This window comes from Ciconia boyciana, chromosome 5, assembly GCF_034638445.1.
Source record: "Ciconia boyciana chromosome 5, ASM3463844v1, whole genome shotgun sequence".
NCBI classification, from domain to species: Eukaryota; Metazoa; Chordata; class Aves; order Ciconiiformes; family Ciconiidae; genus Ciconia; species Ciconia boyciana.
The window spans coordinates 49,926,150-49,985,121 of NC_132938.1; the positions used below are offsets into that span (position 1 = coordinate 49,926,150).

At 44.7% G+C, this 58,972-nt stretch overlaps 1 protein-coding gene across 3 annotated transcripts; it reads right to left on the minus strand.

The window, feature by feature from the left end:
• Window positions 1-19,152: 19,152 nt before the first annotated feature.
• Window positions 19,153-56,724, minus strand: FHDC1 (FH2 domain containing 1). Of its 3 annotated transcripts, none has more exons than XM_072862970.1 (12): window positions 56,626-56,724; window positions 51,459-52,091; window positions 44,415-44,476; window positions 43,746-43,848; window positions 35,059-35,144; window positions 34,873-34,973; window positions 32,112-32,182; window positions 31,902-32,009; window positions 30,915-30,985; window positions 28,435-28,552; window positions 26,253-26,417; window positions 19,153-23,225 (listed from the first exon to the last, which is right to left on the minus strand). In XM_072862970.1, exons 2-12 carry the CDS (start codon window positions 51,939-51,941, stop codon window positions 21,180-21,182), a joined length of 3,414 nt encoding a protein of 1,137 aa, XP_072719071.1. In that variant the 5' UTR covers window positions 51,942-52,091; window positions 56,626-56,724; the 3' UTR covers window positions 19,153-21,179. The 3 variants fall into 3 exon arrangements, with proteins under 3 accessions (XP_072719071.1, XP_072719072.1, XP_072719073.1); XM_072862971.1 differs by having other exon boundaries at window positions 51,459-51,883; window positions 56,626-56,660; XM_072862972.1 differs by lacking the exons at window positions 43,746-43,848; window positions 44,415-44,476; window positions 51,459-52,091; window positions 56,626-56,724 and adding an exon at window positions 42,325-42,354.
• Window positions 56,725-58,972: the final 2,248 nt, after the last annotated feature.

Below are 58,972 nucleotides of genomic sequence, written 5' to 3' on the forward strand. Positions count from 1 at the left end.
GCACAGCCTGAATTTCAGGAGTGCCGCACACCCACAACCCCGAGGTCGTTCAGTAGGAACCGAAGGCATTGGGTGCTGCGTCCCCTAAAAAACCAAACTTGCTGCTGTGGGTTGTGCACCAAAACAGACTGCAGCCATCTCAGCAGATGTCCTGGAGGTGTTCGGTGCTGACCCTGCCTTTGGTGGAGGGGTGGTGGCACTGAGCCTGGCTCCCCGGGCTTCTGCGGGCACCGGCTCTGAAGTGCCGCCCATGGCTAGCTCTGGCACTTACTGATTGGCGCCTCTGTCACTAAGCCCACAAACCATAGGTGACTGCCACAACATTCGTACGTGAGGTCACAGGGACAGTAAAAGTAATATGTTCATTGAGCAATTGTAAGCGTTCCCTCGAACAATTATAGGCGCTTGCAATAGAAATATTGCAGATAGGAAGAGAAATGACCACAGACAGGATCAAATACACAAAGCTAACTGTGGCTGCAGACTTCTCCCACAAGATAAACAAGTGGCTCAGCCCTCCAGAGGAACAGCAGGAAAGGGGAATCCCGGAGAGCTATTCCCATGCCAGGGGTTTTTTGCAGGGCTTTAGCAGGAGCCACGTCTGGGACCCCAGGGGATGGCCTCCCCCCCGCCTGGCCACAGCAGCCCTGCTGGCAGGGCGATGCCGCCGGACCCCCGCTTCCCCACAGCCCCTCACCCCAGGTCCTGCAGCCCACGGGGGACAGCAGGCTTGTGCCCGCTCTGTGTCAGCAGTTGCTTTGAAACAGAGCAGGACAAAAACATAGGCACAGGTTTTGAAAGGAGGAGGGGAATATTTACAAGGGCTGGGTGCGTAAGGTGACTTTCTCTTGCTCCTGAGATGCAGAGGTGACTCCAGCTTTCTACTCCCTCTGACACAGCCCCAAGGAGGAAAGACAAAATGTGGGACAGAGAAGCCATGATTCAAAGCACTATGTCCACCTCCCCGTACCCCTCGGCTGTGGGAGAACAACCCACCAGCCACTTCTCCTGGTGCCACGAAACCCGGGGCGCTGCAGCGTGCCAGCTCGGAGATTGTCTTTGCCATCTCTGGCGCTTTTGTAGCTCCGTGTATAGCCATCTTTCTTTAAATACTCTGTTTTTCTTAAGCAACATTGCCGTTCCCTTCAAAACATAGCTCTGTTTATTGAAAACAAGCTGGGGGAAGCGCAGGGTTGGTACCACAGCACACCAAATGGCAGCCGCGTTGCTGCTGGGTGGCACTTGACAGCGCCGAGCTGCGGGTGACGGCTCCTTCTTCCAGGAGGTGAAACAGGCAGGTGCCAGCAAGGATATGCCCATAACAAACCACCACTTACTGCTGAGGCAGAGATTTTTCCTCTGGTTGCCAACATGGATTACAGCCTGAATCTTCCTTTTGTTTAGCAAAAAGCATTTACAGACATTTCCACCGTTCCTTCTCTAAGGTTATTCTGCAAAAGATGAGCAAAACAATGAAATTGTTGGCTTAGCAGGAGTGAGACAGCTCTTCTTTTAAACAGAGGGTTTTGATCGTGCCCTGTTATTTCATCTCTTTAGAATATTCACTAGACAAAGTAATTTTCCTGTCTCTGAGCAGTGCTAAGCTGTCAGACTCCTTTTCTCTGAGCAAAAGGTAGTTCAGCATCTTCTCCCCACACAAGCGCTTTTTTGGGAAAATAAAAAAGCAAAGGAAAAAGAACACCACCCCCCCCCCCCCCCCCCCGTCACTTAGAGGCATATGGTTTTCTAGAGGTAGCAAGAAGAAGAAAACTGTGGCTGTTCATATAAAATGCCAGCACCCAGGAATCGGTCCTAGCAGGATTGCCACCCCAGAAGAGTCAGCCTCACCCGGCAGCATAACATCAGGAGGCTCATTTAGCAGCTAAAATAACGCACCCTGCAAATATCCTTCCATTTGGTTTTAAACAGCAGTGGGGCCGAAATTCGGCCTCAAACAGGACGGCGGGGGGGATGAAGGATGGGGGCAGGGGAAAAAGAGATTACCCAGATCCCTCCCTTGCAACCAGCGCAGACACTGCCCGTGTTGTTTCTTTAACTGGGGAAACAATGTGCTCTTTCAGGGGCTGCAGGTGGCTCGGGGCATTGCAGAAAAGGGACATTATGGCTTGCCATGATAGCGTGGTTGAAAGGTTTGGAGCCCTATGCACAAAAAAGCCTTTGCTGAGGGTATTGCTGCTGCATCAAGTATCAATGAAAGCTGCATATCTGCTGGTATGAATCTGATCGCCGCAGAAAATGAATGGGAAGCATTAAGAGTAGCAAAATAGTATTTCAAGCTGCAATGAACAGCATCCAATTCATCAGTAAATAGCAGGCCCGGGTCAGTGAAAGAATAGCTCTGTTTGAAAGAAATACGGAAGAGCCTTGAGCAGTCTGCAGGAGCAGATGTGCAAAAGAAGTAACCGAAACTGCAGGCGCTTCTGAGGTCTAACGCAGAGCCAGCTTCGAGCAAGGCAGTCTGGCTGGGCACAGGGTCTGCAGCTCCCCGCGTGAACCAGTTTATGGGGCCTTTAACAGCACGCCACTCCCCTGTCTTTGGAAATAAGCTTCACTGAAGAAGAAAAGCAACCTGTATGTGCAATAGCACTATAGCTCAGCATAGTTACCTCCAAATGCCATGGTCAACCCTTCCGAAACCACACTGGCATGAAAAACACGAAGGCATTATCAGCATTTTTACAGGTAGGGAAAGTAGGGTGCGTAGTAAAGCCAGAAGCAGAACTTGGATGTCCCAGTTTCCCATCCCTAATCCTGACCCCACTCCTCCACCGGGCCCCGTTCCTCTGATTTCTGGGATGCTGCAGCGATGAGAGCTGCAAAATACAAAAGCAAGCCCTGCTCACGCCGCAGGCACAGCAGCACAGCCCGGCCTTGGCTTGTTACCGGAGGGTGCCGGGTGGGTGCAGGACCAAACACCTCCCTGCCCGCAGCCTCAGCCCAGCTGGTCCCCTCGCTCGCTGGCCAGGGCTCGGCGGGCTCTGTGTGGGTTTTTTCCTAGGTGTGTGGGATCCACCCGATGCTGGTCAGACCCTGCTGATGGCACCCTGCCCGCACGTACCGCAAACTACAGGGAGGACAGAGAGGCCATGCGCTTGGCCCGCAGTTAGCTGGTACGTGGGTTCTTGGCCCGATGGCTGCTAGTCCCTGAGCTGCTGGGGGTGCCACGGGGCTGGGCCAGTCCCAGTATGTGTCCCCCCAGTTCTGTGCTGCTTTGGGCTGCACACTGGGCTTTTACCCAGAGATTTCTCTGCCTGACCTCTCCGTGGCAGATGTTGTCTTCAAGGGGTGGTGACACAGGAATAGCAAGACAGCTGATAAGGTCTGATGGCTTTTTACTTAGGGGAAATCCTCTTGACTATTGCCCAGGGCAAATAAGACTCAGAGGCCTGAATTCCCAGAGGAGGCATCGATGCACCAGATCAAAGTCTGCTCCCCGGCCGTCACCGCAGAGGCATCACCTCCAGCCATAACAGGAGGTTATAAAAACAAGGCCTCTCCCTGACACATCCCAGGCTGCAGAAAGAAACCGGCTCCAAAGAAGGGAAGGCGAGAAAGACCTGGCTGCAAGTGCACTGTGGACTGTGGGTCCGAGCAGTAGGCTCCCAGAAACGCTGTGGGACAGTGGCTCGGGCCCCGGGGATGCGCCGGAGCCATGCAGGAGCTGGGGCAGGGGAGCGTGCGTTGCTTGGCTCTGCCTATTTCTTGCATTAGCTCCCGTAAGCAGGGAAGCATCCGTTTGCTTCCACTGGTACAGTCTCACACAAGGGAACTTAAATCCAGAGCGCCGTGAGGCTCTTGAGTTATTAAAAGTTCTGGGGCATAGTCCTGCGTTTTTAAACCAACGGGGGCATGGGGTCCTGCCACTGGCAATGTGAGTTCTCTCGGGTGGAGGCTTTCCAAAAAGCCTCGCCGCTGCTGGCACCTCGTGAGGAGCCTGGCTACAGGCGAGCACAGGCTGTATCACCCCGCTCATCATAACAGCCACAGGACTCGCTTGCAGGGCACCGCGTGCTCTCACGACAGCGGCTGCCCGTTGGGACCGGGCTGCCGGCGCTGCTGGCACAGACCATGCCAGGCCGGTGCCAGGAGCAGCCAGCAGCCCCGCCAAAAGCTTGCCTGGCGCAGAAGAGGCCAAAGAGTTGAGCTGTGTTAATTGACATTGCTTTGATAATTTATATCACCTTTTATAGCTGTTGATGTTACAACTCCTTCAAGGTACTTCAACATGAAAGATGTCGAGGTCCCTGCCTGGGAGAGCTTACAGTCTAGTACAGACAGGTAAACATAACAAGTAGAAACATTAAACCTTAGGTAGGGAGTGGGGACAGGTTGAGGGAGTATGCACAGGAATTATCTTTGGCACATCAAAGAGCTGGAAGAAGTCCATCAGAGGAACCTTTAGGCTATTTATGTATTTCAGGTAGCAAAATAAAATAATGAATAATAAGTTCCTGCAACCTCGTTGCAGAACCAGTGCTGAAGCAATGCTTACAGAGGCGCTTCTCTGCTAATGTATGTCCTTCAGATGGGGAATGCCAAGTCCTCCCCAGATTTACATTGCTCACTTTTAACTGGTAACAAAAAAAGAAATAACAAGCAACACAAGACACAGCCAGCATCCTTCCAGGTTTTGGTCCCTGTCCATGGCTACCTGATCACAGCGCCTATCTGCCCAGCACCATCCTCAGCATCTCTTTCTTTTCTTCTTCTTTCTTTTCACCAGACTGCTTCTTCTGAACTCCCCAGCTACCTCTCCCCCTCAAACCCCCCCTATTTTGAAGTCAAAGTTCCCAATCATTAACCCTGCTCTCCCTCGCCATACTCAATCCATGCTGTCCTCTCCGAAACATTGCTGAGCGAGGAAAGTTGCACACCAAAGAGAGGAGCAACTAGACCCAGCTTCAACAGAGCTCGCTGTCGCATCGGCTCCTGCGGCCGAAGAGCCAGCGCGCACCGAGGTGCAGCACAGGGGCCGTCGCACCTGCGCCTCCCTGCACAGCTTCTCTGGACCCATCCTGTACAGGCTTTCAAACCCTTTTGGTGCAGAACCCAGGATTTGACTAGGGAAACAGAAAGGCAGATAACCCGCTCGTGCTACGCTGTCAGGCGGTGGGAGGCTCAGGCTCACATGCACCGGAGAGAGCTCGGGCGCAGAGCAGGACGTGTTTCTAGGTTTATTCTTCCCATTTGTGAGGGCTCCCTCAAGCATACTAACACAGGACACGAACTCTTTCCAGTACGACACAAAAATGTATCACCCAAAAAAAAGACAAAAGTACGTGGCGGCACTGTTAGCCGTTTCACTGCCAAACAGACCAAGACAAAAACATCAGTCGAGCAAACCACAAAGGAGTCCTGTGCATCCAGAGGCTGGAGATCCTTTACGCCAGGCTGGTGTAGTTGTCCCAGCAGTGATGGTGTGGAGTGAAGCAGAACTGTTACAGAAGAAAAGCAGCTCCTGCCCACCCCTGCTGCTCCCCTCTCCTGCGCTGCCTCTCCCGCCCCGCCAGCCCCAGCACTGGTGCAAAGAGCTGGGTGAAGCGAATGATCCAGCTGAAAAACAACCTGGCTTTCCACGTTATTTCTTAGCCAGATAAATTCTGCAATCCAGTTCATCCTATAGCAGCACCTGTGGGCTGTATCAAGTTAAAAGCTAGTCAGGCTCCATCCTTAACCATCCCCCGGGCAACTGAGTTCTGACTCTTCTACTCGGTGGCAAATAACTGCAAGAGATTGCCGTTGCTCTTGTGGTTGCCGGCAGATCAAGGAGCTTGGTGGCATTAAGGTATTTTTGACTGGAGAAGGCTCTCCCCAGATAACTCGCACTGCTTCCCTGCAGCCCGGCCTCAGGACACGCGGAGAAACCTAGGCAAAACCACGCAACCCAACGGCGACGGCAGCCGCGACGGCTCGGGTGGTGAAGGGGCTGGCAGGTCGTTTCCCCTTCGCGTGGCTGGGGGCACACAGGGCTAGCGAGAGGCTGCCTCTGCCTTAGCTGCCTGATAAACTCTGAGACAACTGTCAAATTTCTTTTTCCCTCCTTTTTCCACTTGTGTTCACCCCGGCCAGTACCGCCAGAGACCTGCCCTGCCGAATCAGCCGGGGGGGGGACCTCCCTGTTCTTGCAGCTCTCCGCACGCCTTTCCCCACTGCGGTACCACCCACCGGTTACGCAAGGCGGGATACACCTCCCTCCCCATCCCTTCCCCTCACCTACAGCAAACACCCCCTTGTTTCCCTTCTGTTTTGACGACCCTATCAAACTGCTGTGGAAAAGCAGAGGCCGGTCTCCAACACCTCCTCCTTGGGCTGGTGGGTAAACACAGACGCAGCGGCAGGGAGGAGGCACAGTCTCCTTCAACCCCTGCGAGCAGCCTCCTATATCTACAGAGGGCATATAGATTTCAAGACACAAAATACGCCACAGTATATTGCACAAGGAATTACAAAAGGCTTTTTAAGTCACCAAATGTCCCCGTTGCCACTGATTCAGCAGTGGACACTGTAAATCCATGGTATGCTGTAGACTGCAGCTCTCTGAGGATGGGGTCATCTGCTTGCCCTACTGGGCACGGAGCCCAGCACTTTGCACACAGCCATCCCCATCCCTTCTGGGCTCCTCTGCTATAAAATAAAAATGAAAAAAAAAAGCACCATCTACGTGAGTGGAATTACCTTAAGGGTAATCACTTAAAGGCAATCACTTAAAGGCAAAGTAAACAATCAGAGAGAAAAAAAAAGTTTGTAAGTGGGTTGGCTTACTCCATGCCAAGAGAAAAGGATGTTTGTTGCACAAATAAAGTGAGTGGGAGCAAGACTTTCCTGCCTGACTGGTGGAGAGGTCCATAAATCAAGACTGGAACTCCTTGCCACATATATGAATCAATTAAAGCACTCAATGAATCATTTATTTTCAACATAGGCAATCAGCAACAATGGTTTGATGTTCAATTGATTTCTCATTTGTCTTGCTCCCCTGAGTAATGACGAACAGCTCACCGCGTACATGGTGCGTGCCTCAACCCGACTGCTCCTGGAGCAGCTTCTTCTGCAAGGACTCACACTGGGCACCTGCTCCTACCTGCTGACATTTCACACCTCTTGGCCACTACCCACCGATGCCTTTGGCTCTGCTTGTCTTACTCATCTCACGCCCCATGCTCTTCCCCCCAGGTTCCTCCTTCTTTCTTTAAAAACAAACAAACAAACAAAATAGAAAAGCTTTGTTTTCAATGTGTGGCAGTAGAGCCAGATTCCTCATTAGAAAGCATCAGCGTCCTACTTCTCAAAAGCTCAGAATATGAAAAATTGCCAGAGAAGTAGCACAGCTCTGTGTACAGCAGATGATGAAAAACACTCTAAAGAAAGGAGGGAGTCTTTAGAATATTTTCGATTAGATGGCATATCCATACAGCACATTTCCTTCATCCCAAGTGCCTTGTAAAGTGCTTTGTGTAGACCTCTAATTCGTATTTTGGATGCCTCATGGTACATTTCACTAGTTAAACTCAGGCGCATACCAAAAGGAAGCCCTCGGTTCAGATGCTAGGCTACGCTGAAGTCACAGCGATTAAGACATCGAGGAGTTCTGTAGTCACACAGTTAATTTTAGGGTGTGCGATTCACACGGCCCCAGATATCTGTCCTGAAACAAGAAGGCTTGGCTGTGGCTGTTGGTTGTTCCTAGCGGATACAAGGCACCCCTGGGATCGGGCCAAGATGAACATTAACATAATCCTATTATGACGAATAAACTGATAAAAGACCAGGGAGAAAAAAACCCCAACACTGGGGCACACTGAGCTTTTCCATTCATGAAAACAAGGTGTCTGTGCCCAGCGCGCGGGGCTGAGCACTGGTTTTGGGGGCACAGGGGCCGAGTTTCCCGGGGGGTCCGAGGCCCCCACCGTGCTCACCCGCGCGCTCCCCTCTGCGGAAAGCAGAGGCAGGAGCTACGCCACCTCCTACGCCCAGCGGGACCGCGGCCTTGGCTTGGTCACTGCCGGCACACCAACAGCCGGTGGCACAACAGGCGGCACACAGCCTACAGGTGAAATTCAGGTGTCGGTGAAGGACAAAGAGCAGGCTCCTTTGGCTGTATCACGGTGAATATCAGGGATACACGAGCTGTCCTTCCCCTCCTGCTGCCTACGGTCCCCTCGGGAGTATCCCCTCCCCAGAGCATCCCCTCCCCGGCATGAGGACCCCGGGGCTCCTTTTCCCCTCCGGCGAGGAGGGCAACCAACCAACAGATCTCCTTGCTTGTTTGTCCTTCCCCGTCACTATGTAGCTCTTCAAAAATCATTTTTGGCCATATTTGTGCATAAAGCAGGCCCAAGAGAGCTGGGGGATAATAAACAACTTGTTTCCTCAGCGCTCAGAACGTTTCCAAACACTTCTGCTTTTCAGCCACTTCACTGGAGAACATCTCAAAAATCGTCTTCCATTTATAGCCATGATTCATGGATTTTAGCTCCTTTGCCCACCTCCTCGTCTCTAAAGCTTTTGGAGAGCAAGGGCCACCTCAGGGAACCAGCTGCAGGTGCCACACTTCCAGCTCCCGTAGGAGTGAGACGTGGAGAGCAGCGACCGCCCCGCACCCCTTCCCATGCACACACCCTCTGACTTCTTAAAACCTGCTCAATAGGAAAATATCAGTATTGCCAAGATTACCCAACACACCGCACCGAAAGCTGTTGAGACACCTCTCTCAAAGAGCAAGCCTTGTGTCATTTGCTGCATTTGGGCAGCACCGCGCACGCTGCGGTTATGACTCAAAAGAGCGAGCGCAGCAGCTAAGGAAAGTCCTTTCAAAAGGCTCCAGATTCACCTCCAAGGAGCGGGCACGTTCAGAGTTCACTGAGCCCGAATTCGGCATTAGCTGCCTGATGTCATCGCGATTGCAGCTCACTTCCTTAGAACCCTGCAAGCCAGAACAGAGCTGGTATTCACGGAGGCTGTGCAAATAGGGCCCTTGGTGCTCCAGCTCTGGCTTGGGCCATGCTCAGATTGCACTAGCAAAGTAGCTGTACTTGCACTAGCAAAGTAGCTGTTCTGGAAAAGGCAAAGAGACCTTTATCTGATAGTTTCCATTTTACCTGCAAAATTAGAGAGTTTCCCAGGTCACGCAGTGCATCCCGCAGGTGCAGAGGGATCCTTTCCCCCAGTTTAGCAGCCCGTCCCTTTTACCAGGGAAGCAATCAGGCTGCCCCGAGATGGACAAATGTTAAAAACAGACCAGGAAGCTGAACAGAAAGAGGAAAACATACCAGGCCAATTTTCACAAGTACTTCAAATGTGGGGCTTGATACCTTTGGACCAACGTGCCGCTGAGAACCACCACGTTCATCCTCAGCTGAGATTTTCATGAGGCTTTTCCATGGCACATGCCAACATGGGCCTGGGGAAGGGAAAATTAATGGACGTGAGCAGGGGTGGGCTTGGTGGTACAGTCTGCAGGTCTACGGTGAGGAAGTCCCATCTGGGATCAGTTTCTTCAGTCCTATCCGCGCTTAGCCCAATGATTTCATTATCTAACCCGCGCTGTTAGATGCGGCTAGCCACCAACATACACCTAACAGAGTCAAGGAATGGAAAGCAGCTGAAAAAATATTACTTTGGGGATGGTCAGCACTATCCAATTAGCAGCGACGCGTGGGGATGCCTTGCCCGGGAAGAGGGATGATGGCCACCACACTCACAGCTCCAGGAGCAAGCACGTGCGGGAGCTGGTCCCCGCTGACTGCTCCTTGCCGCAGCCCGCTGGCTTCCCACAGCCCTGGCGCACGCTTCAGAACCAGCAGATGCGGCACCTTGAAACCCCAGGGATCTCTGTGATTAAGTTTCCTCCTCTTTCTCCTAAGGTCTGAGCTCCAGCTGCCAGCAACGGAGGCAAGGAGCAGCTTCAAGCTGCTTCACTGTCACGGACACAAATTCCATCTTTATCAAATCCACCCCACCAGCCTTTCTTGACAGAACATGAGTTGATTTTTAATTTCTGTAAAATTCTCAGCCTTGTACAATTTCAAGACAACAAAAAAAATCTACCGATTTTCTGTACTGGTCTTGATTTTACAAGACCACACATTTTAAATAAATAACTAGCACTTTTTATAGCATTTCAAGGTTTGCCTTAGGAGAAGGAGCACAGGGTTATTATTTTTTACATTTGAAATCAGAAAAGACCACTTGATGCCTGCTCAGAAATCGCCAACCTCTTTGAAATAGTGACAAATCCAATGGAAATGGAAAACTGCCATGAATTAATTTTTTAGAAGAGGCAAAAGCACTTGATTTCAGCTGGAGTTAAACTTGAGTAAATCCCTCAGCTGGGTTTGGTGAGTTTGAACCAGTGTCGCAGTAACTCAGCTCCATGGGCAGGACACGGTATGCAAAGATTACATCATCAGACTTCACATCGTGATCACCCAGGATAGGCAATACCACTTGGAGAATCATAAAAGTAAACGAAAACAGGAGATGCAAAGAGAAATACTTAAAACTAAGTCCTTTGTGGACCCCGTGCCATATCGTTCCTCTTTGCCTTACAGGTTTTGTTATGAAAGCCACCTCAAATTATTTGTATATATCTTGCAGTCTCTTCCTTCTTTCCCTGCAAGAAGGATCTTTGCCCTGTTTGGTCCCGTAACACTGAATCACATGCCTGGTTAGGTCACCTGCAAGCTCCTTGCTGGGATGCCATTTTCCCTGGCTCCAAGAGCAGAGCTCCACGTGACTTTATCCTTATTCCCCTCAGCAGGCAATGAGATCATCCTTCTGGTGGCCCAGGAATTGCTGCAAGTCTTCTCAGGCTGCAGTGATTCACGGGGAAGCTGCCGGAGGTGGCTTTGGTGGAGCATGGCACCCATGACTCACCGCCGCGCTGGATAAACACCCGTGCCGCAGCGAGCTGGCGGGGTGCTGGCCGAGCTGCGGCTGCTGGAGCAGGGCTGGTCCCAAACAGCAACTTCAGAGTCCTTCCTCCCTCCGCCCCGCTCCAGCTCCAAAGAGTGCAACTCCTTCGGTTGCCATAGCACAGGGCTCCGCAATAACATCAATAAAGAAAAATGACCCGGAATGAGGCCATCTGTTTTATAGTCCCCTCGGGGCACTGCAGCAAAGGTGTTGCGCTCGACTGAGAGACGTTTCACTTTGTGGCACAGCAAACAGGAGCGATCAGGGAGCAGCACGGCTCGTGTAGGCTCAAAGAAGGAAAAAGATTGGGACAAAAAGGAAAAGAAATAAAGAAGAGTCCCCTCTTTCTAAAAGGCAGCCTTAAAATAGAGAAAATGGTCAACACAGTCAAAAAATGGTCAATTGAGAAGCAGGTGGCATAGCCACCATCTAATCTGCAGAGTAGCTCCAGGCTCCTCGTCAGCCTTAGCCTAAGGGAAGGAGGGAAGGAAACTCAGGAGAAGAGGGGACAGAGTCAAAGCTCCCTTTTCAAAGGATGTCAGTAAATGAATCATTAGATGTTATCACTGTCTCCTTAATTACAGAACGCTCAACCCAGTCCCAAGGGGGGAGGGTGAGAGGTTTGCTAAAAAATGCCTATTTCTAGCTTAAGGGACAGCAGGACAAGGCCAGAGAGCTGCAGGCCAGCTGCAGAAGACAACAAATGGGCAAGTCGATAGGGTTTATCAGTCTCCACGTTGTCCCCGTTAGGGAGAAAGGAACAGCGAGTACAACAGGTCTGACCAAAGACAGCAGCATGTGGGCTCTGTAATTGGCCAGAGGGTGGATACCTAGTTAAAAATAAACATGTAAACGCAACCATCGGGTAGTTCTGAAACAAGTCCCTTTTGTTAGCCACGTTTTTAATGTGACAGAGACTAAACTTGGGTTACCAAGACTGGTTTTGGGAAACCACTGCAGCAAACACAGGTCCGACCTTCCACAGCTTCCACCCCATGTCAAAATAAACTCTGCTGAACAGATTTCTAAGTAGTTCCTGGGGGTTTCTCCCGAGGCCAGCGGGCAGGCGGCAGCCTGCCGGCCAGAGCCGCTCTCCCAGGGCAGCCTCCGGCCGCGCGTAGCCATGGGGGGACTGGCCAGAGGCCGAGAGCCAGCGCCTGCGAGCAGGAAAACTGCTGCCACCGCCAAAAGCCACTGTGCCCCCCCGAGAACGAGGTCCCCCCGCCTCAGCCCGGCAGCGGGAGCACACTGGGACGCCCTTTCCCATGCATTTCAGCACGCCGCGCTGCCCCTGGAGCGTGGGCTGGCCCCACAGCCGCCGCGGGTCTTCACCGGGGGAAATCACAGCTCCTTTCCCGCAAAGGCTTAATCCGAGAAGCAGAAATCCGATAATAAGAGCTTGCCAGTTTGGCACACAGCATTGTAACAGATCCAGTTACCAGCAATTAGACACTCCACCCCGATTAATTTGTGCTAGAAATACTATGACAGTTTTAAACAGAAAGCTTGATTATCTGTTCAAACTATTTACCAAAGGTTGGGGTGACTTCTCTGTCATATAAAATGTTGTCTATTAAGGCTGGAGAGGTTATTCAAAGATATTTACTGTAGTTTCAATGAGACTTATTCAGAGAAGTATTTTCATTAAACAAGAGGTTAGACTCGATCGTACAATGGACCTCTGTGATTAGTCACGGACCCACTTGGCCAATTCACGCTGAATTATCAAGCTACACGTTCTCACCAATTTCTGCTTCATAGTCTTGTATAATAGTGTTGGTTGTTTCGACAACTACAAAGCGTCTCCTGCTGTATTTCTACACGCCCTTCTCCCATGGGTTGCCTATGCCACATTTCACGTTATTTCAGATACCGTCTTTGTGCGGGTTGGGGGCACCACGGCTGCTGGGACCCCGGGGGCACAGGGCTGTGCCCGGTGGCATCGCTCCTCCGCTTGCTGAGCAGCCCATGATTTTCGGGGTATTTCTCACAGCAGTTTAAAGAGTTCCCCCTCCTAACACCCCACTCCCAGCCACTCATCCCTGCCTCTGTGCTGTAGCCTCAGCTAGAAACTAATCTGTAAATTGTCTTGCAGGGGTCTCCTTTTGGCTGGTTATTTTGTTTAGTGGGTCCAAGTGGTCAGTGAGAATTGGTTACGCTCCTACTGCAAGGTACTCAGGGGGAGGGCAGGCGGCAAGATTTGGCTTGACCGTTCACATTTTCCCTATAGCCATCTCCTTGCTGCCTTACTCAATATGAGGTCCTTCAGAGCATGAGCTCTGATCTGGGACCATCTCCACTGGGGTATGAACCGTTCTCACGTATTGCAGCAGCCACTAAAAGCACCAGCAGGAGCTGCCACATGATCCAGCCCACGCTCCATCCAGTTGAGTTAGAAGCCTCTGGCAACAGATTGCATCAAGTCCTTCAGAGCAACACAGGCGATATTTTCTGCAATGAAAAAATATTCACTAGATTTCTAGGCTTACCAGTTAGCTGCTGCTTTACACACTCTATATGGGCATTTGTATTACTTGGGATGACCATAGCGGCTGTATCGTAAGTGTGGGGGTGCTGATTTCATTAGAAAAGCCACCTTGCAAAAAAAGATATGCATCAGAAGCGTCACATTTCTCAGGAGACTTGCTGCTTAGTTCTGTACGCATAAACAGGCATCCCATCCTGGAGGACACAAGGTAGTCATCAGGAATGCTTACTGTAACTTACTATCCTGTATGGCCCTTAAGTCCTTTAAGAACAGGGTAAGCAAACATCTGCCAGGAAGGGTTGAGCTCGAGCTAACGTTGTCTTGGGATCGGAGAGCCGGACTTGCTGAGCTTACCAAGGCCTTTCCTTCCTTTCCCGTGGATCGATTACGGTGCTGCCAGCAGCTGCCCACATTCGCCTGTGCTCAGGTTAACAGCCCCACACCTGGCTACTGAACATCTCTCACATCTCCTCTTCTCTCTTCATCCAAAGTGCAACTGTCCACCCTTTCCCACAAGCCTCTGCAACTTTCAGTGGTTTTTTCCTCTGATTTCTCTTAAGCCACAAACTTATTTATTTCTTGCACCCCGCAGGTTCCCTTCTGCTTTCTGGGTTTTCCTCAGGTTTCTTTCCCAACTCCTGCCTTTACTTGCTTTACTGACTTCACATCACCATCAGCCACCTAAGGCAGACTCGCATTAAAAATTGCAATATATTCCTTGGGCTAAGTGGCAAACATTTTTCAAGCCATAGCCTACAGAAGACTAGTGTTTTCCTATCTTCAGCACCCTTATTTCAGTAGCAAAATCATATACCTCCCTCTTATAACCACGTTGTGCCAAGAACAACACCCTGCGGCCCTCAGCAAAGTGACCCACGTGTGAAGTTACCCCTTCTTGGAGCAGGAGGCTGGGCTAGGTGACCTCCAGAGGTGTCTTCTCAGCTCAACTATTCAGTGGCTGAGGCTATAACCTCCTGGGAGGAAAGACCGTCTTAAACAGGATTCAGTTCTTTTTAGAAAGAGCACGTGTGAGTACCAAGTACTCGCAGCCACAAACCGTGCATACCCTATATAAATACACTATGCACGCGTTCCAAGTGCTCTCCATTTTACGCAGTGATTAGTCACTTCCAGCAGAAGGAAAATTGAGTAGATATTCTCCAAGAGCCATCTTGGACTTCTGAGTGCTATCTCTTGTTGTAGAAAGGTCTCGGTCCTTACCCTGTGAGAGAAAACCAAAATCTACTGGAGCCTTAACCCGTACCATGAAAAGCTATGTGCTAATTTTAGAAACAATAATACAATTATTTTGCTCTGATGCACAGGGAAACAGCACCGAACTGACTGCACAAACCTATTTACTTGTGGTACCGAGATTATGGGAGGAGTTAGGAATCACTTCATCAAACAGCTTTTTAAGCTGTCGTCGACAGTCTTTCATTAGGGCTTTTTAGACTCGAACCACAAAGCTAAATTACTCACACCTTTATTTGAACAGACTTTCCTCACCCACCTCTGCAAAATCACCCCATCGCTCAGCTCCTCAGCTCCCCCTCCTGCCCCCCTGTAGGCTGCTCGGCGTAGGAGGTGAGCGACGTTCATATAGAAAAGACGCAAAGATGCACTTCTGCTCGGTAATAGCCTCCTCCTTGCTCGCCGTGACAAGGCAAAGCTGCGCAATACAGACGTGTAAACCTTAAAAACTGAGTCCATTTTGTTGCTCTATTCCCACATCTTACTGGAAGCTGGCAGAGAAAAGTCTCAGCTTGCAGATTTTGCAGACAGACGTTTGGGGCATTGGCAGAAAGAAGAAAGCAAGCGATGGAGCAAAACGGCCACTGGAGTGGAGAAACGGAGAGAAAGCAGGATGAAGTGAACGGAATAGCACAGAAAGCCTGCCATGTGAAAAGAAGATAAAGAAGAAGGATGAGTTACTAGCGGAGGTTGGAAAATTTAATAGAGGAGGATGGAAAATTATAATAGAGGAAATAGGAGTGGGAGGAAGCGGTCGTGGGACATAAAGGGGCAAATACAGCTGTAAAAGGGTGGGGAAAAATCAAAACCACATTTACACCCATTTTTCATCCTAAAAAAGGAGATTAAAGATTTGCATAGGGAATACGTCTGAATCAGTTTAAAATGCTGCGTGAGAAACACCAGAAAGCAAAACACGAAGCCAGCAACGTGTCATATTTTCAGCCCCAGAACTCAAGCGACTCCAGCAGTTCTCAGTCAAATGCTTTCTGCGGTGATTCAGCGGAGTCAGGCACAGGGGAGTCCCGCTTTCTCCTGGAGACTGTGGTTTAAACCTGCACTTGCCAGAAACAGCAGACACTCAGGGAAGCATGAGGATGCTAACGACAGGGAGAAAAGGACCCATATGGTTTTTGAAAACTTGTCTCCAGTTGTGCCTATCTGTTTGTCGTCATCGCATTTCCCCTTATGCACATTTCCCTAATTTCCATAGGCAGCACATCGGTTACTGGGCTTCAGTAATTCAAAACCCCTACTGTGCATGTATCCACCTTAGAAATATATACAGTTTCTTCCCAGAACTTGTGCTAGCCCACCAGAAAGCTGTCAAATCTTACGCTTTTGAAGAAACTATCCAAAGTGCACACAAGCAGTCAATTCATTTGTTTCCCTAACCCTACAGAAAAGGACCGTGAGGAGTAAGCACCAGGGAGATGGTGCCGCTGTGGGTGGTGGGTTTGCACCCGTCAGCCCTGCCTTACTGCTCTCTTTTGGAGGTCGCTTTTTACTTCTAGTGACGATGAAATGAAGACTAATGGGAAATAAAATTCATTGTAAATTTAGAAGTGGAATCAAATATTTTCTAGCCAGCTCCTTTTGGGTGTCCCAATGAACGTCATCCGTGTTCAGTTGCTAAGATTTATATTTCAAGGTAAGGAGGAAACAGTCACTTGGATGTGCTCTGGAGCTAAACAGACTTGCTTTTATGCCTATTTTGCTCCTGGATCACTGCAGCCACTGAAAATATCTGGTGCCCCTGTGCAGCAGAGAGTTATTTGAAGCTACCAGCTCTATTTATCAAAGCCCTATTGTTTTGGTTGGTTGTTGTTGGTTTGGTTTTTTTTTTAAAGGTAGGTAGAGTTCATATCTTTCCTCCACTTGACCCAAGAGGAGGCACCAAAGTTTTTTACTTTTTTCTTTCCTCCTCTTCCCCATAAATAAGGATGGAATAAGATAAAAAAGAAGCTATTGTTCCGACCTGATCAAAAGCAGAAGAGACACATCTCTGTTCAAAGGGAGTCTGTCCAGGGCCTCTGCTTCCGATGGGGTGAACGGTCTCAGAAACACGTGTAACTCTCCCCTCCGTGCAGACGAGGCCACACTCGCTGAGCATTTGCTCGGCCACTGCAAACCTCACCCTAACCACCACCGCTACAGTCAACGTGCTAACGTCCCCTCCGTGCTCCCCAGTGGTTCAGTGCTAAAAGGAAGGACATCAGCAGCTGGAGGTTAATGAGGATTTTTCTTTTCTTTTGTTTTTAACTGGAGCAAGTTGCTAGCTGAGGCAGTGCATATCCTGCAACCTCAGCCTTCAGCCTGAGAAGACACAGAAACCAACTATACAGCAAGGAACAACTGCTGCCTGGAAACAATTTTCTCTACGTGCAAGTAGTTGATGCTGGTGGTGGTGATCACACGTTGGGAAGAGAAACAGGCTTTCTTGCAACAAGAACTTTCACACGTCCTTCACCTCAGTGTCACTTTCTTTTACAGTTGCAAGGATATTTGCTCAGCCGCCAGCTTTAACTACATGCAAGATTTCCAGAATGCATCTTTCCGCCAGGAGAACAACACAGATTTTTTAATATTGGCTTATGAGTAATAAAAAAGTAACGTATTTCTGGCTATTTAGATAGTGACGTGGCTAAAACAAACTCCTTTGTTTTCAGCAGCTGTTAACAATACCTGCAGGGAGCTGTTCCCAAGGCAGTTATCTCTGGCACTGGCAGCAGTAGGATGTAAACAGCATGTATCAAGTTAATGGAAAACATTGAGCAGCCAAATCTGAAAGGAGCCGTGTTTAGCTGGGCCTCTCTCGCGGGGATTACGTTCTCACGTGTAGCAGCAGCAGCGATGGCTTTCGGAGGGCAGGTCTTCCTGCGGGCGGACAGCCGGGGCTCTGCTGCAGTGCTGCTGGAGCGGCATGGCCCAGCCGGCACGCACCGAGCTGGAGGCAGCGAGCCCGGCTGAGGGTATGCAATTACAGCCGCGGTATAAGAGCTTGGGGTCAGCGCCAAGCTAACGCGCCGTACGCCTCCAGCCTGGAGCTGGCTCGTGTCTGGTTAGGTCGGAGCCAGCGTGTGGCTGTCTGCATCCGTCCACGCAGACATACCCTAAGATTAGAAAGATACCGATGGGTTATTTTGAATGACATAGTCCGGACTTGTACACTGTGGGAGGTGTGATGGGAACTCTTTCTGTCTTTCTTGATAATTTAATGAGCTGTTGTAATGAGGGATGCACTGAGCCCCTCATTTGTATGCAGTTCCCACAAGAGATGTGAATATTAAATTCCTCTAAGTATGAATCAGCACGTCTTACTCCCACAGCTCCTTCCCCTATCTCTCGGTCTCCACCAGCTCCACAGCTCCAGATCCCCTCATGGACCCCTGGGCTCCCCCACTTCCCTGCCACCTCAACAGCCCCCAAAGGAGAGATCACAGTCAGAAGCATCGGCCATTCCACAGCACAAAGCTGGAGAAAAGGTCTCGGTTCTTTCTTGAAAACCGCCTGCAACCGGGCTAGCCCCGTGGCCTCTTAGCGTTTGGGAAAATTGCATGAGGTGGGAAATGAAACCTACAGGGCATCGCTGTCTCTGACAGCTGGTAGTTTAAATAATGAATTGGTAATTATAAACCCTTTTGAAATAAAAACGAAGTTCAAAAAAAAGCATAAACTTTTGAGACACACCTTTTGATGGTGAAGGGCTTTCCCACGTAGATTCCACCAGCAGCCATCACTCAGCACGGGCAGACAGCAGGTGCTTGCCACTCCGTACAGGGAGAGACACACTCACCAAACGAGAAAAGTCAGGGGCTAAACAAGTTTGCAAATAGCAGCAATTCCAGTCCAAAAATCATTTCCATAGCAGAGGGGAGGAAGTGCTCCCCGAGGACAAGGAGGCTGGCTGGCTTTCGCTTTTTTTCTGCTGAATAGATGTTCTTTTGTATGCAGAGTAAGGAAGGAAAAATAATGGGAGAATGGGATGAAATGTAAAAATTCAGAATTGCAATGTAAAAGTCACCACCTGCTCCTGCAAAACAGGCTATTCTTTCTTTCCAAAGTCCTGGGAGTTGTAAACCAGGATTTCTCAATAAAGTGTGCTAAGCTGAAAGGCATGACGACAGCGACAGATCCAGACTTGTTAGTGCCATGAACATTTAAATGTCTTGGCCACAACGTACAGAGTGTACACAAAGTGCTGCATCTACCATTTAATGCCTTCCATGTTATACCCAAACCTGTGCAGAAAGTCCCGCCTCAGAAACGTTCAGAAACTGAAGTGAAATTGCTTGTCGTGGTATAAAAGCAACCCTAGCATTTTAAACACCAGGATTTCTGCTGTCAAGTCCTTCCTTTTGGGACCTTCCCACAGTCCCCTACACCCAGACTCCAGTTGCTTGAGATCTCCAGGACCAAAGCCAAGAGTATAACAGGAAGGAGAAAGTACAAAACTCATACCCAGTAAATGGGAACTTTATTAAACTACCGAGTTACTCCGAAATGTATAAATGTTCCATTAAATACATTCAGTTTTCTTTTACACAGGTTTATAGAAATTTATTTACATATTCCAAACACATTTAAATTATTTTTCAAGCTTGCTACCAATAAAATTTTTTGTTGTTTTTTTTTTAAAAAAGGAAAAAAGTCAATCATCTGCTCTTGCAGATGTGCATACATACACACAGGTACAAATAAGAAGGGAGATGCTTTTGTATCTAACCCACAAGGGAGGCAGCATCCAAAAAGCTTATAGGGTTTCAAGCAAAAATTCGCCCTTGCCAAAAACTGGGCTATATAAATTCTCCTTGTGGGACAGACTCACACAAGAGGCCCTGTGCAATACTTTATGGTGTTTGGGTATGATGTCTGCATCGAGATTTGCTGGTACGTGGGAAGAGCTAAAGGCCCCTTGCCAAATTCAAAACACAAAGCTAGCTGTCCCTGATACGAGCCCATGAGAAGCATGCGAGCAATTAAATGGCTCATTCTCATTGAATTACGCTCTCCCAGCACTGAGGGATAGAGCAGACAAACACATTTACCACTAGTAAGTCAATGCCACTTGTCTGAAGAGATTTTCTTTTTCTTTTTTATTTTATTCTTAAATGAGGCTTCATTCATAAGTGAATAAAAAGGCAACTCTTTAAATAAGATGCTTAGGAGAACAGCTATCAGTTTCCCCACCTACATATATTTCTCTTGGGAAGATGCACAGCATGCTGAACAAGTTTTCCCTCATTCTCTGTACCTTAGTCTGACAGGAGTTAAAATTTGTATCTGCAGGAAAAAAAGAGGTGTGTTTATTTTGTAAAAAGCTTATCAAATACTAGTTTAATTCACCCTTTAGAGTCTTTAAACATTAAAAACCACATTTGAAGCAACCAAGGAAGTCTACAAAAACATTGTCATGCGTAAGCTCTGTGTTTCATGCTAAATATTCATGTTGACAAGGAGAGGGAGAAGAGGAGGAGGAGGAGGAGGCGGCGGCAGGGAAACTAATGGCTCATTCAGTGCCATTGCAACATTCAAGTAATTTGGTAGTAGATAAACCAGTGGAAACATGGAATGGTAAGAAAGTGCTCGGCACTACATCGCAGCCTTCAAGAGTTGAACTGCAAACATCCTTGATATGTATCACAAATATATGGCACTTCTGTATGACCAAAAGCTGGCAAGTTTGCTTGTGACCAAAACGAGTCAGGAGTAGTCATCATCCCAATGGTTACTGATGGCCCTTCCAACAGGCACAGCCTCCAGCCGTGCTACTCGATGCAGCACCAGCCGTATCTACTTGTGCATGCAAGACAATGCTGCCACATTCTTGGAGAATAAGCCTCCTGCCCAGCAGAAAGCCTTCTCCAGACACACATACACATTCATAAAACATGCTATAAATCTTCAGGGAGGTTAAAAGACAGCCACAAACAGCAAATGTCTCGTTTTACTATTTTTTGGCCAGCAGTTCCCAGTCTGTCCAATTGCCAGCAATGGACTTTGCAACAGGCAAAAAGAGTTCCTGAATCCAAGGAATTGAAAGCAACGGAAAGCACAATCACCTAAGTTCGTTTTCAGTACTGTTCCACAGGATTCACTTTGACATTGAATACGGAACCAACCAGCACAAAGGCTTGACTCTTAGGAATAATCTTGTGTACACAAAAACTGGCCTTTATCCATGTTTTCTGTCACAAAGCATTTCATCTTGTAGTTTAACTTCTTAAAACTTTTTGGCTTTTGGTGACCTTCTGTATAACAAATACACAAAGATTTGCTGTTACGCTTGCATTCCATCACAGTAGCTTCAAATACATTCAAATTCATAAAAAAGGATTTAGACCAGAACACAACTACTTGCCCTTTTCCAACGGTGTGCCGTACTTTAATGAGCGCATGATGTTGCTTATCGGCAATGTTACTGTTTTAAGGAATTTCACGACACAGACATCCAGTGCTTGAACAAGTGTTCACATTCCAAGATCCAAAAAAACCCTCTCCCTTATTTCAGTAACGGCTTCAATATTTTACCAATTGTGGTCCGGTTTGCATCTTTCAGTTTAAGAGAGGCCTTTTCCACTGTTCCTTGCTCCTTTGGTGCAGGCTCTACTTTAGTGCTGACACCTTCTCCCTGCAGGATACTTCTTCCAACCACTCTGGCACTACTTGCTCTCTTTAAGGTACTCACACTGTTCTCCTTTGGACTCGGATCATCAGAGGTCACTGCTGGCTTCGCTTTAGGCAGCCTCTGGGACACAGACCTTGTGATGGTTGGAGGTTTGGACGAGCTAGATAGATCCACTTTTGCACGCTTTGAAGAAGAAGCCACTGTATTCCTCGCAAAGTTTGGGACAGCAGATGGTGTTCTGGGAACACTGACTGTGGCAACCTTGGTATCATCTGTAGGGGTCTGGGGTTTTACACTGGAGCGACACATCTTCATTTCGTCTATCTTTGATTTGACATTACTCCTAACAGGTTTAGAGCTTGGCTTCTTGAGAGAGACTCTGTCCCTCTCAAAATAAGCACTGCTCGAGGTGACAGTGCCCCTTTGTAACCTTGGCTCTTCTACCGACATGCTATGCCTGTAAGGACTTCTTGGCAGTGTGTCTGTTGTGCCTCGGACAGAGCTGCGACGAGACAGCCGACTTTCCACTGTACTAGTTTCACGAAGTGCCGGCTTGGCTTCCGGCTTTTTCACGCTGCTTGGTGCTCTGTTTGACCGAGAAATAGGTACCACTTTCCTCATACTTTCATTCTCAGAGGCATTCAAAGTTCTTACAGGTCTGGAAGGAGCTGTGTGGCTAGGGCGAGTGCCACTGGATTTTGAGGAGCTTGGAGATCTATCTTTTAGAGAGTTTCTCTTTGGTCCTGCTGGGTCTTTGTTTTTTATGGGCTTTTCTTTAGGAAGGGCGTGCTTGCTATTGGCATCATCCTTATCATTTGCGGAAGTGTGAAGAGACAGATCCTTGGCAGAAGCAGAATTCAGATTTGAGAAGAATGTTCTAGCCTTGTATTGAGCATCATTCCCAGAAGAGCGTGCTTTGCCAGCCTCACTTCTTATTTCATTGCCTGCTGATTTAAAATCATTTCCCTCTTCAGAGTCCAACGTCAAAGAACAATCAGTCGTCGTATCTGACACGTAGAACACTGGTCCATCTTCCCTACTTCCTGAAGCACTTGTATCCATAGACATGGGGCTGCTGCTGCTGGGCTCTGAAGCTTCACTCTTGCAACCCACTGCCTTGGCTTTATGGCTGTGGGCCTCTCTGGAACTTCTGCAAGCTGGAGGCAGGTCGTCATCGGCAGTGCTAAGGGAATGAAAGCTTAGATCATCTAGGGTCTCCAAGTCTGTTCCACCAGCATCCTCTAAATATATTACAGGTGTATCCTCTGCAGGCTTTGCTCCTTGAATATCAAACTTACGTAATCCTTTAACAAGTTCACGCTCCTCAATTGCAAGGGCTAGAGCATTTATATCTGTGGACTCCTCGCAGGCCATATTGGAAGCGTGCATGTTGTAGTCGGTGCTTCTCTGTGAGTAACGGGCACCAGGACCGGTTGAGCCACTGAAGTGACTGGGCTGAGCTGGAGGCACCTGCAGTAGGCCACCACTTTTAACTTTGGTTTCAGACTGTTGGTGTAAGTGCAAGGTATTTAAGTTGAGATCTCTTGTTTCTTTGGATTCAGTCCAGGCTACGTTTGGTCTTGCTTGTCGGGTGTTTGCACGGGGAAGGCTGTTAAACTTGTTTGGATCCTCGTCTTTTGAGATTTCCAGGAAACTCTGCAACTCCCTGTCTGCAGTAATCCCCAAAGAAAGTCGAGAGCGTCTAGAATTGGGGTTTCTGTACGAAGGGCTTTGAGGTCTCTGCTGCAAGAAGGGAAGAAATTCTTCAAGTCCTTTTTTGGCCAACATCTCCACATCATTTTCACTGCTGCTCCGCCCAAAGCTCCCAAGCTCTCCAGCTGCCCAGGATCGACGCTTCTCCTCCAGCTCCTTTTGCCTTTGCAGACTATGAAGTTCCTGGATCTCTCGTTCCCTATTTTCCTGATGAGGAAAAGCATAAATACATGTCTCAGAGAACAGTGTCCTATGCATGAGAACAAGTCACACTCCTTTATCTTTCCCTTTATTTCTTCCCATCGAAGTTAGCTCCTACTCTGCTATCACCCTCCCCCAGCCCCCAATACATACACACACGAAATCACCATGGCAACCACAGCCTGCAACCATTAACCGTATAGAGAGCAGTTCCCTGCATAACTAATGCTGGCAACACATCAGTCTAGTCAGCATAAGAAAAAAATGCACAAGTCCCCGCAGAGACCAAGAACGTGACCTATCAAACCCAAGTAGATGCCAAGTCCAGCCAAAGAGTTCCTGCTATAAGATGGAGAGCTTCAAGTCCCCACTATGTTTAAAGCTGGCAGTTTTATCAGGTGAGTAGACCTCTACCTGATCACTACATTCATATTTTAAGACAAACTTGTCTAACGAGCACACAGCCAACATGTTCCTTCCATCCTCCCTTACTACAATTGCAACTGTTCCTCAGCAAGTGCAGTTTCTGCGGGGTGCTACTTACCTCTGACTCGAACATTACCGATTGGAAATTTTGTGAAAAGACATTACTTAATTGCATATGAAAGCAAATAGAAAAGTTTACACAACGCCTCACAATCATTAATTAGACATCAACCGACACCACTCAAGGACCATTAATCAATGCTCCATTCCAGTTTTGGATCTCATATTCACTGTTGGCTTCAGAAACCGCCAACTATTGCACAGAAGTTGCCCAGGGCAGGCTGGAGATTCTGGCAGCTAGGCTGATGGGTTTTGGTTCAGGAAGCCATAGGAAGAGGTAGTTTGTGTTTGAAAGACAACACAGTAACACCTTGCTACTAAAATCATTAGCAGTGGATTACTGCAAGTATATACATTTTAACTGTCACCTCTAGGCTTCAGATTTAATCTAGCTGAACCTTCGGGTGAACTTTCCAGGTTATTTTCTGAAATGGAGAACCTGGTTTTCTAAAGCCAGTACAGCTGAAGCAAAAGAAAGAAGGGGGAGGCTAGTCTTGACAAAGGATTCAAAAATTATGTAATTTTCCAGCACGTTGTTAAATCTGTTCGAGCAATGACACAGTTTAAAAAACACACACCTATATTTGTCTGAAGCACTGTCTAGTTTGATCTTCCCATTGTTGTGACAACAGAAGAGCTGCACAACTAGAAAAAGTTGCCTGAAAGCTTTCAGTAAGCAAAAGCCTAATGCTGAAGCTCTTTTTGATGAATGGGTTAATCTACACCTCTTAAAGTGGATTTAAGACTACACTGGGCTCTGAAAGATAAGATGCATTAGAGACTTAAGAAGCCTGAACAGCTAAGAAAGGAAAAAGAAAAAAATTTGCATTTCAGGAAAAATGTCTGTGGCAGGGAGCTTTCTATCACAGGTATGGAATTACAGAATGGATTCTTGCCAAATGCTAAAGCTCAACGTTAAATATGCCATTGTAAAGAGAAATGGTTAAAAATAGTTGTAGATATTATTATCATATTCCATATTAGACACAGAACATTTTAACCTCACCCAAAACATGTTTCAGGAGATTTTATTCAAATGAAAAATCTATTTTAAGCACACATAGACATGTTAAAAAATTGCAAAAAATGTTTAAACATTTGAAATATGTGCACATGGCCATTGTGGTATGAGCCATCTTTTTAGACTGCTGGCTGTGCTGTCCACACGTGACATTCATTTGTCAGAACTGCAACCTTTATTCTGAATTGTTCTGTTAATTTTTTAGGGACAGAGGTTAATCCCCACAAAATACCTAGTAAATAAATCTCCTCAATATTTGCAAATAAGAGACTAATTTGTCATTTTTAGAGTGTAACTACTTACTCCAGAGAGAGGAAGGAAGACCCCCATTGGACCTCAAAGTAATAGCCATCCAACAACCACTTGTAACGTGTGACTATGAATTTAAATCCCTAATCCCAAATAACTGAACATGTATGCATGAAGTCACCTCTCACTAAAATGTGTACAATAGTTACCACCATTTGGGTTTATATATTTGTATAATGTTCACACACATGCATAACTGCATGCTATCTTGGGTGGTAAAAGGTAGGTAAATCAATGGTACAACAGGCATGTTAGCTGAGCATCCTGTCAGCTTGCTCTATATCCAGATTGTTCTCTCTTTCCTGAACTAAAGCTCTTATACGAAGTGCTGTCAAATGCAGATTGCATAAGGCAGAAAAATAAAGAAATCATGTGTGGATCCATCTAATTCATGCTATTTATAAAGGTGTAAAAAATATTTGTAACAATAGGCAGACTTTGCTGAACCAAAACTGTAACCAATGCCAATACTGCTCCTTCATCTTAGTATACTTCTTGAATTATTTGGGACCAATTCAGGGTACTTAGCAAATCAATGGTCACACTGGGGATGAAGTATCTTTGTACTGTAGGCCTGTTCAATTTCTTGAGTTTTCACCAACAAAAAGCATTTGAAAGAACAAAGTAGAAGACACAGTCCTTAGTTTACTTGGCAAAGTGTGTCTAGTCACGTAAGGGAGTGCAGCAAAGAGCCTGAGCTATTAGTCAGGCTGGCATGTCCATGTAATGTGGTGCCACATCTCAAGGCCTTTCCAGAGATCTAACATTACCAGTCCAGGGCCTGAACAGCGAGCACTAGTCAGGAAGTCTGCGCAATCTGTTTCAGTGCTCAGCTTAGCAATCACCAACCTCCTCACCAAAAGAGAAGGAAGGAGCTCGCTCACAAGCAGGCCGATAGGCTACCCTGACATATCCCCTCTATGGTCCAGTCGGCCTGCCGCAGAAGATGCAGAGCAGCAGGACTGGACACAGGGCTGGGCAGAATGACCATTTCCCACCTGGCTTCCGGCAAGGAATGCCTACAAGAGTGCAGTTTGCTGTAGCCATTTGAGCAAATATATCAAATACCACCAAATAAAATGTCCCTTAAGCAGAAAAAAAACCCTAATTCATGTGATCTATTTCAAATGCATGAGAATCTCATTCAGTGCTCTTACCTTAACAGCCTTGTTGAATCTTATGCAGAAGTCCCTAAATATCTGGAAACATTCATCCAACTTCATAGTTTCTTTGTCTTCACAGAAAAAGTCAATGAGAGCATTTCCCTCCTTTTGTAATTCTCGTTTCTGGTGTTCAAGCTCCTTTAGATGTCTTATAGCAAACTGTAGCAAAAAACATATTACAGCATAAACCAGACAGAAAAACTGAAGTCACAACAGGTCATGTACATATTAGGAACTTACAAAATTCATGTTCCAGCCTAGGAGCTGTTACAGAGCCCAGGACAGTGACAGACCACTTTGGAGTCCCTTGAAACCTCCACATGCCTTATCTTCCCATTTTCCCTGCCACTTCCAACTAAGCATAAAGGGATTAATTCCTCCTCCCTTCTTTTCCCAAAAAAACGTGGATAAATTAATTGATATACATCACAGAAGCAACTCCTTCCTAAGTTGACCCTAGACCACAATAAAAAAGCTTTTCATGCCAGAAAGGTAATAAACCACTGGAAATATGTATATTTTAAGACATCCAGAAAACGTCCCCATGAAGTAGCACTTTGAATCATAAGTGTAGAGCTATACAGACAGGGTTGGAGCAGATCAGTGGATTTCTCAGGAGGAAGAGAATAACGGCTGTGGTTTGACTTTGAGTAGCATAACTGCTTAAAACACTTTCAGCAGTTGCCCCTCTGTCTCCCCTATCTGCATCATCAGCCGTTCACTCCCATCCTTGCACAATCCCAGATCTGAGACGACATGTGGCTCAAAGTAACCTCGGAAGAAAAGTTAATTTTCAGACAAATCTCTTCTCTGACACTGTCTAACTCACGATCACCTAAATACTTATGATACTGCAGCACCAGGGTGGGAATAGGCAGCTGGAGGCACTGGTGACCATTTAAGCCAACCCTGCTGCCACAAAGTTACTTGGCAAATTATGCCAGTAGGGTAGGAACAAATCTTACTTGTTAGTCTTTAAAAAAAAAAAAAAAAAAAAAGGCACCCAATAAAAGGATGGATTGAAGATAAGCTGGACAATTGATAAAAGCATACATAGAAAATTAGTTCCTCCCACATATTTCAGTAATTTATTCATGAGGATGAGATAATGAAAGCTGACTTTTAAATCAGCTTGGTTATCACCTGTAATTTAGAAACAAAAACCGGAAGTGTTTATGTGAGGTATGCATTTGTAAAATGATTTTTTTCCCAACATTTCTTTTGGAATGTGGCCTAAACAAGGTTGTAGTGTTACATAAAACCAGCTATTAAATTTTAAAAAAATCCCAAACATGTTAGAACATAACATTAAAGAATCTGGGTGCAATGGATAAGAGCCAATAATTCAGAGTGAATGAGGACAGGTATTTCAATCTTAACCCGCCCCTTTCTTCATCAGCTTCTCATCTCCTGAAAAACTGCAGGGACTATTAACTACATTTGCAAGTTGATAGTCAGGGCGGGTTAAGTTCCAGATCAACACCTGCTTTCTTACTTTTAATAATTATCTATGGCATGAAACAGAAAAATCATTTAATTGAAGTATAACACATATTTCTCCAGGCATCACCACGTACCCAGAAGATACCAAGAACTCTGCTTCAAAGTTAAGTGCTATGCACATTCGTGTCTATAAAGTCACTGCAATACTAAAAAAGAAACGGAGATGGTATGGCTCAGAATAACACACTCTGTGCTAAGGGCAAATTAGTAGAGAAAACAGTCCCTTAACCTTCCAGCTTCTAACAATATCTCTTCAGTCACCCAACAATCAGATTCATATGCATAGCACAGCCTCAGCTAAAACTGACATGCTCCAGTACAACATAACATATTTTGGATTATATATACTGTGAAGTACAAAACCAGAGACCAATCCAAATTGTCTTATATTTTAACCACTGATCTTCATCAGTCATTTCACAGGCATTAAACACGCTTGCCCAACAAGCCTCAGGCAATGTACACTCAATATCCCTCCCTGTAAAAAACACAGTCCTTCCAACACTCTTACTTGACAAACAGCATGTAGCTGGAACACCTTTGTACAACTGATAGGGTACAAATATTAAAACACCACTTCTGTTTATTAACATGTCCACACAAATTACATTGAGCTGAGGAATGCTCCTGTACTCAGGTGACAGGAACACATTAACACGGATATCCTACAAACCTGGAGAAAGCTTTCCATCTGGTGAAAGAGTTTTGGGTCTCGCCGAATGCTCTCTTTAACAGATCTTGCCTTGAAAGACAGCGAGTGGAGCTCTGCTTCTACATTATCAATGGATAACCTAAAAATAGCAAAAATAGCATATACAGAGAATGTTTATCGAGGGGGAAGGAGTTGCCCACAGGTTAGCCACAATATGCTTCAAAAATAGATGTTTAACATGAGGTGCAACCTGGCTATCAAACAAGACCTGCCTGTTCAGGAAATCTTTCCAGAGTAGACACTGAAAGTTAAGAGAGATATAAGCACATTTCTTCTTATTTGCAACCTGAAAAGGATTCCCGTGGGGTGTGGTTTCACGATTAACTCCAGCCAGTCCTACCCAGCCTCCCCACAAGAAAGGGTAATGCTGCCCTGCCTCTGACCAGGTGTTGCTTCTCTCTCCCTGGTGCCTGCACTCATTTTCTAGACGGCCAGCCATATCTGTGTACTGAAAATTAACCTAGGAAAAGGAAGAAACAAATTTGCTTCCAGATGGATCATTTGCTTGGTACAGCTGATTGCATGACTGTGCGAGTGCAGTAGCTGGCACAAAAAGGGGGTCACAAGAGACTGTCAGCCAGGACTACCCGTTTTGGCAGTAGCATTTAGCATAATGAAATTGCATGTTACGTTCTTCTAAGCAGTCACAGCAATGCAGCCTACACAGTCTCAACCCAGCAGTTATAACACTTCATCCTTCTACCACATACCAGCAGCAGAGCTGCTCCTGGGGAGAGGTAACTCAGAAATTGAAGACCACAGGAAAGAACTCTGATCTGATGTAATCTAAGCTTTATCCTGGGAGACCCATGTTCCATACAACAGGAACTCCCACCCAAATCTCTCAGTCATTTTGAGGGTAAATGCTTCTAAACCTATGGCATTTACTTCACAAGAGAACTGAGCTTTGCCTAGGAATTGAAGCACTACAGTTTCCAAATTGATAAAAATTAACTACTGTACACATGCTCCTAACTAAGGTCATTTCACCAGCAGCATGACTTTAAAACAGTAAAGCTGAAGAATTTGTGGCAGATTGATTGAAGTGCACATGGCAGCAGATAGTGACAGCATGCATAAGTTTGTCAGTGCACACATAGATGAATATAATCTGTGCTGGTTTTTTCTGGTTACTTCATCTGCAAAGGTTAGTTCCCTGTTCTGAGCAGATCATGGGTGGTTTTGCAAATAAGAAAAGCAGTAGAAAATACAGGCTATACTTTTCTGCCTGTGAAGGAGGAAGAGGATGGCCTACAAGTAAAGAAGGCAAGACAATAAAAAATAAAGAACATAATGGTAGTTGTTTTAACATGCTCTAATTGGGAGGATTTATGAGCAACTTGTACATGACAGTTTTCTCTAGTAAAAATCTTCCTCATGCCCAATGGTGAGACATGTATTTCATTTTGTTTCATTTTCCTGTAGAGAGTGCATTCCCTGAATAGATTTCAGCATGAGTTACAACAGAAGATTTTCAGCATTAACAAATGTGATCAAAGAACAAAGTGGTTAGAAAAAATATCACCAGATTTGGGATTCTGCCTGTTCCCCTGCTGTTTGCCAGGGGGTTTGGATGCTGAGGGAAGCTACATTCCCCAGCAGGCCACATGGCAGACTGACAAAAAGGTGTGTGGGTTGGATGGCAGAGAGCCACACAGGTGGTCCCTCAAAAATTTTCTGATTAACTCCATGGCCACTCCTTCCCTCAGAAGATTTCAGAGTCCTTTGCAGACATTACTTAACCCTGCATCAGATCTAAGAGATTGGATCCATTTTACAGCTGGGAAAAGAATGTAAATAGATTGCCCAAAGCTCAGGAGCAAGGAAGTAGCAAAACTGGGAATAGAACTCCAGCATTGCTAGCTTCCAGTTTTGGGTTTCAGATCACACTGTCTCACAAAAGCAAGTACAGTTATTGAGGTACAAATCAGGTTCAGTTTAAAATTATGCAGCTAGAGATTTTAAGATGAAAACAATACAGAGCCCCAAACCCTTCAGATCTTCCATCCAAGACAGAAATGGAGAAGCAAACGAAATGTCAAAAAGCATCTAACAGAAGCCAGGGCCAGTACCTGTACCTGGTACCAGATTTGGAAAAGTATTGTAGCCTGCTCAGAGACAGATGAAAATTGGTTTAAGGAAAAACAGTAACATGCTTTTAGTTCATTCCCTTAAAAGTAACATACGTGCACATGTATTTGACACAGACAAAACTACCAAAAACCTATGGAGATCATGTCATAAAAAACGTCATACCGGAAGGCACATTGCAGGCATGCTTCTACTAACAAATGGAAATGAAGCCCTCAAAGCTATAGTAAACATTTGTAAAGATCTCACATTTTGTGCCAAGACTTCTCTGAATAAGTTTCATTGCTTCACAAATAAGAAAATTCCAAGTCACAGTCTAACCATAAGTTCTCGGTTTTCTTTTGACTTACCTGGCGGCATCATGAACATCCCTGATCTTTTCTGAAAAGTTGAGAAGAGCAGCATCTTTCTTTTGGGCTTCCTGAAACAAACAGAACAAAACCAAAACACACACAATCCATTAACATTCTACCACCATGCCAAAGTCCCTAAGTCCAGCAGTTCTAAAGCCTCTGGGAGGGCACTTAAAGGTTTCTCTCCTACACTGTTTTTCTTCCCGTTCAATCCTAACACAACTGAGCAGAGGACACCCCTTAACAACAGGCGGGGATCAGAACCGGAACTTTAAACAACAGCTTCCATTTTGCAGTGTACAATAACAGCTGCTTCTGCGAGTGAACACAAGCCACATGTATTAATAGGGAATGTCAGGGAAAGAACAATTTACTGATGCCCATTGTTCAAGTAGATACGATGTTTCCTGCACAAACATCAATTAATACCCTATTGTTAACTGACTGGAAATCTGTTAAGCCAGTTTGTACACAGATAACCAAAGTCATGTATAGAAGCATTTAAACTCTCTCCCTTCTAAAATCAAGAAGTTTGAAAGGAAGGAAAAATAACTTGAAAAATGTCTGCAGCACGTTTAAAAATATATGTCAGTCACCAAGGGAGAAGAAAAAAAAACCCAAAACTCTACCAAAAACGCTGCTCAAAAGATTCAACAGGAAGATTGAAAGAATATTTATCAAAATAAGCCACTTCCACACTGTAAGAATTCAGGGCAATAAGAGAAAAGCTACAACGAGGAAGTTAGATGAAGGCAAGCTTTTACATGATATAAAAAAACCTTAAGTTTTCCGTGGGTTTCTGGATAGGAAGACCAGACATAGGTAAACTAGTGACTTTTGTGGCAGGAGAAGAAAGGTGAAGATTAGGATCAAAGCTGTAGAAAAGCTGCTTTTTCTGAGGCACATGGCCCCTTCTATTGTCTATCATCTATGGCTCTACATTTGTAGCAGTTGCTTATTACCAAAAAAATAGTTTTTCTATACCAGAGCAACAAAATGCAGCAGACTCATCCCGGGTTTGTTTGCTTTTGTGTCCGCCAGCTTGAGCAGTGACGACAGTTTAAATCCAACAGCATTGCCAGCATAACCTCCCTAAAAAGAAACAAGCATGCAGCTGAGGCATGACATCAATGGACTGCAGTACTAACAAGGAAGTTTGGTCAATCAGCCATCTCCATTTTGGATGTCACTTACCGCATTCATAATATTCCCAGCCTGAAGGACCAAGTGCAATATGGAATGCAGCTCCTCACAAGTCATTAACTCTGTAAGGAACAAGAAAATTGCTGTCTAACAATTGTTTAGAAATATACACAGTCAGCTACCAAACTCCTCTTCATCTCAAGCTTTTAAAGGTGAAAACTTTTATTTTAACAGGAAACTACAACAAACTGAAAAGGTTGGGGGAAAAAAATGGAAAAATGGTACTATATAATTCAAATTCACAAGCACAGTTGACAAACCTCAAGTATATGTTCAGACTTTAGCTTAGCAAGTGTAGTATTTCCAAGGCAACCCCCAGCAGCTAACAAAACATTTGGGGCCTAATCCTGCAATATGCAAAGTGTCTCATGCAAGTGGTTAAGTATCCTCACCACCTACTAATTCCAGTGTGAGGCAAGTGTTCTGCACCCTGCAGGATCCATTTGCCATCTGCTGGGATTGGGCTTTTGAACAATTATTCTTTTTTGGGGAGACTTAGCCATCAGGCCTCAAAAGATAACAGGCAATGTTTAAGTTTTCCTTGCTTATCCCACTCCCACTATGAATCATCATTTTATTTCTGTATGATCACCAACTCAGAGCAGCATTTATTTCACTTCAGTCACATCAAAGATCATTTAGCACAAAGTTATATTCAGTGTGATGCAAGGAGTCAAATGGAACAAAACTGCCCTTTAAAGCTTTTGCATCACAGAAGCTTGTTTTGTACATATTTCCATTTTTTGCAAAATGCACAGTAGTGCTCTGTCTGAATTCATACACCTTTTCACCCAGCCACATATGAACACAAAACATGTGCTTAAAGTCACCAGAGGGATTGCCTTAGAAATAAGTTACAGAAATTCAGAACTGTAAAGAGTTAATAAATTAGCATTACACAAGTGGCACAGCAAATCAAGTAACTCCAAACTTGCAAGTGCCCATATGGCAAGAAAAATAACGTGAGCTGGTTTTAATGTAAGGTACAATATTTTACACAGATGAACATAATAAAAGGTGGAATCCTTTTGATTGCAGTGTAAATACTTTTAAAAAAACTATTTTGCTTCAAAGTTCACATTCTATAATTTACCCTGCATTTAACTGCTCAACACAATACACTAATCTATTGTTCTGGAAGCAGACAGTATCTTTGGATTTCAGTATTAGCAGCTTAAAAACATAGAACTAATTAAATAACCTTTGCTCTAACAAGCTATAGGTGAGGAAGCAAGGAGGAAGAAAGAGGAGAGAATACAGAAGAAAATACCAAATCTCATAAGGTCAAGAGAAGAAGGCAACTTCTAAAGATTTTGCATAGTAAGAGCCTGCTCAGTGTCACTGTGAGATACATCCATTTGCAGACTAGACGAGAATCCATCAGGCTATTTAGACCATCCTAACCCTTAGTGATTATCAGCATTAGAGTTTAAGTAAATATTCTCTCAGCTTAATTACAAGGAAAGAAACATAGGGGATAGGAATAGAAAAGCAGACATAATTCCTAAACAACTGCAGGCTATCAACAAACCCTGAAGTGAAAAGACCAAATGAAGAAGAGCACATGACAAGTGGACTGAAAACAGGGCAGCTCAGTCAGTCCGATTTGCATGACTGGCCTGATGCAGGAGCTGTAGACTAAAGCATCTCCTCTGGAGGGAATTAATTCATCAGTTCACAGATGTCCTGAGTGAAGGACATGAGGGACAATAGGGCGCGGCTGCTTTTATACATAACATATTCCCTCACATATGTCTGTTTCTCAAAACACAAAGAACAATTGAAAGAGGTCCCAATAAAATGCCAAACCCAAACCTCAGCCTAAGCTAAGGCACAATTTTCTGAGTCAGGAAAGGACTAGTTCAGTCCTCACTGGTGGGAAAAACCACACCAGGCTTTTCTCCCTTTCCTTTCACTAAAAATGACTATCCTCAGTGCTGGTGTTCAAAGTTGAATATTTTTACTACTGTGCCCTTTTATACCACTAGAAGCAGTCTAAACAGTGCTCTAGTAGCTTGTCAAAAAATTTGCCAGCATGAAATAGGAATTTCATATTGAGGAATGGGACAAATAGGCACTCAAGGCATTTGAAAAGGTCAGCATTAATGTTTAACTGAAACCAGGAAATTAACTATTTTCCTGCAGAGTAGAAGACACCAGATTACCTTACAAATAACCAGATGCAGCATTTCAAAACTTGTGAAATGTAGAGAACAGAAGAGAAATGTAGAGAAACATAGAGAACAAAAACAGAAAACAAAGGAACAGCAATAGTATTAAGTCGCTACAATAAAGATTTTAGCCCATCAATACTGCCACCTCAAAAAGCAACAGCATATAGAGAAATTTCAAAACTATGCAGTGATTTTCTCTATGAATCTCTGAAAGAATGAGCAGAGAGGTGTAACAACCACATTCAATCAGAGAGACAGTGATGCATGAATGAGCAAACTGTACCCAAAAGACAATTTATCCTAATTTGGCCATGGACGCCTTTGCTTCTGTCAGCTTCAGATACACTGCTTGTAGGCTTTGGTCATGAACTCATTGCTAGTGTGTCCAGAGTCTCCAGATTTTTGATTTTGGAAGCAAAGATTCGCCAGGCACGCCCTGATGGCATTTGTCAGAGGGGAGTTAGCTTCCTTTTAATAGCTAAGGTACCTGAAATTCAAGCTCTAGTCTTCATAATGCAGACTAATTAACATGCTAACAAAAACAAGAGTATTATGCATGTCCCAACATGCTTAATTACCTTTTGTTGCCCGTCTTATAATTTTCATGTCATCCTGTAGAGAAGCACAGGAGGGTGAGAACTCCCTCTCTAACACCATGGCTTCAATCCTAAGAGCATAGCTGGAGCACACAAACAAACAGGTTCAGAACTGACAGCCAAAAGAGAACATTTATCGTGAACAGAATAAACCTACTATCTCCTTACTTTGGCACCTGGATTAGTAAATACATGAAGGAATCAGCTTGAGACAGTTTTGATACATCTCCATCAAAGGCTTTTAATTTCTTTACCTAGAAAAGAGAAAAAAACACTAGCAAAGAATTTTATCAAAGGTCAAGATTAACTTGACTTTGGAAGGAAACACCTTGAAAAGCAGTAAATTTAACAGGAGGCATTAAAGAGTCCAGCCAGTGACTGACTGAATGGCTTCACTGTCCAAGCTCCTGTAATTTGCACACACCCCAATCACAAAAAAATAAAACCAGTAATATCACTCTTCTCCCAAAAACCTAGCTACACAGTCCAGCAGAAAAAATACAATGCCATCATTCTGATTGGTGATTCTGATTTCTGATTCATCGTTCTGATTTCTGATCAATGACTGCTCTCATGTTTAGGACATTGCTGTTCCAGTTTCCCCAGGAGAACTGGCTCTTTTCTTTCTGACTGGTCCATTTGCTGTTCTCTAGCTGTTCGCCCAGGAAATAGCTGCTTAAGTGATGGTCTGAAAAATGATCCTCAACTCTTCAACAACTGTGATATATGTTTGGGCATAGCTTAAAGTTAACTGTGGTCAGCATTTCCAGCATAGGGCTGCCTAGATATCTCTGGCACAATGCAGCTAAGGTTTAAGTTATGGTTTTTTTCCCCAGATACTTGCTTCAACCATTTCCTCTAAAACTCTCTTAAGGGGTAAACTTCATGCTCTTGAGTTTGTTTTTTTTTCATTCATATGAAATATTTTAAAGATAAATGTAATCTTGCATTTTAAGTTATTTGTTGTCAGTGCTTTGAGAATGCCATTTACATGCAAAGGAAATATCACTGCATTAATTTTGTCAATCTTCCTTCCCAGCTCCACCAAAATCCATAAATTTGCATGATCTGGAAGCCACTGATCTGCCCACATACTTACTATTTGTTTATATAGAAGAACTGGAAAAACACATGCACATATGTTTAAGTGTAACTGGAATTTCTTCCACATCTTCCAACACAGCAACTGTGTCCAAAAGCAGAGCTCACTCTCAATTACACTATTTCTTCATTCAACCAGCAAGTTCACACCCAGTATCAGTTGTGCGTTTCCACTGATTTACACACCAGCCCATCATCCTTCCTTTTCATAACATTACACTTAAAGCCCGTTCACAACGACATTTATACAGATGGTCTTCAGTTTTAGAAAGCATATTAAGCTATCCTGGAGAGAGGCACACTACACCAGGGCATCAACAGTTACCAGGTTGCCATGATTTAGCAAGATATCCACAGGTTTTTTTAAAGCATCAGGCTCCAAGTTAATCACGTAAGTTATTTTTCTGCTTTCACAGTAAAAAAGTAACTGATTTGTAGTGGAAGACAACATATGCTATGCTAAATCAGGGATTTAAAATAAATTCTGGACTAGCAGAAGAAAAGGATTCTTTTAACAGCTTTGTTCTGCTTTATTCCCTTTTTTTTCCCTCATCATAGAAATATAGAAATGTTGAGAGCATATTAAGAAAGACAAAACGAAAATTACAAATTAAACCCAGAATAGAAAAAACTTCCTTTTCAAATTAAAACAAAAAACAAAAAACAAAACCCAACAAACAAATGTCAACAAAAACTTATGACCAAGAAAGAGAATTCTAATTGAAGAGCAACTTATATTCAGGCTATCAACTCCATTTCCTAACACGCCCCCCACTCCCCCATTTAACTCACGACACTCAGACAGAAGCTCCTTCTAAAGACAAACACCATACCCATTTTTCTGAGGCCTGAGAAAACTCCTAATTTACAGAGTCATTCAAGAAGTCTGCCAACAAAAAACAGGAAAGACGGGACTTGACATTCCTGATATTTCTAAGGTGTTAAACGAGCAAGAAGCGAAACCAAAATAAACACTTTTTCCTACATCATGAAGTGGTTAGTGGGAGACATCTACTATCTCAGTTAGTCTTTGCAGGTGTTCTTTAACCTAGCTTCCAAAAAATAGTGGTCTGCAGCCTAAACAACAAAAACTGCAAATTCTCTAACCTCATTTTAGTATGTTGCCAATATCAAAGCTTGCCTGAAAAGGATACAGGCATTCAGATTTGAGGTGGGGGGAGGGGGAGAAAAAAAAAAAGAAAAGCAGCCCACCACAAAACCCACTCCAAATCACCAAAATCAAGATCTTATAAACCACAGGCAATTATAAGAAGATGCAGTTTTAAGATTTAAATGCACAAAAAGTGAACAACAAGAGATCCTGAGATACCCACAGGAATATTAACTTATTCATGCTACCTGTACTATATTTAAATATATTTTTGACAGTAAGTAGCAATCAATTTTATCTATGTGGAATGTTAATTTTACAGACACTGGATGAAATCCTCTTTCTTCTACCCTATTATATTAGGAAAAATGCCTGGAGTGGTACAAGGGAGCACTAAATCCTAGAATTCATCCAGAGGAGGAACTTACCTATACATGCACAACAGAAGTCATTGACAAGGCTGCCTTCGGATGGGTAGGATGGGGTGTGAATGTCACAATGAAAAAAGCTTTGGGCAACAGTCAACCCAAGAGACAGTCTGTGTAATCAGCCTTAAAACTAAGATGTGCTCACCTCCTGGTTACACTTTTTCCAGCCCACATCAGCCATCTTAACCCCCACTGTCTTTGCCTTAGATGTCCAAAGCTACCTTTACAAGAAGAAGCAAAGAAGCTCACCTGACAAGCCCAAAACCCGAGCAAGGTGGAGGATAGTGACCCATTCCACAAACAGACAAAACAGAAACACAAAAGCAATTTATAACGTCCTTTTCATCCTGGAATTCAGCACAGCATAGCCTAGTTCTCCATACGTGTCTAAGTTTTTGACACAGGAGACTAAATCCTCTGTTAACTTGGCCTTAAAATAGTAAATAATCTGGGGAATAGCTAAGGTAAAGTTAGGACAACAATTTGTTTTGTGTTCCCTCTTTATTACAAATTTCATAATTGAAAAAGACCAGTTATCTCACCATGAAGCAGGGGAAAAAAAAGTTATGTGACTTAATTGACACCACCTACAGACTAAAAGAACAGGTTCTGAACCTGAAAGCTAAAATGTACTGAAACACATTTTGGATGGCTGCTCCTACACGTTCCAAGGGAGGCTACTCAAAAGCCCATGGGATTGGCCTCTTCTCTCTGCAGCCATGTTGTCCAAGTCTTCCCAAAGAGAACTGAGATTCTCTGATGGCTCCTAGAAGTTGGGGTCAAATTCAAACACCAAATCCAGCCAGGAACTGCAAAAAAACTATGGGGATTGACAACAATGTTCACTATTAATCATGTTAACAGATATAACAGATAGGTTTATAATCAGTCTGAGAACACAAAAGAGCTAAAAAATTGGTTTCTTTTAAAATCGCAATGAATAATTCCATCAGTTCTGGCGTCGAGCTCCTCTCTTCAAGCACAACAAAATCTTCTCCACCACAGTATGCAGCCACATACCAAGATATGGCAGTGTAATGTATACATGCAAGAGAGCATAATTACATTGTATGCTCAGTTCTGTATTACTCAAATTGGGCACAGAGCTACTAATTTAATTTTTCATTATATTAGTGTATGGAATATGCATTTACACTGTCCATGCATGCCCATGCACACTAAATCAGATTTTAGATACAGAAAGTTCTCACGTAAGTAATTTGCTTAATTTTAAAAACAGTTATGAAACAGAGAAAGCCTGATCTTTGATTTGATTTGTGAACAATTGGAGTAGATATGCCTATTGCAAGTATCTCATTATTCCTCACAGATAGGAAAGGTACTGCATTCCTGCCACTCAAGTTTTCAGTCATTTTTGAGCTACCAGTAGCACTTATTTACAACTAGTGGGATTTTACTTTGTGGCATAAACCAGGTATGTTGCACTCCTATGCAGGATCTTTGAAGAAGAATATAAATCAGTACACCACTCATCCTCATATATGCTTGTAACTAAGTATTTCCCCGCATTCTGATCAAATAAGTCCAATATTCCCCACGTTACAAATAAGTAAGTAAAGCCAAGTGCAATAGTCCAGAGGAGTAAACATTTTCTCTGTTTTTTTTTTAATACTTCCATACCACGGCAAACATTCAGGGCACTGAAGAAAAACAGAGTTAAAAAAATACCAAAACCCCAAAAGACATCACAGTGGAATGGGCACGTGGGAAAGCAGCTAATGTATTAGGTGAGGAGGCACCATGGGGCACAAGCCTGCGCAGTGGCAAACCTCTATCAGCAAATGATAAAAAGAAAAGGAGAAAAACCTGCAGCTATCATAAGGGGCGAAAAAGGAAGCAGGCGATGAAAGCTATGAAGGATGGTCAGCCATCTACAGCACTGGCTGAGGAAAGGAGGGGGCAGTTAACTACACAAACATGGTTTGAAAACTGTAGAGCTGACAGACAGAAACAATTCCACTAAAGCAGGTGACAGATGACTAGGGTTTTAAAACAGAGTATATGAGCAAAGGACAGGCTTGAGACATTATAAAGGAAGTTAGGAGATTGCATTGATAACCTGGGCGTGCATGTGTGTGGGTGAGCTGATTAGCAGTATGATATGCTCTCTTCTGTATATATTTAAAGTACAAATTCTGGCTATTCTAGCTCGTTAAACACTGGACTCTCTCAACTTTTACCAGTCTGGGCCTGCTGAAGAGTGCAATGATATGCGCATAAAAGCGGCTAAAAGCTTCTCCTCTGCTTTGGTCAGGATGCCAGTAAATGACAGCTGTCAGCCATTTTAACAGGATATCCTTAAGAAACAGCTAGGAATCTTTTTAGAAGTGATATAGCAGAGGCGGCCATTGCTTCATTCGAGACAAAGGCTCCCTGGAAAAAAATGTGAGCTGCAAAAGGGATGAAGCACAGGAGATTTCTTCTTCTTACAAAACTGCTAACCACAGTAAGGTATAAACAGCAGGGCTTCTAACAAGGCTTACACAAAATCAGTGATCTTATCTTACATGTTAATGTATTGAAAATTTTTATACCTTTTTGTGTTCTTTTTTTTTAATGGCTGTATGATGGCTATGCTGGTGCCACACCCACAGCCCCAAACAAAACATTGAGTGGAACCTTGCAGCAAGCTCCAGGTTTGCCAGCTTCAATAACTTGTCAAGTTTTTCAAATTAAGCATTTGAAAATACCCAAACGTTTTCTGTTTGACAAAAGACTTCACAGCAGTGCCAATATTTCAATAATGGTCTTACTCAGTTTGACAAAAACATCCAAAGAGCCAATATTTGCCATTTATACACAAAAATCCCAACAGCTATGAAAGCTGTTGGGATTTTTCATAGAAAACAGCTAGAAAATTACTAGTACTGTCACCTATTTCTGCATGTAAACAGAGTTGCCACATTACAATACTGCAAAAAGAATAATTTTAAAGACAACAGATGTTAAATGTATTTGTTAGCCTGAGTACTTAGCCTCCATTGCCAAAAGCTGTTCCATCTCAAAGACGCTGGAATGTCCATCAGGTGCCTGAGATAATATGGACTGAAATGATGTAAAATATGTCACATACGTCAAACTGGTGACCAGAGAACATTCAGGTAATGTGACTATATATCACAACACTTCTAGATAAGATAAGATTGGAGTATAAAGCTCGTGTTTATTCACACTAGATAAACTGTAAAGGTTGTTGGTAAAAAGAAGAAACGTGACAGTCCAGAGTTGCCCCTTCTACAGCTATGACTAGGAATGGTGTTCCTCTCTCCCTCCTTTCACTTTCACAGACTAAGGATTTATGGTACCATATAAAAAAAAAGTAGAAGACATCTCCAAACACAGTTATTGGGGTGGAGCACATGCCTGGCAGGGGGCACTTGGCTCTCATTCCAACCTGCAAGACAACTGTGCTACTGGGAAATGTGACTGTAAATACCTGAGCTGCTGAAAAGAAGAGTATACAAAGAGAAACTGCAGAAGCCCACCCATGGTTACACCAAGACAGTTAGCACCAGTAACTGAATAACAACTAACCTTTTAGGATCTGACTGCTTAAGTCTCTGCTCAGAGTAATTCTCAACCCCTACAACAACAAAGCAGGTCTTTAGGAGAAGGGGAAGTATCTAAGGGTAATCCCAGGGAACCCTTGCTGAGGACGGTTACAACATTCTGCAGGGACAGGCCAATGTGATGACACCTTGCCAAAGCTATCTCATGTGATATGACAGCCAGATCAAAAAGAAATTAGGGACTATTAAACACAATAAGGAACAGCAGAACAAATAACACCACTTCATCTGATATCTCTAGTGATTTTGGATTATTTGTATGTGGAGAGGGACTGTATAGTTCTGATGGCTTCCCCTTAGCAAACGGTGAATCACTATTCCAGGAGACAGGTACTCAGACTAGGAGGCAGATAATAAACAAAAAAGAAGGGGACATACAAGAAGAACAAGGAACATACAATTAAGGGGGAAAAATGCTGAGAAAGACAAACAACAAAAGCTCTGAGGCTCCTAAAGATAATGAATTTTTTAACTAACCACACCAAAATTTTAGGAGCCACAGCAGTAAACAAGTTATTGGACCAACTTATTCTTTGAACACTTGAAGCATGAGGACATGAAAGGACTGAAACATTTTTCCATACCAGCAGAAGCATCAGTCCCTCACATTCAGGATCTTCTCCCTGTTCTGCCCTCCTACCCCAGCTCTCGCGGGGAAAACTCCCAAGAAGTTAAACAATTACGGGGAGAATAACAAAGGGAAAGGGGGTCTTTCCCTTTCCTGACGCTGAGCAATGAGATCTCTGAAGCATGGAACTAATTAAATACATACAAATACCTGCACGCTGGGAACAAGGCTCTTTCCAGCCTTCCCTTGGGAACAGCAACAAATCTAACATCTAATGCCCCTTAATTTCTAATACTCCTCTGCACCATAAAATCTCTTCTATTAATTTCTCAAGCACCTCCTTAAAAGCACTTCTTAAGTGCTCTGGCCCCACTATCTTGAGGGGCAGGCCTGTTGTCAAATCATCTACTAGGAAATAAATATACCTTTTCACTCTTAGCAGCACCTACTGGATATCTAAAGCATCTAGCTGAGTATTGCAGACGAAATTCTGATAAAATTCAACAATTTACATTACAATTCTAGCTGAATTACAACAATTATATCACACAGAAGTATGCTATTTAAAAGATTTTCTACTTGTCGTAAAATAACAACCAAGATCTAAACCAGAAAGAGGAGAAGAAGAAAATGTACCTTTCTTTCAGTCTAATTTGCTGAATATACACCAAGGTAACTAGGAGTCACTTTCTTTTAAGTTAGAAATTCACTGTTCTCCTCTGGCTGACTCCTTCAGAGGAAGGAGATAAATTCTGTTTAAATACAGGAATATGTACTGAAATTCAAACAAAGAGGGAAGGGGGAATAGTTTTGAGCTCCCAGAACTACTGTCGCCTCTTTTTTTCAGATTAATTACATTTCAACTTGTTGATATCCCCCAACTCTAAAAAATATATTAATCAAATATAATAACGTAACACAGTTTTTACAAGATTCCTTGTAAAAGCCACCCAAGTTAGGGTTATATATATGACAGCAAAATAATACAATGTGTTTTGCTGTTGACTGATCTGAGATTTGCTGCTGCACACAGGAAACGGAGTGCTTTGACAGCATGACCTTGAAGTGGTAAGGCATATGAGTCGAGGTTGATCTGTATGTGGACATTAACTAGCAATTTCCCAGGTTTCAGCCATCACTTTGATGTGAAGCACTCAAGCAATTCTAACACTGATTTTGTCAAGTTTGTGGTATACATTTCTCTCAAGTACATACAAATGGGTCAGTGCAAATACATGAGCAGACAAGGAACTGTGCATCATTAAGCAGGGCTCCCAGGTCAGTCGATGAAGCTTCACCTCTTTAATCATGTGAATGGACTTGAAGGTTGGGACTGGGAGGGGAGAAAGCAGCACTTGCATGTGGGTCATTGGTGTCCCCCCAAACAGGGACATTGCAGAAGGTGGTGCTGGTAATTCTGTGCCTTCTAACATGTCTCCTTTGGAGCACTAAGCCACGTTAGCAAATTCTATGGGTGCTGCACAGCAGAGCAGCTTTTCTGCCCTGTTGGAACCCAATGACCCAGGCCCAGGAGCAGGCAGATCCCAGATGCCCCAAGCAGGCAGCAAACCAGAAGGGAGAAGAGACAGTAGCATAGGGCTACCAATATTCAACTTACAGGCACTGCAATGGGAAAGCATGAGGCAGGTGTCAAAGAAGTGAAACTCAACTTGTTTGCATTAGGATATACTTTGATTCTGAGTTTTCTGACCCCTCCAGAGCAGAGTTATCTGCACACAGGAGGGCTCCAGGTCTTGCTAAAATGTTTATGGGACAAAAGGGACATCATAAGGGACATCAGAGAAACAAAAATACCTTATGACTGCTTTCATTAAGAAGCACCTTAAAAGTAGGTGAAATTACTTGATGTGAAGGGAATGACTACATTGCAACCTTAATACCACATGTCAAACGAAGATTAAACCTTTGCACTCAGTGGTTTCCTATCCCCTGGCCGCAGGAAGGCTTTGGGATTCCTCTTTTACAGACCTTCATGTTGGAATCCCAGGCAGTAGAACTCTACAAAAAAATAAATTTCATGTAAAACCATTATTTACCTCCTCTGCTTCTGGTAATAATTTAAGAAATTCATGCAGCAGTTCAGAACCATAGGGCTCACTTCTTCCATGATAAATATCTTCAATGATGGATTCAGCAGACCTTGAAAAAACAATTGAGCATACACATTTCTAACACTTGCAGTGTGAATAGTTACACAAGTTGAAAAAGCCATGCTTGGGCTACTCAGAGGAATTATAATGAGGTTATGTATCAGTGTCCACAGCAGCACTGTTCTAACACCACTTTCCAGTGATGCCTTTACTGAAGGGCAACATTATCAGTGAAGAAAGATAGCACTGAAAACAGCTTGCTCTTAAAAAAAAATTCCTCACCTCACGCCTTTCTATTAATTCTTTATAAAGAAAGGAAGCCAGTGAAAAGCAGCTCTCATGCAGTATTACATGAGACGTAAGGGCTTCCCTTAACTATACCTGAAAACTCACTTCAACTGGTTAATAGTAGCACCAAACATTTAGAGTTTGCTAAGTCATAATGGCACTCAAAACCAAACATATTAGAAAACAAATTATGAAATGTAGTTACTTACGACAAACCTGTAAACTCCACAAGGAACAGAGCACAATATACAATACATTTGATAAGAACTACAAAGAATTTCAGACATCTGTAGCTTGCACTAGCTGTATAGAAAAATCAAATCTTACTTTTTGAATTGTTTGAGAAATATCCCAATGTTCATACTTCTTTTTGCATCCAAAATAGAAACCTGAGAGAGAAAGCAAGAGAGATTAATCTACCAATACCTAAGAAAATAGCATATAATGCAGATATAATTTCTTAAATTGCTACAGATAATTGTTTGTAGTTACCACCAAATCACAGGCCAAATGAATACACAGTCACTTCTTATCAACAAAGATCATATATTACAGAACTAGTTTTTACCAGGGAAATACACAGCACACCCACAACACCTTTTTCCAAGTGAAGCAAAAAAACCATAGCAACATTTATAGAAGGAATCAAGATCTATTTCATTACAAAGTAAAAACGTTCTTCTTGCTTATTTCACAATACTGCATCTGCAAAATGTTGCTTATCAAGTAATACATTGTATTGCATTCAAATGCCCCGTGGTTAGTGAGCACCACACTTCAAAAGCCTTGTATTTCAGAGGTTTTGTAACAAATGCGAGGATGGGCTTTCTAAGCAGAGGTCAGTATGCACTACTGATTTCTTTCTCACAAACTAACAGCCACGCTGATCCACAGAAACATAAGTAAGTCGATCTTGAATCAAAATCTGAGACAGATAATGCTCAAATCGGTTTCCTTTATCTAGAAGCAAGCAGAAACCCATATAAAATAATAGTCTCCCCCGCTTCATATTTTAAAGTTGATTTGCTATATCATCTTACATGTACAATTCTGGAGATTCAGCAGAGAAAAAAAAATACCTTTTTTTCCCTAATTATTTTTTTAAAACTTTTAAAATAAAAGTATTAATTATTTTTATACTAGTTTTTCTTCCTTGAAAACAGCATACAAGTTCAAACCTGAGATGTTTGCCCTGTTTTAGCAAATCGTGTCCTTAAGGTTAAAATTTTACCACAGCTATTTTGGTGATAACAGCTACAAAAGTCATGAGATTTACAAGGACAAGAGAATTGTTTCACGTTAACAGTGGCACCCGACTGCTACAATAAAACCACTCAGTACACACAGATGTTCAAGACTGCTGTTGGACTCACGTGATGTTTGAGGTTTTGACAACTGTAAAGGTGCCTTGACCTCTGTTGCACAAATTAGAAATACATACATAAATGCAATGTTGGCATCGTCACAAAATTGAATTAGCCTGCAGTCAGCTGGTGACAGTGAAAATATAGGTATGATTAATGTGCTATCCTCAACATACACCCAGGAGACAGCCTCCGCATCTGCTGAAAAGTGAATCAAACTAAAAAGTTTTCTGAAATTTTGGAATTCCTCTCTTCTGAAACCAGCAAAGACTAGAAAACACAGGAAATATCAGCATATTAGTTTTAATCAAATAATTGCTAGCCTGAAGCCCTTCAGTTTCAGCATATGCAAAGATAAGAGGACAGATTGTGGTTTATTCTCCTGTTATCTTAGGAGTTGAGAGGCCCCCAACAGATCATTAAGGGAAAGCCCCTTAACATAGGACAGGTTCAACTATCTCTCCCCCTGCAGTATCTAATCTTTTTAAAATGTTTTACTGCAGGGACCTCTCACTGACCTCTCAAACTGCAGCTGCAGTCTCCAACTGCTCTGGTCACTCCTAATTCTCTGATTTCTCTGTACTAGTTTAAGCCTATAAGCTTGGCCATCATGAGCTGGCTTTTGGTTTGTTGGGTTTTTTTAAAGAATATTCGCAGTTAACCTTCTGTACATATTATTTTCAGTCACAGTCGGTAACTGTTACAGTAAGACTGACCATCAGCTGGGTAAACCTTTGGTTTCCATGGCACAACTCAGATTTACAGTACAACCTCAAACAAAACTAGAGAATTTTTTTTAACATCTTCCCTTGAAGAAAAACAACAGATGGTAACATATACAGCTGCATGTGCCTTATCAGCACAACATAAAAATGTCATAGCTGTTCTTAAGTCCAAGGATCTTACACACACTTCTTACTCTGTATATGACTGTACTGTATTTTTTTCTCTGATTTCTTGTTCAAGCACACAATCAAAACACATGGCTCAGTTTTTGGTCACTCTTTGCATGGTGTCCACTTCAAGATTATCAAAAGTGTTTGAAAAAGCTGTCATTACTGAATCACCTTCAAGGAGTTTCCAGATGGGAGTGTGAGGAGGAGAAAAGGGGAACCCGGCAGATACTCCATAAATACAAGTTCCTACTACTTGCACACAAATACAGTATCTTCCATTTCACATTCAGTCGCATATTAGATTCATAATCTTAGCCTTAACATCTGTTCATAACGTCTACCCCTCTTCCCCACTGAGCTTTCATTCGATTTTGTCCTTGCAGAATGCTGTCTGCATATGACTTCTGACCAAGCTGTTGCTTTTTACCCTTTAAACCTTACCCCAGCCTTTTATAAATTCTGCTCAGTCTGCTCCTATCTTCTATTCATACACACGTTCAGCACTGGTGCCAGCACAGCATGTTCCAAATCTCTGTTCACCACCTAAAGAGATTTTAAAGTGCTGTCCACCAGTAATACCCTTGGACTTCTTGACTCAAAAGTTACACTGGACTGTAATTAAGAACTGAGAACAGACTTTCCTAGTCTCACTGGGATTCTCTATACCAAAGAAAACTCTCATATGGTTTCTTATGACTTACTTCAGATAAATTCAGGAGAGCTTTCCATTCTCATCTTTTTCAACTCTCCTGCCAGAGAAAACTATTAATTTTTTGTTTATCCTACTCTGGAAATACTACAATTCTCTCAAATACTTTGCACCATCTCAACACCTGCACTTTGCCAGGCAATGCAAGTGTCACTGCCTCACACACGTGCCACCTCTCCTTCATAAACAGTGCAATCTTCGAAGCAAGGACAGCTGATTCACTCATGAATCTGCTTCTCATCACCATAGTATTCAACTCGGCACATTTCTGAAATCTGCAGAAGGCACAGATCATATGGGGCAATAACAGCATCAGTTTGACAAATGTTAATCCACCACTGAAATATTCACTGGTTTAGATGTATTAAGGGAAGGGGAAAATTAGCTTGAGTACCATCGTGAAGTTGTGATGACGGTAAGAGGAAATCTACTCCTGAAGTTTGACACAAATTTGCAATCAACACAAAAGATTCAGAGCCCCACAAAAAGCCCCACATCAATACTGACTTCGTAGCAACTGCAGAAATGCAATAGGAGTTTCTTGCCATGAGAGTGTCAATGAGGAACAGGAAAGTGGATTTACAACAGATTAGTGAAAGCAAAACATTATATGTATTCTTTGGATAAGAACAATGGGGTTTCACATGGTGGAATACAGTCTACAAATTACAGCAAGCGTGGAACAGCCTGGTGGCGCAGGCTTGGTGCTGGAGGTTAGGAAGGATATAAACAACTTCCTGCTTCAGCTTCCACATCACTTTACAACGCACTAACCATCACTGTTGAGTTTAATATTTTGGCCTCTATTCTCCAAGCCACACGCACTGCCTGGAGTGGTTGAGGAAAGGTGCACTTCCACATTGCGGCAGAGTGAACCTAGCAGCTTACTACAGGGCTGTCCTGCTCCATGTCATCCTCCCTTGTCACGTTCCTAGCCTGCTCTTTCCCTTAGGCAGGCACTGGTACTCATCTCATTGTTTCTTTGCTGTGTTAGTCCTGTGCTGGATTAACAGGTTGAATCAGCTCTCAAGAAGGTGGAATGAGCATCAGAGCCAGCAGAGGGAAAATAGAGAGAGGGCACAACAGACATCCTGTTTGCCCCTTCCATCTTCCTTCTCTCTCCTCCTCTCACTTGCCCCTTGCACAGGCTCTAGAATTCATTGCACCCTTTTGCAAGCCACTGAAACTCACTAAAATAGCAGAAAACTACTCCAGTAGAAAACAAACAAAAAACCCCAAGAGCCTTCTGCTGAGCTACTTAAATCTGTTTACAGAGGGTCCAATGTCTGCTAGAGCCAGCACGCAGATGGGGGGAGGTGAGGGACAGGAGCAGAGGGACAGTTCGAAGGAGAACGCAAGACCAGCTCCCTTGGCTGGCAACAAGCTGCTCTGCCTGCTCCGCTGCCAGGCTAGCTATAGCCTAGGTGACTGTATGTTGTGCCATACTGTGACACCACTAAAGGATGGGGAAAGTAAATTGGTGTATAAACTTAACTCTACACCTCCTATTTTTCAGAGGCTCAAATTACATGAAACCATAGGGTAAATTAAGCCTTTAGTCAAGGAAACGTGTTAATTAATTTCCTAAGGGTTTGGTGACGGATTGTTTACAAAAAGAAAAGCATTTGCTGTAGGAGTTTGACTCAAATCTCAAAGGGGACTTCTGTTATAATGATGATGTTTAGTGCTAAGCCTCCAGAACTGGCATTCAACAACCTGAGTTGCGCATCTAAATTCCCTGTATAAATGACTGGCAAGTGAGGAATTAAAAGGACGTGCAGTATTTTAAGCTTCTACATGAAGAGAGCACTTTTTCCAAAACTGCTCATGATTTCATAATCAACAGCGATCTCTGGAGAAGGTGTGAACCCCCTATCTCCACCACAGTCTCTGGGGGAGTGTCCTCAACACTGGCTGAAGAGTCACTCTTCATCACTTCCACTGAAGCTACGCCACTGCACCGAGAGGAACCCCACTGAGCAGTCTCTCCAGCCATGCACTTTGGACACGTGTTGTTTTTTTCAGATTTGGATCTCAGTGATACTTGAATTTACGCACTTGAAGTTATCTTGAAAATTCATTGTTGACATACTACACCAACTAGACTAATTCCACTATTTAGACTCCAAAGAACATTTTTCACTGCTAGACCATAAAGCACTTTCTAAAATCAACTGTGTTTTACGCAAAAGGTATAGAGGTACTGAAACACAAAATGTCTTCACCTTCCCCTGCCAGGCCAGCAACGCAAGCCAGGAACAGAACTGCAGCTTCCTCAGCCCCACGCTAACACGCTCTCCCCAAGGTCACACGGATGCTGTGTACCTCAGCCCGCCCCCAACTCCTTTCAACCTCCATAGGTTTTACTACAGCGAACTGAGGATAACCATCATACGTTAAAGTAAGTGAGCAGCAGCTGACAGCACTGATGACGGAAATCACAAACATTGCCTATGCCTCAAATCTCCATACTCTTGCTAATGATGCCAGTAGTAACGTTAAGCATGTGAGCTGTTGCGTATCTGTGCTTCCGCACTTCCAATAACACATAGCTCTTCAGGATTATCTCCTTGCCTCCTTGTTAAGCAGCTAGTACTGCAAAGTCCATTAACACACAAGAAATTGCTCATCACTGTCTGACACACTGCTGCGGCATGCTTGACAAAGCTTAGCAACGGAGTTGAACGTTGTGTCACTTAAGTAGCATAACTCAGAGGCAAGTCCTGTTGCCTCACCGCCTGCCATGTGCAGAGGCACCGTGGGAGCCCTCAACCAGGGTGGACAGGCATCAAGCAGAAGAGATGCACTGGACCACCATAGCAGCTCCAGATGGATGCACAAGAACATTAACTTGTAGCAAGGCAGGATTTTGTTTCCAAGGCACTGTATCTTGGAGAAACCTTGCTTTGCAGGCCTGTAATTTTAATCTCTTAACACTGCTCTTAACCTCCCCAGGGTGCCCTGAGTTTCAAGCTGTACATGAAAACATGCAAGTTCTGGGGCACGCTGGGGTCTTCTCTGCCCCAGCTACTGTACACTAGGGGCCACATTCAGTTTATGAAACTTATCATCATTTTTACTATAACTAGATCTTCACCACATGGCAGTCCTGAACGGGGGAGCTTCTAAGGAAACACATGGGGCTGGAGTTGTGTATATCTTTATGCAGTACAGGAAGTCCACTCACTGCAATCCTGATTCGAAGATGAACATAGCCTGAAAACAGCGCAGAGGTTAATGACTACCTCTGACGATGGCCCCAATTATTCCTTCCCGATGTCAGGGTTTCAGAGTCTGCAATACACATGCCTGTTTTAAACCCCTTATTTTAGTCTATGTACAATATGCACACTGTCAGTACATTGGTTTCTCACCTTGTCCCTGCTGATCTTATTTTGACATCTCCCAAATCCTGCAAGATGCCATCAACTTCAAGTCCCTATTTTCTCACTAAAAACTGATACATCGTTACATCTCTTAACCCCATGCCCTCTGTATTTTGTTTACAAGCTAACATGTACGTAGACACACACCAGTGATTAAATCTGCATTTCAACCCTCCAATTACTTCACAGAAAGATCACTTGAGACAATTCAATTTAGGCTTCACAAAGAGGCTGTCTATAAATCAGGATTTAAGAACTAGAAAAACTACTTATCAGTTCACCAGAGAGTGTTTGAACCTGAAAGCGCTTGGTATATACCTTCTCACCACCAGAACACAAGTCAGTAACAATCTTCAGACTTTCTTGGAAGGATATTTTAGTGTCCCGAAAAAGCAGGGCAGATGAAATAAAGTTTTAATTAGCAGGAAAGCAACATTTATGAAAGTTGAAACTTTAAAATTATCTCAATTAAATAACAAATTCCCTTAATCACTATATTATGTTTTATTTCCTCGCTGTCATACTGGTACTTCCCTTCCTGATGTCTCTGGGACATCAAGGGTATATACAGCGTTAACCCTTGCAATAGGATTCTCTTCCCTCCCTCCTGGTGCACGTTTGCATGTAGAACATTTTGTTTGCACAACAGACATAGTGGAAGAGCTGAAGAGAAAAGTTACAATACACCTATGTTTCACACTGAAAACTCAAGGGCTATCCAACATGAGTAAATACAGATGCCTTCAGCTCCCTCCACTTATTTGTATTTATTTTAACAGGTGATCAAATCACAGCACTTACCAAGTTAAAATAATAAAACACTGTTAGCTCTTTGAAAAACAAACACATGCCACTAAGAGCAAAGAGTTTATCCTCCCCATCGTTCCCCTCTCCTTCAAATCAAGATAAATTTGCCATAAGGATGAAACTTTACAGAGAAAGAGACAAAGGCGAGTCAGAATTCACACCAATTCCTACAGCATTACGTAAAAGAGAGGTTTTACTTCAATTCTTACCTCCTCTTTAGTCTCTTTAAATGAAGACTTCGAAGATCGACTTCTGGGGTCCTGGGGCTTGGTTTCTTCCTGCTGCCCAAAAAGCTCCTCGATTGTCTTTGTATCAATCTGATACTGCGGTCTTGCAGCAATCGTCCAGATATTGTTTTTACCACGGACTTGTTCTTCAGGGATAGTTTTCCAGAAAAAGCTCCGCATTCGTTTTTTTTTGCCATGGTTGTCATGCCCATTTATCAGCTGTGGAGGCAGAGGTATGTTTGGCCCAGGCAGTGGAGGAGGGGGCGGAGGGGGGGGCGGCATCCCCGGGGGGAGCGGAGGGGCTGGGGGTGCCCCTGTGAGGAGACATGGCGGAGGGGGCGGTGGTGCTGCAGGCTGAGAAAGTTGAGATGCTGTCGTCGTATCCTCGTTCATTAATCCCGTTGCAACTGGAATAGCCCCATTTTCTTTATCATTGACCAAGGAGAGACAATTCATAACATGCATTTTACAGCCTCTCCAAAGAGGAGAGCGTTACTTCCTTGGATCAGTTTGAAACATTGAATAGTGAGTGAAGCAGCAACTGATACCACGCTCTCTCAAACTCTAGTCTGCCAGCAGTAGCAACACAAGAGGGGACTGTACCATCTCCGCAACCTATAACAAAGGACAATAGGGAGACTCAGATCAGAGAGACGGGATATTGTCCCTCGCACTGAAAAGACACTCAAATTAAAGGTATAACAGCTACCGAGTTTTTAATCCAGAAGGGAAATTTAGTGAATCGGAAGTCCTTCCCGGGAAAACTGTATAAAACTTATCCACACCAAGATTTCAAATAGCTTTGGGTACACATATATGAAATAAGAATACCTTTTAAATAGCCCACAGCAGATACCGAACCCACCTATTAATCTCAGTTCAGTGCAACTTTGTAAGATAATATATTTATCTCAAATTATTAAAACAAACAAATATTATTCCACTCCTAGTTTTATATTTTTTTTTAAAGGTGATTACACACAGTTAGAAAATATAAGTACTAACTACGGTAGTGGATTAACTGGATCAAACAGACCCTGTTTGAATCCTTTTAATTCATGGCTTAAATCCAAGCTACATTAAAATATTGAACAATATGTCAATGACTTAGCAATCTAGCCTAATGTACTGCTTTTTTGCCTTCATATTTTTCACACAATTGTCAATAAGGAAAAAACAGGATGCAGTCCCTAAACACTCTATGTTCACTGAGCATAAACTTACAATATTTGTATTTTACCATTACTGGTCTGGTTACTCTACCTCCCAAAATGCGCTAAGAGAAGACAGACTGCAGTTTGATTAAGCTGCCCCTTATAATTTAATTCAGTATCCAGGTTAACACAACCAGTTCAATAAGTGGAGGGAGAGAGAGGAAGGACAGAGGAGCTGATAGGAACAGCAACCTACACATCCTAAGTGCTGTACATATGCAAAGCTTTATATATTTAGGAAAGCTTTTACATCTAAATTACCTCATGAAGCAGCTTAACAGGAATCACAATAGTTTTGAGCAATTTTTCTTATACTATCACCTACTAAATGAAGACGCTGTTATTGACAGTAAACCTTCAAGTAAGAGTATGACTTCCGCAAAAAGCACAATTTTGACAAGTCAAATCTATTAAAACAGATTTACTTCATGAGTCTCAGAGAAAACAAATTAGGGTGTTTCAAAAGACCAATGAAGAATCCCATAGTTTTACAGAAATTTGTAAGCTATCTCAAAAAAAATTCGGGAATTTACAAAAAAATCAAAGATACCACACAATACAAATGTAAATAGAAGACAGCCAGCCCCTGAGCAAAAATCAGTCGCAGGAAAGCTCAACAGAAAAAGCTGAAGTAATGCGCTGGCACAAGAACAATATCAAATCAGAAATTTGGCACCGATTTAGTTGTATGCCTCTTCAGCAGGGTTCACATAGAGCTAATACCAACCCAGATCAATTTGACATTGTATAATAGTGATGAAAAACCTTCACTACTTTTGCCAGAGATCCACCATTAGAGCGTACGCGAACAGACAGACTCAAGTCACAGAAACAAGCCTTAGGGCAAATTCTCCCTTGGTCTGTAAGGACTCAGCCACTTACAGCTTCACTGAAGTCAACGGAAACTGACACAAAATGATCCACTGTACCTTTTCTTCTCAAAAGCTTGCACAGATAGCAACGAACTCCTCTTTCCTGCTTCAGATTTTCTAACCTTATACCTTACGTTATCAAGGTGTTCGCAAGCATGGAAAACATATATAAAAATCTGTTTGACGTGTAAGTCATAGGAATGATGGAAAACATCTTAATGGCAGGGTAAAAAGGGGAAGAGCTAGAAAGAAAGTAGATCAGGATAGAGGGTTTCAAATTTAAATCGGCATTAATACCCAGTTGCTATTACAGAGCTCTATATGTTCATGCCTCTCCTCCCAAGTTCATGATCATAGAAGCAGAGAGGCATAAAAAAGCAGGTGCAAGGTGGTGGAAAGAGATTAACCACTCAAAGCAATTAAGTGTTGCATTAATTTAAAGAAATACTCAACTAGGAAAAAACCTTCTCCTCCCTACCACTTATTTTAAAATGAAAAATATATTAGCTAGTCTTCCACCATCACAAAGCAGTATTCAACAGTTATTATCTTCTAACTTAGGTTCCCACAGATAAAAAAAAAAAGAAAGGAGAGACAGACCGACCAACTGACCATGCCCCTGGGCAACGTGCAAGAACCTCATTTTGAAACTTCCAATAAATCTAGATGCTGCAAGGAAAATGGGATCAAATCCTAATGAAACAAAGTTGTAGGCAATGAATCATCGGAGTCCCAGCGCTAACACACAAGAGTGGAAAACGACTGATCTCAGACCTGAGCGCTTCTGAGTTAGACAAGGGACACTCCTAGTGAAAGGAGTGGAGAACGTAAGGGGAAGAAAACATCCCAACCTAGATGTAAAGATAGATAGAACAGGAAAAACTGTTTTCGAGCCAACGAGCCCTATACTGCTTTGGATGACGTAACCGTCACCCAGAACCAGGAAAGGGGAAGAATCAGCATTTGGAAGGAAGGCACGAAAGGAAAGGTACAGCATAAAGGCTGGCATTCAGCTTTGTCTTCTGACAGGTAAGCATGATGCAGGTGACAGAGGTCTCCTGCTTGTAAGAGGACGGTGGTCTCAAGTTACCAGATACCAGAAGACTGGTCAAAATTCCCTTCTCCTGCTGCCTCTCAGAGGAGCAGCTAGAAGATGTTCCCAGCACCCCAGCGATTACCGTGGGTGGGAAAGGAGAGAAGCTGGCAGCCGGGACAGGCTCTGGGCCGCTTGTTGGTATCAGCAGGTGCCTCTGAGCAGGAAGTATGGTGAGAGGAGGTAGGGAACAACACAGTCGTTCCGACTGTGAACTACAGATTACAGAGACATGCCAGGACTGCGATGCGTAATAAAACCCAAGCAAAATTTTAACTCCTAAGGAACCTCTCCGCACTTTTCAAAGGATGAAAGAGAAGAAAAAGAAAGGAATCCAAGAACAAACATTTAAGATGTCTGAATTATGCTTAATTATTGCATGTTTGTTATCCAAAACAGCCCAAGAAGCGCAAGAGCTCTAAAGTAACATCTTTACTGCACGTTTTAATTATGCCCATATTTGGCATAAAAGAAATATTTTATTTCTTTGTCTCGTTCATTGTTTTAGCCAACCTAATCTAACTTGGAAACATATTTCAAAGTCAGAGGGTGGGGACGACTTTCTCCCCATGTAAGAAGGCAAACACTCTAAAGTAATTTGTTTCTTGCAAAAAAGGCAGTTGCCACCAAGACGGACGTATATTATATTTGCATACACAAATTAGCAGGTGAAACGCACGATGCGCTGAAGGGCATCTCATAATTCATACTGCAAGATATTACTCCCTTTAACTCACGCCTTATGTTCTCCGCTGCCCACGTTTCTGTGTCAGGCGTCCTCCAAATTCTCACGAGAACAACGCCGATTTTGACACCAAAGCCCAACCACAGTATTTGGATGTCTGGATCTCAACAACAGCTATACGAAAAGGTAAACGGAGCGACCAGTTGCTAACTGCAGATAAAGAAACTGCAAACGCCGCCTCGTATAACTAGCCGCTGATCTTGCCAAAACGTGTGGGTTACAAAGAAGACGCAGCTTGCGCGCTATCGCAGCAACTTAGCGCTTAACCGCTTAACGCATCCAACAACATCCCTCGTACGGCACGACCTCACCGCAGCCAGGCTGGGAAGGGAACCCCACGCGGGTTCACCACACACGCAAGACGGGCAGCGGAGAGCGGGCCCCCGCGCCAGGCAGAGGCCTCGCGGGTTTTGTCAGGGGGCTCGAGTCCAACTCTTTTCTGCTCGGGCTCCCAGCCGCTGCGCTCACCCCGCCACGGGGAAGGGGATGCCAGAGGGACAGCCCTCAGCCTTACCGTCTGCAGAGCGGCTGTTTGGCCGGGGCGCGCACGAATGGCGGGCAGCGTGCCTACGCGCCCGCCGCGGGGGCCCTGCCGCCGGGACCACCCGAGGGGCCCGGGGAGGGCTCCGGACTTCGTCACTCCCTTCAACAGACGCCGCAGCCACGGGGAAGCGCCGAGGGCTTTTCGCGGGGGTGTTGCCGCCCTGGCGGCGCGGCCGGACGCGGGCGCGACCCCGACCCTCTCACCTCAGGCTCCCGCCGCCACCGGATCCCCGGCGCCCTGAGGCGCCCCGCCCCGGTGCCGGGCCCCGCCCCGCCCGCAGGGGGCGCCCTCGCGCCCGCCGCCTCCCGGCGGGAGCTGCGCGACCCCCTCCCTTGCGGGAGCTGGGCGGCGGGGCCACGCTCGCCGCAACGGCAGCGGCCCCGGCGGAGAGAGCCGGGGGTCCCTGCGGCAGCCCCCGCTCCGCCGCACACGCCCGCCGTGCCTGGGGAGCGGCGGCGGCTCCCGCCCGTTGACAGGGGGCCGGCCGGCCGCCGGGGTCCTGCGGGGAGGGAAGCCCGTTTCCCCGGGAGCGCTCTCCCCTCCGCCGTCTGGGGCAGGCGGAGAAGGACCCACGCAGGCGGCCGCGCCCCCCCGGCAGCGCGGAGCCCCCGCCCAGCCTGGGGGAGACCCGCGCGGAGCCCCCCGCCGCGCCGCGCCCCTCCCGCCGCCGCCGCCGCTCACCTCCGCGCCCGCGGGAGCACGCGCCGCCGCGCGCAGCCGGGCCCGGTGCCGCTGCCGCCTCCTCCCATCGCGCCGCGGCCGCGCCGCCGGAGCGGGCGGGGGCGGAGCAGCGCGCAGGCGCGGCGCGGGCGGGGCCGCGGCAGGTGACAGCGGCGGCGGTGACGGCCCCCGGGAGCGCCCGGCCGCCCCGGCCCCCGCCCAGCCTCACCCTGACCGCGGGAGCCGTCTCCTTCCCTACCCGGCCGCTGCCACCGAAACGCCTGGGCGAGGAGGGCGACCCGCTCCCCAGCGCCGGGCGCTGCCGCCGCGGCGTGCAGAGGTGTGCATGGGCGTCCTCGGTGGGTCTTGGCGTAAGCAAACTCCTGGTAAGCTGTCCGGTGGGCATGTAAACATATATACAGACAGAGCGGTTACCAATGCTGTCACCGCCGTCAGAGCGACTGTTTCTACAGAAGCAGGACAGCAGCGCTATCAGCCGCGCTCCCGGAGAGGAGGAGCGGGCTCCCCCTCCACGGCTGCGGCCTTTCGCCCCCCGCTCTCGCTCCCATCCTCCCCCTTCCTGCGCCGCCGGCTCAGCCGAGCAGGTGGGAGCAGGTAGGCGAGATGGGCGTGCAAACCCGCCTTCCGAGCCCCCTGTGTCACCAGCAGGCTGAGAGTCAGCCTCCGAAGGGGGACAGCGTGACAGAACTCCAGACAAATTTCAGATGCGATCGCAGCCCTGGGTTATGTCGCACGGGGCAGCTCACGGGACTTGTGGGCACCTGACAGCCAAAGTACCATCTGCAGATTGTACAGCAAACAACTACATTGTTCTAAAATATTTTGCCAAGAGATTCAATCACATTTCAAAAATAAAGCCACTTTCCCAAAAAGAGTAAAGGTGAAGAACTTCACTCAAATACATAAATAGTCACAGCTGTAAGGAACAAAGACAGCCCCCACGCCCCAACGCTACTTTTTACAGCAGGTCAATTCCGAGGCAGACTCAGAAATGCTTCCTTGCCTGAGAAAGGAGGGAGGGAGGGAGGGAGAAAAAACCTCACCTCCAGCCTTGCACAATCAGCAACCAGGGCTTCCCGAGCCGAGCAGGAGAGAGAAGATAACCCTTTGGCATGGCCAGGGGTGGGAAGGCAGGAGCAGGAGGACAAAGGCATGTCTTGTCTCGTCTCGGTGTGGAGTGCCTAACCTGCACCCTGCTGCCTCTGCCCGGGGGGCAGGAGGCAGGAACCGGAGGAAGAGCAGGAGGCCAGGCGGCCTCTTCCAGCCCCAGACCTGGAGCCCAGGCCTGTGGTGGCCGAGGTTACACCATCCCGGCCGACAGTTCTGCAGCCAGAGATCTGACCTACTGGTCTGGCAAGACAGCCTGTCCGATTCACTCAATTTAAAAAAACAATATTAGAACAAAAGGAAAATTTATGGAATGCGATGTCAGAACCTGGTCATTTGAGCTCAAAATTCACCAAGTGAAAACAGTTCAGCTGCAGTAAATGGCAATTCATATCACGCCACACATCTCTGCTTGGCAGGGTTAGCGGCAGCTGGGGAGGACACGCTCAGCTTTGGGCCAGCACGGACATTCCTCGAGAGTGTCAGGTCAGCCCTGAGGTCGTCAGCAAGGAAGCGCGTTGCTGCTTGGACTGTAGCTGCTTGTGTTGGAATCAAAGAGACTTGTTTTCATTGCTGCCAGTCATGAGCACAAACGTTCACTCGAAAAGATGGAAAGAGCAAGCCAAGAGACTTGCATAATGGCATTGTATTAAAAAAACCCCAAACAAACCACAAAACACAAAACCCCCCCAAAACTGAACAGGGCAGCAGAGAACGTGGGAGCCAGTCTGGATGTGAAGTTAAACTCTTAATCTTTCCTCACCCTGTGGGTTTTTTCTCCAGAACTTTTCCAAAACACAATGTTAGCAAATTAATTTTAAGTTTTTAGCTGATTTTTTCCCCCCTAAAAATGTGAACACTCAGCAGGCAAAGATTTTGCCCACATGGCTAAAATTCATCCCAGTTACAAACAACCGAAAACAGGTCTTTACAGTAGGAAGTATTAAGCAACTTTAATAACAGGTAGATTGAGCAGCCCCACCTATAATAAGCAACAAATGCACCTCCCTAGAACAGATAGCATTTAGATGGGTTGGTATACTGCAAAAACAAATCCTCTGTTAATATTTTAAGATTTCTAGTTAACAAAATGCTCAAGACAGTTTTCAAGATGACTACTTCTTTTAAGGCATTACCTTTTTTTCTTATGAGAGAAAAAGATGTCTTTTGTAAAGTCTGCTTTTCTTTAGGGCACAAAGAGCTTCTAATACTTTAGGCTGAACACAACTTTAATGACCGA

Excerpts from the sequence above, each read along its gene's own strand:
- FHDC1 (XM_072862970.1), bottom strand. The coding sequence starts at position 51,941 with ATGCATGTTATGAATTGTCTCTCCTTGGTCAATGATAAAGAAAATGGG. Across the intron at positions 44,477-51,458 it reads TTAAAGAGACTAAAGAGGAG|GTTTCTATTTTGGATGCAAA; the intron begins GTAAGAATTGAA and ends TTTCTCTCTCAG. Across the intron at positions 35,145-43,745 it reads TATTACCAGAAGCAGAGGAG|GTAAAGAAATTAAAAGCCTT; the intron begins GTAAATAATGGT and ends TCTCTTTTCTAG.